General features: G+C 43.1%; 4 protein-coding genes across 4 annotated transcripts; 2 read left to right on the top strand and 2 right to left on the bottom strand.

Moving 5' to 3' along the window:
* Positions 1-19,034: 19,034 nt before the first annotated feature.
* LOC309800515 (dual specificity tyrosine-phosphorylation-regulated kinase 3-like) lies at positions 19,035-28,489 on the top strand. The gene is made up of 3 exons (XM_082614677.1): positions 19,035-19,241; positions 21,111-21,222; positions 26,861-28,489. The coding sequence occupies exons 1-3, from the start codon at positions 19,165-19,167 to the stop codon at positions 28,433-28,435; spliced, it is 1,764 nt and encodes a 587-aa protein (XP_082470803.1). The 5' UTR covers positions 19,035-19,164; the 3' UTR covers positions 28,436-28,489.
* Positions 28,490-29,433: 944 nt separating this feature from the next.
* Positions 29,434-38,413, bottom strand: LOC309800516 (eukaryotic translation initiation factor 2D-like). The gene is made up of 7 exons (XM_082614678.1): positions 38,302-38,413; positions 37,184-37,374; positions 35,608-35,691; positions 35,044-35,134; positions 32,357-32,464; positions 30,282-30,535; positions 29,434-29,781 (listed from the first exon to the last, which is right to left on the bottom strand). Exons 1-7 carry the CDS (start codon positions 38,355-38,357, stop codon positions 29,558-29,560), a joined length of 1,008 nt encoding a protein of 335 aa, XP_082470804.1. The 5' UTR covers positions 38,358-38,413; the 3' UTR covers positions 29,434-29,557.
* An 11,467-nt stretch (positions 38,414-49,880) lies between these two features.
* Positions 49,881-51,784, bottom strand: LOC309799582 (riboflavin kinase). The gene has a single exon (XM_082612895.1). It carries the CDS (start codon positions 51,611-51,613, stop codon positions 51,146-51,148), a length of 468 nt encoding a protein of 155 aa, XP_082469021.1. The 5' UTR covers positions 51,614-51,784; the 3' UTR covers positions 49,881-51,145.
* A 9,021-nt stretch (positions 51,785-60,805) lies between these two features.
* LOC309799033 (dual specificity tyrosine-phosphorylation-regulated kinase 3-like) lies at positions 60,806-70,727 on the top strand. The gene is made up of 3 exons (XM_082612035.1): positions 60,806-60,973; positions 62,842-62,953; positions 68,807-70,727. The coding sequence occupies exons 1-3, from the start codon at positions 60,897-60,899 to the stop codon at positions 70,379-70,381; spliced, it is 1,764 nt and encodes a 587-aa protein (XP_082468161.1). The 5' UTR covers positions 60,806-60,896; the 3' UTR covers positions 70,382-70,727.
* Positions 70,728-70,985: the final 258 nt, after the last annotated feature.

Raw genomic sequence — 70,985 nt, 5'->3', positions numbered from 1 at the left:
ACAGCCTCCAGCACTGGGCAAGTCGTCCCATCCCACATGCTTTCAAGACTTCCAGCTGAGGCCCCAGCCATCAGGGATCAGAGACTAGCCAGTCCACTATGCCCTGTCTCAAGTCCTGATCCACAGAAGTCATGAGATGGTAAATAATTGCTGTTTTAAGTTATTAAGCTTGGGGATGGTTTGTTATGATGCACTGGATAACTAATACAGGAACCCAAGCATTTCTCACTCCCAGTGCATCCTGAGATAGCCAGTTGGTCCATGTCACTGTGATTGAAGCCACAACTGTGTACAGTCCAGCTGTTCTCCCAGGAAATCCTCCTCCACTGGCTCTTTTGCTTACGATGTGGAAATTGAAAACCTAAAAGCCTAAGATGTTGAACTCACAATATAAAAGGGGGACACAGGAGGCAAAGATACGCACATCGGATGCTTGCACTTGCAAAATAAAACCACAAGGCAAATTTGAAGAAGGCAGAGTTCCACTATGCCCAGCTCAGCACTGATATGTTGCCTGGTATTCAGGGATAGGTGGGTGCCAGCCAAGACCAGAGCACCCAGTCTGAGAACAGCTGCATCCACTTCCCAGCCAGCCTGCCACACACGCCCTGGGAGCCCTGAGCTGCCCCCTGCTTCAGCACGGTGAGGACTTTCTTTGTGAGTTTGATGCCCACCTGTCCTTTCTCTTTTCTTGGGACTGCTCAAACTAAATATTCAGCTGGGCTTTTGAAAATCCCCTTTCCTCTTCATTGCCTCCCCCAAACTCACACACCCAAAAGCTAATGAACCTGCGCGATCCCAGGTGAGGCCTGTAGGAACCCTCAGACACTGGCAATTGGGCAAAAACAAGAGTTGTATAGCTGCTCAGAAGTAAAATCTTTTACATCTCAGAAAGTTACAGTTATTTCCTTGCCTGGGATAGATCTGGAAGGGACTGATCTAAGGTTTCTGTTGCAGAAACCTGTCGTTGGAAACTCTCAGAACCTAATAGACTCTGGGAAAACACCACAGATGACCTGCATTCCCAGGGACCTTTGAGCTCGGAGCTGGATGTCTGTGGTGAGGAGGAAGGAAAAGCCAAGGGCATGGGGTGACTGAGGAGGAATGGAAGCCCTGCAGCCAGCTGTGGGCTTCTGATTGTGGCTGTAAGAGGGAAGACCAGGCAGGGCACAGGCAAAGTCTAGATGCAAAGCCCTGGGGCTGAGTCAAGATGCTTCCTTAACTTCAAAGTCAGGATTTCACATAGTACCAGACCCTTAGAGAAATGTTCCTTTGTAACTGATGCCTAATGTACTTCTGGATCCTGTGATCAAACCTAGAGCTAGAACTGCCCAGATCACACAGCAGAGGCTGTAGATGAAAGAGGCTCAGGGGACAAGTGCTGCAGGTATATTGCTGAATGTCACAGTTCCTCTGGTTCTGTGCTGTCCACGGCAAAGCCAAGCCCAGACAGGCTGGGTTTTGTCTATCATTTCATTTCTAGAGGACTTGAAGGCAAGAGAATTTCTAGAATCTGGGATTGGGCAACACTTCTGGAGTATGGGAAGGCTGGATGTTTAGGGGTGGATATCCAGAGAGGGGAAACTCTGGGGAAGAAGGGCAGGAACATGGGCTTCACGTCTGCAAGCGCTGATGTCTGCTTCCTTTGCTTTGGAAAGAAGCAGATGAACATCTTTGCTCGGGTCAGTGATGTCAGCCCAGCCTAGGGTTCAGGTCCAGCCTTCAGAGAGCCTGTAAATTAAGGGTGGGGACAGGATTTGACCCAAAAGTATCCGTTACGACCAGTCAGAATGCCCCATTGCCCTGCTTATCTACCAACTCCACTGTCCCTCAGGCTACACAGGATTAATGACAGGGAAGAACACCGTGTGACAATGGAGGCAGAGACTGGAGGAATGCAGCCACCAGCCAAGGAATGTCAAGGGTTGCCAGCAGCCACCAGAAGCTAGGAGAGAGACATGGAACATAGCCTCCCTCAGAGCCTCCAGAAGGAACCAACCCTGCTGACACTTTGAGTTTAGACTTCTGGCCTCCTGAACTGTGAGAGAATAAATTTCTGTTGTTTTCAGCCACCCAATTTGTGGTAATTTGTTAACCGCAAACAAATACAAGAGAAACTAATACAAGCCCTGTGAAACTAACACAAGAGGAGTAAAAACATATGCTCACAAAAAGATCCGTACACAGGGGCTTCCCTGGTGGCGCAGTGGTTGAGAGTCTGCCTGCCGATGCAGGGGACACGGGTTCGTGCCCCGGTCCGGGAAGATCCCACATGCCGTGGAGCGGCTGGGCCCGTGAGCCATGGCTGCTGAGCCTGCATGTCCGGAGCCTGTGCTCTGCAACTGTAGAGGCCACAACAGTGAGAGGCCCGCGTACTGAAAAAAAAAAAAAAAAAAAAAAGATCCTTACACAGTGTTCATAGGAACTTTATTCATAAAGAGCTCCAAACTAGAAACAGCTCAGATGTTCACTGACAGGTGACTGGATGAACATGCTGTGCTAAATCCACTCAGTGCGCTCCTACTCCTTGATAAAAAAGAATCAACAACTGAGATAGGCACCCATACAGGTGAATCTCAAAAGCAACTTGTTGAGAGAAAGAAGCCAGACACTAAAGAGAACATACTGTATAATTCCATTTATATGAAGCTCAAGAACAAGCAACACTAATCTACAGTGGTTGTCTCTGGGGTGAGGTAATTAACTGGAAAGGGGTGCGAGGGAACTTTCTGGGGTTATAGAAATAGTCCACATCTTGATTGGGGTGTGTGTTTCACAGGGGTGCACATTTGTCAAAACTCATCGAAATATACATTTAAGATATGTGCATTTTACTGGGTGTAAAATTTACCTTAAAAAATTAGTAAATAAAACAACCCAAAAATTAAAAAAGAAAGTGGGAAACAAGATTATACGCACTTGAGTGTTTGTGTTTCAGGGGAAAAGGTGGGAGAGGGGAGTTACTTAGGGTGATTTTTCCAAGACCAGATTTCAAGTCTAATCCAAAGTAGTTCAGATAAAGATTTTATTCCCTACCTGTAGGGCTGCCAGATTTAGCAAACAAAAATAGAAGGTGCCCAGTTAAATTTGAATTTCAAATGAAAAATGAATCACTTTTTGTATCAGTGTGTCCCCAATATTGCATAAGACATACTCATACCCTACCTATGTATTGGGTCATATGGTGGGAATATGCTGATGACCTGTGAGGTCCAGCCCAGGAAAGGCAGGTAAAGCCAGAGAAAAAAGGAGTATTTAGGAAAAGTGAATGAAAAGTGTTCAATTCCTATGGTAGGTATAAATTCAATGACTATGAGCTGAGAACTGATTCTTAGTGTCTGAAAAACAAAAAGGGGCAGGGGAAAGAGGGGCTAGGGCATGGGGATTTTGGTGTGTGGATGAAAACCTAGATCCTCTGTGCACCTAGCAAAGGGCCTTGCCTATAAAAGACACTTGATAAACTCTGATTTTGGTGCACACACTGGAGGACAGGAAGCAGAAACTATGGGTTTGAGGTCACATTCATGTTGATGGTATTTCCTGGAATGCTTAGGCAGTCTACAAATAAAGCTATTTGTTTAAAAAAAAGACTGTATGAGGGAAGAGGATGCCTTGCTTTCTAATCATCAAATCCCAGGGAAAATGAAAGCATTCTCATTGCTCTTACAGAGATCAGTTTCAAAAAGTCAAATTTCCTTTCCATTACTCTTCAGTTCTCAGGACCATGGTATTTCTGGGAACACTTGATATGAGGACATATTGTTCTTATTTCAGTAAGGTTTTTTTTTTTGGCCACACAGTGCGGCTTGCAGGATCTTAGTTCCCAGACCAGGGATCAAACCTGGCCCTAGCAGTGAAAGCGCTGAGCCCTAACCCTGGACCACCAGGGAATTCCCCCAGTGAGCCTTCTTGAATTTCGTGCTCAGTAGGGTGAAGGACCACAAATCAGAATATAGGTGGCATTTTCTAAAGATATCTTTTTCCTTATTGAAAGCTGTGATTTCCTAATTCACTAGTGCTTTCTGTATCCAAGAAGGGCAGCAGATGAAAAAGACTCAGGGGAGGGAGCAACCCCTGGGGCTTTGGACAATGGAGAAACCCACCAGGAGCTCTGGAAGGCTGAAGAAAAGTATTACCACTTTCCAGAGCCCATTGGCAGCATGCTTCCTGCTCTCTGTGGTTCTTTGAGGAGGCTCAGTCCAGAAGGACAGTGTTTCTTCATGAGCAAGACCAGGTTTCGTCTTCAAAAGCAAGCAAACAGGGCTTCCCTGGTGGCACAGTGGTTGAGAAACTGCCTGCTAATGCAGGGGACACGGGTTCGAGCCCTGGTCTGGGAAGATCCCACATGTCGTGGTACAACTGGTCCCGTGAGCCACAACTACTGAGCCTGTGCGTCTGGAGCCTGTGCTCAACAACAAGACAGGCCACGACAGTGAGAGGCCTGCGCACCGCGATGAAGAGTGGCCCCCGCTTGCTGCAACTTGAGAAAGCCCTTGCACACATTCGAAGACCCAACACAGCCAAAAATAAATAAATTAATTAATTAATTTTTTTAAAAAAGCAAGCAAACAAACAAAAGTGAAGACTCCCCAGCATCAGGGTGACCAGCAAGTACTATTTTGAAGGGAGTAGTGGATATTAAGACAGATTTCCATCTTTCAGGGAGCGGTTTCTAAAAGTCTGGTGACATTGACATCTTTGCTGAGAGCCTGCTATATGCCAGGCACTGTACTTGATGTCGGGAATATGAAGATTTTCAATAAAACAAAGTGCCCGTCTCAGGGAGTGAGACAGACCCATGCACACATCATTATAATCAGGGCCAGTGGAAATACCCGGATTTTCCTCAAACCCAGATATGTGCTTATTTGTTTAGAGGAGAGAGGGACTGAGCTGGTCAGGGAAAAGGGCAGAGAAGAACAGCTTTCAGACCTAAAATCCCTGCAGACAACTGAACCCACCCTCCACAGAAGGCAGTTTCGACATCATGTTTTTCTGAAGGTCTCTTGGGTGTCCTACCTTTGTCCCCCAACTGTCCCCACAAGGCACTTATCCAAGAATCTCTTCCAGGCACGTATGGTTGTCTCCACAAGAGAAATCCAGATAAAAACGATATTCTCCATCTTTGTACATTTCTGGTTAATTTTAACCCTCCTAATGGACTAACTCCCTGGGAAAATGTTTGACTACAATATCCCTTAATCCAGCTTTTATTGTAATACAAAGAGGTACATGAAATTAGAGGGTTATGAACATTGAGACATATTGGTAGGGCCCTTAGAGTTGGGATTAAATTATCTCACATGAGAAGTACTTCACGAGTTGTTTTACAGAGCATGGGGGGCATTTTTGATGGAGAGGGCAACCTGCTTCCCTCATTCAGGTGACAGGTGAGATGCATTTCAAAGCCTGGTGTCCAGGCATTTGAGATTGGGAAGGTGAAGATTTCCAGTAGCCAGGTGACTCAATGTGGATTATCAGGATTTAAGTGACACCAGTAAAGCTGATCTCCAATGTCCAGCTAGTAAATATCAGCGAGTTTTGCTGCCCAACATCCATTCATCCCTTTTCTGGAATCTACTATAGCAATTTTTCTCTGGAGAATTGCTGTCTCCCTAACTCCTTGTCTAATGTACTTCAGATGACACTGCTTTTTGCTCCAGGTGGCTCTAGCCCGACCAATCAGAGTACTGCATTTTCCTGGCCAGAGATTTGTTTCAAGGATGGATCCAATCAAAGCCCACAATATATCGTGAGACTTTGTGGAAACCACTGAGAGAGCTTTTCCACGGAGTTGATCCTGGAACCGCTGGTACGCATCTTGTTTGCACAGAAGAAGCCTGAGAATGAAGCCAGTGTGAGACAAGCAATGGGGAGAGAACAGAACATACACCATACCTGAATTAAGCCCTACTGCTTTTAAAAATTGTAAAAAAAAAAAAGAAAAAAGTTTATAATACATCTTCTTTAAGCAGTTTTAGTTGGGTTTTTTGATACTTGCAATAGAAAAAGTCCTGACCTGTACACTAGGTGATAGAGAATTGGTTTCCTTGGCCCACGCGCCATGAGTAGAGCAGACTTAGTAGGCTTCCAAAGTACAGGTGACCCAGTAGAACTTAGTCTCCAAGGTCCACACTAGTGAGTTCCAAACCTTATTGATGACCAACAGACACAACAAAAATATCAGTGGAGCTCCTTACCAAGAAATTCTTGATCACTCTATCTGGTGAAATGGAGGATAGGCAGAAATGGATATTTTTCAAAAGCACCCGTATCATTTATCTATTGCAGCACCCCAAAACTTAATGGCTTAAAATAACAATACCTATTTGCTCACAGTTCTCAAGGGGCTGCTGACTTGGTTCTTCTCTTAGATTTGCTTGGGATCCTCATGTGGCTGCTGTCATGTGGCAACTCGTCTCCTGTCTCAAGTGCTAGCAGTTGATGTTGGCTGAGGATTCTCCACCAATCTAGCTGCAACTTGTCCATATGGTGGCAGCAGATAAGAGAGAGAGAGAGAGAGAAACTGTAAGGTCTCTGAGGCCTAAACTCATGATCACACAAGACCAGTTCCATCCCATTCTATTGGTCAAAGCAAGTCACATGGCTAGCCAAAGTCAGGAACTGGGAAACTAACCTCCACCACCTAATAGGAGTAGCTGCAAAGAATATGTGGCCGTGTCTAATCTACCAAAGTACCCAAGCTTCTTAAGCTTTAATGTACCAAATACCACAAACTTAATGGAGTAAAACAACACAGATTTAATATCTTACAATTCTGGAAGTCAGAAGTCCTAAAATCAATTTGTTGGCAGAGCTGTGTTCTTTCTGGAGGCGCTAGGGGAGAATCTGTTTCCTTACTTTTTTCAGCTTCTAGAAGCCACCTTCATTCCTTGTTTTGCAGCCCCCTCCTCAAGCTTTAAGACCAAAACCAAGCATCAGATCTCCCCACCTCCCCGACTTCTGCTTCCATTGTCACATCTTCTTCTCTGACCCTCCTGCCTCCCTCTTCCATTTTATAAAGACGCTTATGGTTACACTGGGCCCATCCTGATAATTTAAGATAATCTCCCGAATTTAAGATCCTTAATCACACTGCAAAGTCCCTTTCGCCATTTAAGGTGACATACTGACAGGTTCTGGAGATTAGGACACGGACATCTTTGGAGGATGATTATTCTGTTACCACATTTGGGAATCTTAGATCAAGGGAAACTGTCACATAATTCAAAGGATCCAGTGATCTAGTCTGGGTTACCCTGACAGGCTCTGCATGCTCAGGCAGCGTACAGGCAGTCAAAGGACTGGGCTCCATTTTTTTTTTTAATATTTATTTGTTTATTTGGCTGCACCAGGTCTTAGTTGTGACACGTGGGATCTTCGTTGCCGCATGCAGGATCTTCATTGTGGTGTGCAGGATCTTTTAGTTGCAGCATGTGGGATCTAGTTCCCTGACCAGGGATTGAACCCAGGCCCCTGCATTGGGAGCATGGAGTCTTAACCACTGGACCACCACGGAAGCCCCAGGACTGGGCTTTAGATGCAAGCAGACCAAGCTTTGAATTCCAGTTCACCACTGTCAACTGAAAAAAAGTACACAACGTGAGAGTGGTGATTAAGTTTTCTTTGGGGCAAAATGAAGACTATATCCCAAGAGACAGCCTCTGAGATAACTCTGAGGAACTGCTCTGAAGAAGTAAGGGGGGAGGTCAGTATATATGTGATTTTGGTGAAGGAGGATACGTGCAATCAAGCACACACTTTGATAGAGGGTTGCTGCTAGTCACAAGGAACAAATGTCTCTATTAATGATTTTAGTGTTTTTCTAGATACGAGAAGATGCAAGAAATCGGACTCGTAAAATCTTACCCTAAAAATATCTATCTGAAGGCCTGTTCTGCCAGTTTTTCCCAGAGCACGGAATGCCTCATCCCTGATCTCTCCCCCGAACTCCTTTCAGGGTGTGTTGAAGGTCTGCCACTGCAGTGGCCAGTGACTTCATTCTTGTGGTGCCAGATGGCAAGTGACAATTTTTAGTTGGCAGTGCCTGATCATGGTCAAAATTCGACCATGGTTTGGGAGGCACTTCGTGACCATTTTGTCCCAGAGTGCTAAGACATTCCTGTGCCAGGTGAGGATTTTGTCGATAGGCAACTCAATGTGCTGTTACTGGACTAGGCCCTATTAAGAGTAGCCAAAGTCTCTGGACCACAAGACAGTCTCACTAGTCTGTTATGGTACAGGAAATGATTCCCTCTTGTTACCTTTTCCCATATCTAGAGTTACAATATTATGGTCATTGATCTGATATAGAACTATGTATCTGGTCAACTGCTTCAAGTTCACCTAGTCATCATTTTATCAAAGTCTCAGTCACACATTTGATAATGCAAAAAACAACAATTTTAGGGCTTCCCTGATGGCACAGTGGTTAAGAATCTGCCTGCCAATGCAGGGGACACGGGTTCGAGCTCTGGTCTGGGAAGATCCCCCATGCCACGGAGCAACTAAGCCTGTGCACCACGACGACTGAGCCTGCGCTCTAGAGCCCGCTAGCCACAACTACTGAGCCCGCGTGCCAGAGCTACTGAAGCCTGTGCACCTCAGCAAGAGAAGCCACTGCAATGAGAAGCCTGAGCACCGCAACAAAGAGTAGCCCCCACTCGCCGCAACTGGAGAAAGCCTGCGAGCAGTGACGAAGACCCAACACAGCCAAAAATAAATAAATTAAATAAATAAATTTATTAAAAAAAAGATTTTGTAAAACAGGCAAAATACAAATGATATAGCTAGTAGTATTAGTAAGGTTATAAATAAGAATTTAAGCCTAGAACTTCTATTAGGTGCAGCCCAGTATATCCCCAGGTCATCTGACTTAGCCTGTTCTATACCAGTTCTTATCTTTAAAGGAAATTATATATTGGTATTGTTTATAAGGCGCCCGACCCAATTTCCTACTGTTATTAGCTGGTTATCCTTCGTATGATTTAATATACTAAAGGAGCCTTTAAACTTGAGCATAGCCTGGTGTTAGCCACATAGATACATACCAGAACTGTGTGAGGTTTCCTTGTCATAAACAGGAGGTTATGGTTTTTGACTGAGATTCCGCTTGGTGTTCTGATGGAGCTTGAGTGACCCTACAAGAAAATTCATATTTATGGTCAGAGTTGGAGCAGGTATTATTAATTGGCCAGGTGAGGGATATCACCTAGTAATATCAATAGTGGCCTAAAGAGAACTATAATTTCTTTCTTCTAGAATAAATTTCCTAAGGGCTATCCAATTAGAGCCTTGGAGTGGAGAAATCCACCAAAGTAATCCAGAAGAACTGGATATAGGTAAATAGCCATAAAGCCAACAATTGGATTAACTTTAAACGCAGTATAAGATTGTGAAATACATTCGGTTCTTAAGCAAAGTTGTGAGCAATTATCAAAGTAATTGGTAGACAGGCCTGGTCCAGCATCTTGGGTCAGATGTCTATTTCAGATGTCATCTTCTCATCCTAGTCTGGAAGTTTCTCCTCTGTTTGAGTCTTGTTTTAAGGTGATTTTAAGGTCAGCAATCCTCTCTCTAGGCCAGTCCAGTGCAGGGACACTTTTGGAAACATTAATCCAAGAGTCAATTCCTTTCAGTTTCGCTGTGCATGAGCTAGTTAAGAGTACCTGATAAGGGTCTTTCCATCTAGGTTGGAGATAGTCCTTTAAATGATGTATTTTCCAGTATGCATAATCCCTGGCTACAGGTCATGAGGCATCTGATCTTCATCCAAAGATAGATTACTGAGATAAACTTCAGAAACAAATTAGAGTGTCCTTTTAATAATTCAGTTAAAGTTTACAATAATATAACATAATAGCAAGGAGCTGAATCGGAAGTGAGGCTTAAGCAGTAAATACAGACCTCAATTAACAAAACTAGAATTTGATATGCACTAAAACATAAATTTTTCTCTCTAAAATTACCCTTATTTTTACCAAATATAGACAAATTAAGATTAATTTGTTTGCATATTAAGTCTAATTTCAGTAACCTTGGCCTGATTACTTAGGTAAGTGTAATTGATCATATAGGGTCTTTTATATTGGCCGTGGGGAGCTTTTCATTAGGAGTCTCGGACTGAAGTTTTCTTTAAAAAAGCCCTCTCAGGGACTTCCCTGGTGGTGCAGTGGTACGAAATCTGCCTTCCAATGCAGGGGACACGGCTTTGATCCCTGGTTGGGGAACTAAGATCCCACATGCCACAGGGCAACTGAGCCTGTGCACCAAAACTACTGAGCCTGAGCGCCACAACTAGAGAGAGAAAGCCCACGCACCACAACTAGAGAGAAGCCTGCGTGCTGCAACGAAGACCCAGCACAGCCAAAAAAATGAAGAAAATAAATAAATAAAATAAAGTAAATGAATATTAAAAAAAAAAAGGCCTCAAGGTCAAGGAAAGCAATGCCAAAGGCTTGTCACAGATTTTGCCTTACAGATTTGGGTGAATTACTCCCTTTTCAAGATCCCCACAATATCACCAGCCAGGAGGTTGCCTTCCTTATTTACCTGATAAGGCTACTGGGAACCTATGAGTTTCCAATTTCTGAAGGAATCGGGTAGACAGAAAAGATAAATGTTTCAATTCTGTTTACAGAGGTACAACTTACCAAATTGCTGTAAGTCATAACTAGCTTGAGGGAAGGGTCTGCTTATGTCTGGAAAACACAGATGAAAAGCCAGTAATGTTTTAGACAGAAACCATAAAAATTATAACCACATTCATCAGTTCACTCAGTCCTATGCAACTAATCGTTTCTGTTAATAGTTTCATGAAGCCATCCGGTTTTCCACTAGAATTTTTAAATTTCTTACCCAGTTCAGCAAAATGATCTAAAAGTTATCAGAAATCTGTACTTGTCCAAAAGTCCTTGCTATGAATCTTCTTGAAGAGGAAGCATTTTGCAAAGGCATAAGTGTAAGACAATAACTGTCTATGAATGACAAAAGACTTAAGAAGGCACAGTTAAAGACCTGATTAGAATGCTATTGACAAAGAAACTTGGTTACTGCTGTGACACTTTAGGATAATAACCAGAATTATGACGGATAAATTTTACCAGGACATACCAGATTTTTAGGAATTTTAGGTAATTTCTAGACTATGTATATTAATGATATTTACCCATGCAATACAACCTAAGAAGATTTATTACTCATTTGACAATAGTTCCCATGTAATTTAACATACCAAATGAACCTAATTAGTTTAATACCTCTCTTTGGGATGTTTCAGGGAGCCCTTTGAAGCTAGCTAGAGGTCAAAGTTAGCTAGAGGTCAAAGGAACATCTTTAGAATTTGATTTGGGAACTTTGTCAAAAAATATCTAAAAGGTTTTAAAACTCTTGGTCAAATAGGATCATAGGTCACTGTGAAACAATGCTTATCCACTTAACCAAAGTGACAAAAAGATTTCAAAGGCAATTACACACAGTTATAACATATTACCAGTTAAAGGTAAAAGAAACTTTATAATCTGTTATCAAAAGTGGATCAATATTCTAAGAAAACTGAGTCATCTTAACAGAGAGAAAAACCAAATTCAGGTTTTGCACCAGCTTATTTCTAAAATTCATTTACTCAATTAAATTTATTCTATACTTAGCCAATCCTGACCATGCACAGAACTCTTTTCTCAGGATTCCTTTTCCATAAACCTTCTGTAACTTTCTGTATCCATACTAGTTTGTCCCTTATTTTTTTCCATCCATAAACAACCAGCTCTAGAACAAAATTACTTTTTTTCCCTTAACAAAATGCAATTCCATTCCTCATACCTTCTTTTACTGAAGACACACATCCTACTTTGCTACTATATGCTGAAATGTTTCCTTTATTTTTTCTAGTAGCTTTAATTACATATTTAAATTAGAATTCACAACTCTTAAAACCTTACTTTCTAGTGAAGACTAAGAAGTATGCAATTATGAACTGTTGTTTACATTTTCATTCTGTAGATTGGCAAACATAAATACCAGTAATAATTTCTAAAAAACATGTTTTTTTATAGAAAATATCTCAGTGTGGCCCCAGACATGTTTATGAATAGTCCTTAATGCCTTTAGTTTCCCTGTAAAAGGAGGCCAGTGTTCAGTACCTAAGGTTTCATTATCTTATTTTTTTGGGAATGACCTAGTCATTCAATAAACTTCCATCATTTAGCTTAATTTAGTACAACTCTAAACTTTAAAGTTGCCAAGTATCTGGAGAGAATATTTTAAAGTAGATATTCCTAAAACAATTTTCCTAAAGAGTTCACCCAAAACCTCTTTTCTCATTTACATTTAATTTAGTAATAAAACATTTCATTATACCAAGTTATTTTTCTTGCGGACAAATTTGCAACAGATATAATAAGATCTTATTTGACTTTTATTAAACCTAGGTACAATAAAAGTATACTTAATGTTGATGACTCTAAGACATGTCTGTATTAATTAAATCTACAGACAAACCTTAATACCAGGTATTAATTTAATGCTGAATATTTCCCAGTTGACATGAACTTGAAATTCATTCTGGATAGTTTCCTTTTTTATTTCTGAGAATTTTTATAAATGCTTAATTTACTTTAAGCCAATTAAGTAGAGCTCATTTACAAATTAATTTTGATAATACCATCCAAAGGTAAAGACATATGTGCCCACATGGACATATGTACAGACACAATCAGAGACCTCATCGTTTTATTTTAAAACTTAGTCATGAATCAGGTGTTACAATATAAAACTCACTACTTTGTAACAGTTAGAATAAGTCAAATTTCAAAAGGCCTCTTTCCTCCCTGTTTTTCTCCTCAGTCTCTGGAATTAGAGATGGTCTAGATAACTGTTCCTGAGAGCCCTGGTCTCAAGGCACAGGGAGAGAAAAGCATGTTCTCCTAGAAGGACCTGTTCCCTCAAGGGTCAGAATTCTGAAAAGATGTTTTATTAAGCCAGCTTTCTCTAACAACTGCATACAAAATAAAAGAGCCCATAGTGGCTATTTTCAGGGCAAAGTTTCCCTTTAATTGTAATTTAATTTACAAGTAAGTACTTGTAAATATAAGTTTTGTACATACATAAACCTGGCAGGGGTGTTAGTCAGAGGCTGGCTTTCTGATGCTCCTCATGTCTCTGTTTGAGAGGCTCTATATCCCATTTTAAAGTTGAATTTGTCAGGGGTAAAACTTACTAATGAAATTGTGTGATGGGCCAGTGTGCGGCTTGTGAGCTTAACTCCTCCAGGCATCACCCTAGAGTCGTTTCAGCCCTCTTATGTGGCTCAGTTTCACCCTTCAGTGGTCTAAGACCACTGTGAGTGCTCGGATCACTGAATGGCCAATTCTTATACATGATTCCTGGATGAGCAAGTCTTTTTTTTTTTTTTTTTTTTTTAGCTGTACGCGGGCCTCTCACTGTTGTGGCCTCTCCCGTTGCGGAGCGCAGGCTCAGAGGCCATGGCTCACGGGCCCAGCCTCTCCGCGGCATGTGGGATCCTCCCAGACTGGGGCACGAACCCGTGTCCCCTGCATCGGCAGGAGGACTCTCAACCACTGCGCCACCAGGGAAGCCCTGAGCAAGTCTTTTAATTAATGTGTGGACTGCCCTGTGGGACCATTCCACGGTATACATATCTCAGTTGCCTGAGAAAGCTCTAACTGACCAGGAGGAGTCTTGTCCCTCTTCTTTGGATCAAAGCTCTCATGTAACATCTTCACTTTTATCCTGACAAATTCTATGAAGGCAGCCAAACTGAGGAAAGGAGTCAGATCAGCTTCTTACCAAACTACTCAGCCCAGACCGCTCAGTGTCTTTAAACTGAGCAAACCCCATTGTTTTTCAGCCAGCCCACCCCCACACACCCCAGAATGTTTCAACCGTGGGCCAGGTACCTGTTATACACTGCCAAATAAAACTCAGGATCATCAACCAATACAGGAGATCCAAGAACCAGGAGAGACTCACCCAAATTTGTCTGGACTCTCCAAGGAGGTGGATGGGAACAAGAGGTCTCTGCTGGTATCAATGTTCCAGTGTCTCCTAGAGTTCGGGTAAAGGAGAGAAATCTGCTCTGCATCCCTTCATGGTTGCCAAAACTGTCGACTGGAAAAATATGCACAACATGAGAGCTGTGAGTTAAGTTTTATTTGGGGCGAATGAGGACTATAGCCCAGAAGACAGCCTCTCAGATAACTCTGATAAACTGCTCTGAAGAGGTAAGGGTGGAAGTCAGTATATATGTGATTAGGGTGAAGAGGGATACATGCAGTCAAGCACACATTTTGGCAGAAGGTTGTTGCTACTCATGAGGAGCAGATGTCTCCATTTATGATTTTAGTGATTCTCTAGATATGAGAAGATGCAAGAAACTGGGCTCATAAAACCTTCTGAAAATATCCAACTATCTGAAGGCCTGTTCTGCCAATGTTTCCCAGAGCACAGAAGGCCTCATTCCTGATCTCTGACCTAAACTCCTTTCAGGGTGTGTTGAAGGTCAGCAACTGCAGTGGCTTGAGACTTCATTTTTGTAGTGCCCGATGGCAAGTGACAATTTTTAGTTGGAACCACACACCAGCTGGGTGAACTTGGACAAGTTGGTAATCTTTGAGAATGTTTTCTGAATTGTAAAATAGGGATAATACCTATCTCACAGGACTGTTATAAGTTTTAAATGAGAAAATATATGTAAAGCACTTCTGATGGTACCTGGAACATAATAGACTTAATAAACGGCAATTAGGGATTTCCCTAGTGGTCCAGTGGGTAAGACTCTGCGCTCCCAATGCAGGGGGCCGGCTTCTATCCCTGGTCAGGGAACTAGACCCTGCATGCATGCTGCAACTAAAAGTCTGCATGCCGTAACTAAAGATCCCACATGCCTCAACGAAGATCCTGCGTGCCGCAGCTAAGACCCAGTGCGGCCAAAATAAATAAATGAATATATTTTTTAAAAACGGTAATTATATTAGAAAGAGTCCTGGTTAGGTTTTCAAACTTCGGAAACATACTTTCACATGGCCCCTCAGGTCTGTCGCTGGAACTGGCCATGTTGACTTGGGAAGAGTGAGAAGAGGTGACAGATATTTTGGGAAAAGACGAGTCTTTCTGGGGTTAGGGATTAATAAGGACAAACTTCAGGATTTAGGAGACATAGAACCAAGTGTCTACAGTGTTGGAAGAAGCATCGGGACTTTATTTGTTGCTGTTGTTGTTGTTTTCAAGATCCTGAAGCATTAATGGGGCAACTTTCAAAGCTTGGGGAAGAGAGAGAGAGGGAAGAAGTACAGGAAGTGAAACCTTGCAGGACCCTGTGGGGCCCTCCAAGGTATAAATCCTTTCCATGTCCCCTGTTTCTTCTCTGTAGGAAATAGTCTTCATTCAGCCTCCTTGACCTTTCCTGAGTTCCAAAGGGCAGATTCAAACAGTTGCTTATCAGGGAAGGGAGGGATTGCAGAAAGAAAGGAGGAGCAATCAGGAAACAGTAGTGCAGCATGGGGCAGGTTCCTGGTTCCTCTTCAAGGAATATACATAACAATATATGTTTGAGTTCTTCTGCAGGAACTAGGGCCCCCTCCCAGGTGGAGGATGGTAAGTTCAGGCTAAGCACTAGATTCTGGGAACACCACCCTCTTACCTCACCACCAACCAATCAGAAGTCTGTCCAAGGTAGAAGATAATGAAGACTCTGACCCCCCCCCCCCCCCAAAATGATTCTCCTTTTGAAAACATTCATGGTCCAGCAGAATCTCTGGAGTTGGTTTTTGGACACAAGTCTGCCTTCTCCCCAGGTTGCCAGCCTCCTGAATAAAGCAACCTTTCCTTTCCAAGCAACACTTGCCTCTCAGGTATGGGTTTTTGAGTGGTGAACAGCTGAACCTGAGTTTGGTAGCAGAAGTCCATGAGGTTCAGAAGAGAGACAGCTTTCTGAAACTTCAGAAAAATGACATGGTTTTAGTGTTTCAGTGAGTTAAATCTCTGTTTCTGAAAATAGCTATACATGTTTCTGGAGCTCAGGTGAACTTGAGGTCGACATAGCTTGAGGAAAATGGTGAGTTTCATAGGTTCTCTATAAATGATTTTTTTTAAGTGCATTCCAATTTTGTGATTAATATGGTATACTATGCATTATGGCACATCATGCTGCAAAGAATAATTTATAGTTATTGAAAAGAATTTAAACTTAACCCACCAACAGGTGTTTCATCACAAAATTCCAGGTGCATGTGGCCATAGGAATATTTTCTTCATCTTTACATTTGAAACTGTTATAATCACATTCTGGATGTTCTGATGATTTTTGAAGAGGCTGGAATAGTTCCATTTTTCTTGCTTATTTTTTAGGGGTTCCTTATTTTGCAGATATATTAGAACTGGCTTCAACAAGCAAGCAGGTATCTTACAGGATATTTGGCTAATCCACGATAGGTAAATCTGGCTTTAGCTGCACTGAGAGAGACAATGGAAATTTTGAACTACTCTTGAGTGGGGCTAGGGAGCATAAGCAGATAGGGTAGGGGATCCTTGGAGAGAAAGAACCAGGCATGGCTTTCTTGACAGAAGCCATTTTGTTGTCTAAGCCTGGCCACAATGCTTGCCCTTGCACAGGTCTCAGTAATTAATGATCTTAAGGGAAGAAAAGAATGCAGAAACATTACCTGTTATTAGGCAAGAGAAGTTCTAAAGAGTCCCAGTTCTCTTTCAATGGCAAAGATTAGCCTGAAGTGCTCAGCTACCAGATCAACTGGAACCTAAGGGATAATGATGTTGACGTTTTATGAACTTCATGACTTCAATCAACTGAAGCTTGAGCTCTGTCAATCATGAATATGCTTAAAACTTCTCCAGTTTGACAGTTCTGGGAGACACTGTTTTGGGAAAGATCCTCAGGGTTCTCCTTACTTGCTGCAAGTAATAAATCCTTCCTTCTCTCACTCTTTGATGTCATTGCATCTTTTGGCTCAACACCCACCAAGAGGCAAACCCAGTTTCTTGGTAACGGGAAGGGAAGAAAGGGCGTAAATGATGTAGAAGCTGCTCAGGAGCTGGAGCGCACAGGGCAGCAGTTCTGCTGGGGTGTGGGGGCTCCTGCTAGAGCCCTCATTGGGCTTTAATCCAGCCACACTGTTATGAAACAGGGGCTCTTTGAAGAAATTACTTGGGTCACGAAGGTCGGAGACTCATGAAGTGCCAGCATCCTCGTGTAATCCTCCCTCCCGTGACCTTGGGATCAATAGCCTAAAGACAAAGGAGGCCTCTGTGCTTCCTATCTCAGGGGCAGGAAGGGGAGCAGAATGCTTCAAGGTGGCTTACATAGCTATGTCTTAAAGCAGACTTGGAGAGAGCAGTGATTTAGAAGGAGGCAAGAAAACTTGGGGGGGGGCAAGTCCTATCGAAACGTTTAGTGCAGTAAAGTGGTCTGAGGGGTCCACATAAGTACTAAGAACAATGATTATTTAATACAATTTTGCAACCTTAGAGCTGGAAAGGACCTCAGCAACAATCTAGTCCAAACCTTTCGCTGCCATGGAACTCTTCCTTCAAACAAAATCTTCCATAGGAGTCTAAATACAAACCCACATGAAAGCAGGATTGTTCTGGTTGGGGAAGGGTCGGGGAGGGGCTGGGCGAGGTTAGGAAAAAAAAGCTTATTCATAAGATTAGAAAAAAATTTTAAATCATCATGGAAGAAAATCTTTGAATTTATATTTTTATCATAGGCTAAAGAAAACATTGATTGTAAAGTTCCCCAAACGGACACATTAGTAATTTATAAAGTGAAGAGCCTTTGGATTTTAAGGGCATTTTTACTAAAGACATGAGAACAGGGACTCTGACTTTTAGTCTCACGGAAATGAGCCTTGGATGCAAATGTTCAGGTTTCTGGACTATGCTCTGCAGGCTTGGGGCAATGAGTCCCCAAGCCCCACCCCACCAGGTGGCGCCCGTGTTCGGCATTTCCATAACGTTTAGTTCTCTCCTCAAGGGTCAGACAGCCTGCCTCGTGTTTCGTAGGTTTAGTTAATCCGACTGGCTGTTACGCTCAAGAAAACAACACTTGTGTTCTTCTGTTTTAACCTCCTTCCCTTTCACTTTCGTTCCAACTATCCAAATCCGCTTACCCTTGGTGTTGCCGAGGCATCTTAACTTTTCAGAAAAGCAAAGGGAAAACCCCCACCCATTCCAAGGAAGAAGACAGGAAGAGCCTTCTTTCCAGGGGGTCTGGTGCAGCAGGACGAAGGCTGGGAATTTGGAGACATTTAGTTCAGGCTTTGCCAACCACAGATCTCCTCTGGCCTCACTTTCCTCATCCTTAAAATGGCTCTGAGCCCTACCATCCGTGGCATCCCATTGCAGGGGAGTCAGACATACCTCAGCTTAAATTCCGGATCCTAGTTAAATCTATATAAAAGAGGGATGTCATCTAGTATGGTTACCGAGGTTAAATGAAAAGATTCGTGGCGCCGGTGGTGTCACAAAATGGGTTTATTATTATTGGTTTCCTCTGTTAACTCATTACCCTCCGGAGGGACGCCCCTCAGTGGAGAAGTCTGAGAAATTACCCATGTCTTTCGTTCTCATTTTATTCATATTCAAGGGAGGTTTTAGAACTCTAGGCTGCAACTTGCTAAGAGATAGCTAGCTGACCGTGAGGTGCCGGCTGCCACTTCTGAGGCAGAAATCGGGGGCTGCTATTTCACAAACACCCCGTCAGGGCCCTTCTACCTCCCCAGCCGCGGCCCTCAGGCCTCGGCCAGCGACCAGAGAACCTCAGGCGGCGGGTTCCCAGCCTCCCGCCTCCCACCTTCCAGGGCCAGCGAGAGCTTCCGAGACACGCGCCGCTCAGTGGGGAGTGGCCTCGGCCCCGCCCCTGTGCGTGGCCACATTGTTGCGCCGAGGCGTTTCAAGGGGCGTGTCGCGGTTGCTAGGCGACCACACCACTCCCCTTCCCGCCCCTGCTGCTCCTCTGGCAGTTGTCGACCCCAGCCAGTCCCGAGCGGACGCGCTGGGAGCTGCACTGTGTGGAAGAGAGGTACCGAGGAAACGTCGCGGCCCGGGAGGCAGCCGCCCCAGCTCAGGTGGACGCTGCTCGCCTGACCGTCCAAACGCCGCCCCTCCCTCCGGGGGGTCCGGAGCTAACGGATGGGAGGCACAGCTCGCGGGCCCGGGCGGAAAGATGCGGGGCCGCCAGGAGACGGACTGCCGCCCCAGCCGCGGAGGTAACGGCGCCGGGGGATAACGCGCTGGGGCTCCCGAAGGAGCCGCTGCAGCTGGCAGGCGAGGTCGGGGGGCGTGGATGGACTGGGCTGGAGCGAGCCCCCAAGCAGTAAGGACGAGGGAAGGGGTCTGACTCCCTCTCCGGGACTGGCCCACCCTCTTCCTCTCCATCAGCTCCCCTGCCCCCAGCCCAGCGCGGGAGTGGGCTAGAAAGGAGTTAGGCAAAGAAGAATTCCCACCCTGGGGATTATTTCTGAAGTCCTACATCAGGGGTATATGGTAGGAACTCTGAGAAGCTGGGATGTTTTTGGTGGGGCTTTTTAGCAAACTGGGGGACACAGGGAGCAATACCTTTTCCAATAAGCCCTGTTGCTCAGAGCAGATAACCAAGGGCTTTGCCGTGAGGGGTGTAGGTGAGGGGCTCTGCCGAGTAGGACTTTTTGTGGATCGTGTTTTGAGAGATTCTCCACCTTTCATAGGATTTTACACCTTAATGGAGAGTAGGGACCACCTGCCCACTTCATTTGCATGGAGACTACCTTTGGGTAATTTCCTTTGGCTATTTATAGGAAATCTTGTAGGTCTTCAGTCTGTCTTCTTCTTTGTAAATGTGGACGTCTGTCCCATTTTGTTTGTTTTATTCGTGCTGTTGGCAAAGAATCAGTCACATCCAGAATTTTTGGTTCTTGTCAATGAAGCAGTTCCCGTAAAGGTATAATTTTATCAGAATGTAAGCATGTTTTTTAAAAAGAGAACATTCCAAAAATAATTTGTAGTGGGTTTTCTGTTTGGTTTTTGTTTTTCGGGTTTTTTTTTCTCTTTGTACTCCTATAACACATCGATTAAGAAAACTCTGGAATTTTACAAAACAGTTTTTATAAGCCACTAAAATATTCCAGCATAGTTTTAAAGATTAAAAAAAATTCTTCCCTTGCAGCTGGCTCATTATCATTGTATTCATAGTATATCATGTAAAAATGATACAGTGAAATGCTGATGTGTGTTACTGGGAAATCCATGTTCTTGGTGGCAGATGAAATACATTATCCAGCGCCATCCTGTGGATTAAATAAATCCTCTCCGTCTTTTGTGTTCCCTTACAGCGGTGGAGGGAGGCACAGCGTTAAAGAGCAGAGAAAAATTATCATTTGGCATTTAGCTTCCACCATCCACCCGAAAATTAAGTGGGTAAAGATGTGAAATCCAGTACGTTTTGTAATTTAGAGAATCCCTATAGTATTTGCTGTAGAATTCACTGTAGTTTTCTACAAGTTAGATAGATGTTAAGTAGGAAAGTAAATAAATAAATATAGAGAAAGCCCTAAGAAAGCCTTTTATTTCTTGCTTGTGAGACCCAGAAGTGCGTAGACTGGAACTATTCTTCCCTTTACAACATGTGGCCAACGGCTCAGAGAGGAAGGTAGAGTAGCCAGCCAGTGGTAGAGCTGAGATTAGAATCCAAGTCTCCGACTTGAAAATACAGTTCTCTGTCTGTTTGTTTGTTCTGGTTAGCTTTTAGGCTTCAGATTTCAACTAGCCTTCGTTTTCAAGTAGTAAGTTAAATGAGATTCTTTTGATGGTCCCTATTGTTAACAACATTCAGAAAGTAAGACGTATTTTAACAATTTCAAACTATAAACCTAGAAATGCTGTCCTTTCTTTAAAAATAAAAAAAGGAGGAAAAGTTGGGTTTCCTCCCTTCCTCTGCCAAATACCCCTGTGGTGTGTATTCAGTGCCAAAATGCAGTGTGGACATTTGTTTGTATTAATTATTCTTTGTAGCAGATATGAAGCAGTTAAAGGGTGTTTTGGAAATACAAATTTATATACTTCAGTTACTGACAGATTTTATCTGTAATCCTTTCAACTAGATTGGATGATTTTGTCTATGATAGTGTCGTGATAATAGATGAAACCAAAGGCTCACCCTGTTCAAATGCACTCTGCAATCCTTCTGAACCACCTCTACCCAGAAGACTAAATGTAAGTAAATGAAGTAATTCTTTGAGCTCTAATGGGCCTGGAAAGGAGGAAGTGCTACTTTAAATGGTCAAGGTACAGGTACATGTCACTGGTAACCCAGGCTCTTTTCTATTCACTTTTGGTTTCTCTTGACTTTGAAATAACAATTTCTGTGGTCCAAGTTCAGCTTTTCAGAATGATTTTGATTTGGAGCCCACCTATTCCTTTCAATCCACTGGGGTAAATAGGGAAAAAAACGACATGCTACTTTTATCTAGATAGTGTTTGTTTGTTTGTTTGTTTTTTTGCGGTACGCGGGCCTCTCACCGTTGTGGCCGTTGTGGCCGTTGTGGCCTCTCCCGTTGCGGAGCACAGGCTCCGGACGCGCAGGCTCAGCGGCCATGGCTGACGGGCCCAGCCACTCCGCAGCATGTGCGATCTTCCCGGACCGGGACACGAACCCGTGTCCCCTGCATTGGCAGACGAACTCTCAACCACTGCGCCACCAGGGAAGCCCTAGATAGTGGTTATTTTTTTTTTTGATAGAATGATATGTACAGTGTATTATGATGGCTCATTTTAACAAGAACAAGAAACAGAAAATACCTCTGAACTTACAGATCTGCAGATTTTTCCTGCACGGTAGAAATGCAGTCCTAGCTTATTAGTATGCTTAAGAGAACCATTTTATAGATCATAAATGAAACTTGAGCAATGCATTTTGGTTTCGATGCATTTAATCATTTTGGAGCTTGCAGACATTTAGCTTTTGACACCGTTTTATGTTTAAGAGAATAAATTAATTCCCATTCCCTCGGCACTCATAGAGAGGTAGGGAGAGCAGGGTTTTGGACAAGTTCCATGACAGGGAGAATCTATCCTGTGACTTTAAAATTTGCTGCATATATCATCAACGAACAAACTGAATAATTGAGTAGACTAATTTATCAATAATTCTCCTTCATATTTCTGTTTAAGACCTAAAATTATTTCTATGTAAAACACTGCTTGCATTTTTCATAGTCCTTCCCAACGGTTTGTCAGCTTTTGCCACTAAAAATCAACCCCTTCACTACTTTCAAGGCTAATAATATTACAAAATACGGGCTACATATATTTGGAAGGCTGGTCACCCTATTTTTAATCTCCTTTCCAAAGTGCAGTAAGTTTCCATTCTCCACAAGCTTATTGTTTTTAATATGTAAAAATCTCTAAGAGCTCCAGAACCACCTATATACTCGTGTGTTGACTATCAGATTTCATGGTTACTTCCTGACAATTAGCACATCTCTCTGGGAAACTTTTACAGTCCGTCATCATGTGACTTAAAGTCCATTTTAACTTTACTTCAGAGTTGGCCAGTGCTAATCACCATATAGTAGGGCAATTAAATTGTATGTTTCAGGATCAAAATGAATTTTTTTACTGTGTGGTATTCAGAGTAACACAGCTTGCAAAACATAAGATTTTAGATTCTAAAACAATGCTGTCTTTGCAAAATTTGCTGAAAAAAGTGCTTTTGACCTCTTAGTAACACTTATAGTTCATTATGCCATGACTCCATTGCGAGACGCTATTGCTCATTTCACAAAGTGCTTTGGCTTCCTTGTTTATCCAAGATGCCCTTACATTCATGTTGTAAACTATAAATCATCTGCTCACAGGCTTTTATTGGGTTAGCTTTGTGTTGCAGAGATTTAGGGTCGAGAACGAGGAAGGGGGTGGTGTTTTATATCTGGACGAGAAGGATGTTCCTTTTCTGAATTTCTCAACAAGATCTTTAAGACTTGATTAACGCAGTTGAAGATTCTATTTGAAATGTCAAGAGTGCTCCAAATTGATCAGCTCGGTGCTTTGTGACCACCTAGAGGGGTGGGATAGGGAGGATGGGAGACGCAAGAGGGAGGAGATATGGGGACATATGTATATGTATGGCTGATTCGCTTTGTTATAAAGCAGAAACTAACACACCATTGTAAAGCAATTATACTCCAATACAGGGGTGTTAAAAAAAAAAAAAGAGCGCTCCAAATTAACAATGTACATGAAGCATTCTTAAATAAAACATGATTAATCTGGCATTATTTGTCTCTCTGGATATAATTACATAGTTAAAATATTTGAAGTCGATTGCAGACATTGGTCAGTTATTGTGATTATCACCCTAGACTAGAAATATATAGTGTTTTGTAACTACTTTAACATGTGTGAAAATTCTAGATTCTCCTAGAACGGAAGGAAGATTTTATTTATAGCACAGCAGACTTGATACATAATTGATTCAGAGCAGTATTTGAGTTATTACAGGAAAGGAAAGAAAGCTAAGGTGAGAACCCCTCCCTGTGTGGAAAAATTTCTTTCTGGAATTCTTCAGATTCATTGGAGGTTCAAACCTTGACAGTCCTCAGGGGACTAGACCTGAAGTGTCTTGTTCTGTTCTGGAAGGCACACTTGCAGAGAGATATACCGTGCAGCCCATAACGTGTTGAGAACGTGAATAGGATATAGTAAGGCAGCCTGACCCAGGCTGTGTGAGGTGGAGGATGTGATGGGGATGATGAGCCTCGAGAAAAAATGGTGAAGGCAGGACAGCCCCTTTTAGGTATCTGAAGGGCTTTAACATGGAAATTTGGACCCTCCTGTGTAGTTCCGGAGGGCAAAATAAGACTTAATTTGCAGAGAGAGAGATTTAGGCTCACTTTAAGGAAAAACCATGAGTCAGGAAATCCAAATGACATCCTTAATCTTATTGTAATAGTTCTGTGGAAGTTAAATTTCTGTTCTTATTAACAGTCTGTACCTGAGACCCTCTCTTTACCACAAACAGAAATGAATACCTCCAGAGCCAGCACAGCCTTACATGTAGGTAGAGTAGGTGAAATGCCCAGGGGTGGACCCTGGACCACAAATACCTTTCCTACCAGCTTGTCATTGATGACCGCGGGTCCTAGAGAGTCATTCCCTTGGGTTAAGGCATTGCTCTTTTTAAAGGTCAAATATGTCTGGAGAGATAACCCATTAAATTGCATGGCAAGTTGAAAGGAGGTTTTATGTGGGGGAGAAAGTGGGTGAGGTGTTTCCATGCATCCTAAGGGAAGGCTGATTGTGCAGGCCTTCACGGAGCAGAAGGCATAGTTAATGCCAGATGTCTGGTGGAGGGAGTCTGGAACTGCAGAGGAAGGCACCACAGAGAGAAAAGAGAAGCTGAAAGGGGAAAGGGAGGGTGTATTGGAGTTTAAACAATATATTGAGAATTTTGCCTAATTGTTACCAGTGTTTTTAACATGTTTTATAGTTTCTGAGGGTCTTTCACATATATTATTAATTATAATTTGATTCACACAACATCCTGCAAGGAGGTATTATTATCCACATTTTAAAGATAAAGAAATTGAGGCTAAGAAACTGGGCTAAAGGTTAAGCCTACCCTGGGACCTACAGTTTTTGAGCAGTGTAGCCAGGACCCCAACCTAGGCCTTCTGACTTCACATTTCTTCAGAATGTGTCCCCAGGATTTTAGCAGTAAATATTTAGATGCATTTAGGTTAGGTAGTAAAAATTTAAGGAAAACTGGTTTAGATGCATGCAAATATTTGGTTTTGTTATGTAAATCTACCTAAGACCAAATAATTATAATTCCCTAGTTCAGCCAAACCTATCTCCTAATAGATTGTAGTGCCTTGAGGTAACCTGTTTTTTGGCACTTTTATAATTGTGAACAATTAGTGCTCATGTGAATGTTAGATGGATGGATGAGGCCTTTTTTTTCCATCCCTAAAAACAGGAATGGTTATTTGACTTAATTGCTGATAAACAAAATGTTGCATTATATTTACATCTTAGCAAGGTATTTAGGTTCTGTCTGCCAGCCTGTGTTTTATTTTCTTGACTAGTGATAGTTCTCTATTTTGGTATCAGAGACCTCTCCTGGTCCGTATCTTGCCTCTTTATTGAGAAACTCAATGCCAAAGTACGGCTACCGTTGTACTGGCTGCTTTGCTTATATGTAAGATGGTGCAGTGCCTCATTTTTGTAACTGTAGTACTATATAAATGTTTAAATTGATTAAATGACCTAAAAGAAGCAGGCAGGAACTAATGTCGTGCTTTTATAACTAAATAAGGGGCTGTCTAAAGTATGCCAACACTTAATTTTTTTTTCATCCCTTTTTTGTTTTTTATATTTACATCTTTTATATTTTTATTTATATAGGTGATGGGTCAGGTGTTGTTTGCTTAGGTTATATTAAAATTCTCTTTTTTAAATGGTTGGCCACTTTGGATCATTACCTTATAATTTGCGTTATATTTTAAGAGATCATAAAGATAGCTCAGAGCTTCTCTGGAATTATCTACCCCTGATCGTAGAGGCTCTCAATCATACAGATCGGGGGTAAAGTTCTTCAGGGTCTGTTTAGAAAAATAGATGTTCTTTGAAGTATCCCAGCCCTTTTTTTTTAAAACAACAGTTTTTAGCACTTTTTTTCTTCTTTCCTTCTAGCACATTCTTATATTTTTCTTAGTATTTTTTTTAGCGTTTGGCTTTTTCATTGTCTTTCCCTCCATCGAGTTTCACAGAATCTTATTTCATTTCAGAGGTATTTAATAAGTAGAGTTTTCTTCTGTGGGTTATTGTTCCTTGCAGGAAAAGGTGATGCCAAATCAAGTAAAAAGAGTTGTATGCCTTTGTCACGTAGGCGTTTGCTGAGGGAGACTAGTGTATGTGTCTATGAGCAAGGGAAGGAGAGAGAAAGGAGACTCTTTGTCTTTAGGAGAGTTTTACAAGCAGCACCCTGGGGCCTTAGATTCTCACTGCTATTCATCAGATACATAAAGAATTGGCCTTGGTGATCTCAAGAGTTCTCTCTGGATTAGAAATTTTGTGATTCAATGAACGGAGATAGAAAGATGCGATCATTTATTTGGGGACCCAGGAGTAGATGATGAGGCCTTGGTTGATTCCAGGCCAAGGTCAACATTCAGCCCTACTGGAGAATAGTACAGGCACTAGGAGAAGCTGGTACCAGGTTATGTTAATGTTCTGGACCAAGATTCAGAAGACCTGGGGATCACATCCTGCCTCTGTCCCTGTATCATTTACAGAACACTTTAATATGTATTCATTTGCTCCTGGTACATGCCCTTAAGATTTGGGAAGATACCTGAAACAGTTTGTGAACAATATAGGACAGTATATATATAACAAGGGCCAGATTACGTGGTAGACTCGAAAAGCTGCAGCTAAGATGTGAGTGGAGCCATAGTTAGTATGGGCTTGGAGTAGTTCTAAGTGGAAGAGGGAGGACTAGCATTGGGCTTTGAAAGAGCGTAGGATTTGAGTGGATGGGGTGAAAAGATTCTCGGTAGGAAGACATACCAGTTAGAAGGAATCTAGCATGTTTCGGGTATGGTAAGATGACCGTCTTGTTTTGAACAAAGGGAGGCCTATGTAGTGGGGCTGGGGTGGCCACAGCAGTCAGGGAACCTAAGGATTAACATAACACGAGTTTCTAGAGACTCCTGCTTTTCTTATCTCACTTTTGGGCCTTTTAACTACACAACTGGCATGTTTTGTTGTTTTGTTCAGTCAGGGGGACGATTCTTTCGTTCTTCCACCGTTTTTAGTGACTTTAACATAGATTCACTTCTCTTTGCCGTAGATCACCACTGAGCATTTAACAAGAGATCCTACTCAGTGCTTCCTGAATGGAGGTGAGATGAAGGTAGAACAACTATTTCAAGAATCTGGCAACAGAAGATCTGATACTTTTCAGTCAGATGGCATCAACGACTCTGAAAAATGCTCTCCTACAGTTTCTCAGGGTAAAAGTTCAGATCGTGTGAATACAGTAAAATCCAGCAGTTCATCCAAAGCATCCAAAGTGTTGCCTCTGACTCCAGAACAAGCACTGAAGCAGTATAAACACCACCTCACTGCTTATGAGAAGCTGGAAATCATCAATTATCCAGAAATTTACTTTGTGGGTCCAAATGCCAAAAAAAGACATGGAGTTATCGGTGGTCCCAATAATGGGGGTTATGATGATGCAGATGGGGCCTACATTCACGTGCCTCGAGACCATCTAGCTTATCGATATGAGGTGCTGAAAATTATTGGCAAGGGCAGTTTTGGGCAGGTAGCCCGGGTCTATGATCACAAACTTCGACAGTACGTGGCCCTGAAGATGGTACGCAATGAAAAGCACCTCCATCGCCAAGCAGCCGAGGAGATCCGGATTTTGGAGCATCTTAAAAAGCGGGATAAAACCGGTAGCATGAACGTTATCCATATGCTGGAAAGTTTCACGTTCCGGAACCATGTTTGCATGGCCTTTGAGTTACTGAGCGTAGACCTTTATGAGCTCATGAAAAAAAACAAGTTCCAGGGTTTTAGTATCCAGTTGGTTCGCAAGTTTGCTCAATCCATCTTGCAATCCTTGGATGCTCTCCACAGAAACAAGATCATTCACTGTGACCTGAAGCCAGAAAACATTCTCCTGAAACGCTATGGGCACAGTGCGACTAAGGTCATTGACTTTGGGTCCAGCTGTTTTGAGTACCGGAAGCTTGACACCTATATCCAGTCTCGGTTCTACAGAGCTCCAGAGATCATCTTAGGAAGCCGCTACAGCACGTCCATTGACATGTGGAGTTTTGGCTGCATCCTTGCAGAACTTTTAACAGGACATCCTCTCTTCCCTGGAGAGGATGAAGGAGACCAGCTGGCCTGTATGATGGAGCTTCTAGGGATGCCACCACCAAAACTCCTGGAGCAATCCAAACATGCCAAGTACTTTATTAACTCCAGGGGCCTACCTCGCTACTGTTTTGTGACCAGTCGGGCAGATGGGAGGGTTGTGTTTGTGGGCGGTCGTTCACGGAGGGGTAAGAAGCGGGGTCCCCCAGGCAGCAAAGACTGGCGGACAGCACTGAAGGGGTGTGATGATTACTTCTTCATAGACTTTTTGAAAAGGTGTCTTACCTGGGACCCCTCTGCCCGCCTGACCCCAGCTCAAGCACTAAGACACCCTTGGATTAGCAAGTCTGTGCCCAGACCTCTCACCATTGAAAAGGTGTCAGGCAAAAGGGTAGTAAACCCTGCAAATGCTTTCCAGGGCCTGGGTTGCAAGCTGCCTCCAATTGTACGAATAGCCAATAAGCTTAAAGCTAAGTTAATGTCAGAAACCAGTGGTGGTATACCTCTGTGCACTGTATTGCCAAAACTGATTAGCTAATGGACAGCTGGTGTGCTCAGAGATGATATGTAGGTATTTTTAATCATCTTGCAAACCTGAAAATGGAAAAAAAGAAACAACACCAAGCCCATTAATGGATATGTTTTTGGTAGACTAGATATCTTTTTTTAACAAGGCAAAGCATTTTTATATGACTGTAAAGGAACTCTTGAAGGACTAATTACCTAACCAGCTTGTATTGGCCATCCTGGGATACATAGTAAAAGACTTTTTATAAGTCAGTGCATCTTTTGTTATTATTGTCAGGTGTTCACCAACCTGTGTATTATTCTGTGGGTTTAAATCCTTTTCTCTCAAGGTAGACGATATACCAGAAAGTATATCCTGAACGTTCACTTCTAGTCTCCCTCGGCATCTGTTCCAGAGGCTTAATTTGGGACATGGCCGTAGTTATAGATGAGACTGAAAACTAGATCTGCCGTGCACTCCAGACCCCACATGGGTATAGAATGCCTTAAAGAAGCTCACATGTAGAGGAAGAGAATTACATTAAAACCCCTTGTTTAAAAAAGAGAGCAAAATTCTCAAAAAGAAAGAAGTTCAGACTTGAGGTGAAAATCAATAAGCAAATCTCCTGACATGATAATATTTACTGGGTGCTTATTAAATGTCAGGTTATTCGATCTTGACAGCAATCTTACAAGTGTTAGAAATCAGGGCTCAGAGAAGCCTGGTAATGGGCTCAAATACACCTTTGCTCCAACACCCTGGGGAGCTGGCTTTTGAGCCCAGATGGCTCAGTCTTCAAAGTCCAGGTTCAACCCACATGTAACACTCCCTCTGCTGGTGGCTGTGTGTGCGGGTCGGGTGGGGGGGTTCACACCGATTCTTCCTGCTGACACAACCTAATCTGGCCCACCTACTCTTCAGAAAGGTGAGGGGACTGAAGCCTCCAGAACAAACAGGCTGCCCCAGGGCCCTTCCGGGGCCGGACATGCTGCCCAATCCGTAAAAGAGCCCAGAATCACCACAGCAGAGGCAGTGATCAAAGCGCCTTGCGAATTTTAACCTTCATTTCCTCGACATCCTTTCACTGGCTAAAACTTAAGTCTTTAAAACTCAGTATTTGCCAGATCAACCCTCCACTTCGCTCTTTCCACATCATGTCCCTAAAACAATTCCCCCATCAGCCTTGTCCCATCCTACCACCAAAGAGCAGGAGACAGACCCACCGCCCGGCCCCCAGCCCACACCATGCCTTCCATACCAGCAGGAGAACATGTGGCTGCCCAGGAGAGTGCTGGTGAGTAAAGGGAGGTCAGCCTTTTTGACGCAGTACTTCAAAGCACGCAAGAAGCATCTCTGCAACAGTTCGTCCATTTGCTCTGCAAGGAGAAGACAAGAACCACATCCTTCCTGAGGGCCGCAGAAGGCCCGCGCAGCACAAGATAACTCCCTGCACGGTGACATCTGTACCTCACCCCTCAGCTCTGAAGGAGCCCATTCCCTGGCACCAAAGTTCCCAGACTCTCTAGAACACTGAGCCTTTACAGAGGTCTGACGCCACAGAAGGGGTCAGGCCACAAAGTCCCACCCAGCCAGGCGCGGATGCTTCTCTGATAGAGAAGTCAGAGACAGAAGAAAACTAAGAGGGCCGTGTAGCTGGGAACAGTCCAAATAGCAGAGTCGACAGGTATCCAGGGAAACGCAACATATGCGCAAGACTCCCAGGTAAGATGGCAAAGGGCTGTGGCACCACCCTCACCCAAACTAAGGCCTTTCCCCGCCCCTCCCGGAGCCCTGGCGCCGCTCTGGTGGGAAGCAGAGCCGAGCGCTTCAGTCCCTACACTGAGAGGCGAGCGCCCTGCTCCTGCCAGAGCTGTACCTGGAAGGGTCTTGCTGTCCGTGGGCTCTGGGCTCAGGCCCCCGACACTGGGGTCTTCTGTAGCTTCCGACGGGGACTTCTCCCCACACCTCTGCTGAACCTCCCCCTCCTCCTCCTCTCCCGCCAGGGTCAGGCGCCTCATGTCTCCCTGCAAGGTGGTGTCTGCCTGGACAGACCCCTTCTCTTCACTGAGATCTGGGGGATCCAGGGCCAGTGGAGCAATGGATGGTGGAGAGGACTTGTCTCCAGATCGCCTGCAAAAACCTCATGTCAGAAACACTGAGCAGCAGCCACAACACTCTTCAGCCCCGGTCAGGGGGTCAGCAGGGGTCCAGAGAGAGTAAGACCCACAGGCAGGGGTGTCCAGGAGAGGCCAGAGAACCTGGGTGTGCCTCTCAACTCTGTTTCCAATTCTGGGCCCAGAGAAGTCCCATGCCTCAGTTTCCTCATCTTTGAAATGGGGAGAGTAATTCTTGCCTCCTCCTTAACCCAAACAGAAATTCAGGGACAGAGAAAAATTAAAGACAACATAGTTAAAGTGGAGCTCCCCTTCCAAAGTATTCCCTTCATAGAAATTAAAAATAAAACCATTTTGAATTAAATAACCAAATGAAGATTGCAAACGCATCTGTAGTACCAGGTTGGTGAAATACAAACCCAAGGTTGAGCGTATGGAACAAATTACAAACACCTGGACTGCTCAAGACTGCTCAAGACTGCTTCTGTGTTAAATCAGAATGCAATCTAAAATAGATAAATGACAAGGACCAACTGTATAGCACAGGGAACTATATTCAATACCTTGTAATAACCTTTAATGGAAAAGAATCCGAGAAAAAACATATATGTATATATCTATATCTAGAATCACTAGATATACTAATGGTCACTAGAATCACTTGGCTGTTCACCTGAAACTAACACAACATTGTACATCAACTATACCTCAACTGAAAAAAAAGAATGCAATCTAACCTGCAGAGTAGAGATTACAATGGCTTTATGCCACGAAGCCTTATGAAGACAGGAAAAAAAGGGATGCCACATAGCAGAGCGGTAAAAACAAAAAGCTTTATGTTAATTAAGATTATGCAAGTCAAACAAAGTTTTACTAACAGCCGCAGCAAGGCTTATTAAGTATGGCTACTAGTGAGGCCAGAGCGTATGTTTAGGCTATTCTGATCAGGTAAATACCGTAAGTGTTTTCAAAGGGCGGGAGGAGGGGAGACTGAGGCAGCCACTGATAAAACAATTTAGACAACAAGACCTTAACTGCCCAGACTAACAGTCAGAAAACAAGGTGCTGGGAGTACGTGAGTAAGCAGCCCTCAGATGCCTGCTGAAACCCACACTGATGAGGCTGTACCTCCAGCAAAGCAGGGCTTGGCCAATACTTGTAAAATAAGTAACTCCAAGACTGACTCAAAACGTAAGGGTAAATCTATACCAACAGGCCACACAACACTTGGCCAGAAGACCAGGTATACTGCTTTCGAGAAAAGCACTACTTACTATTTTGGTTAAATGACAAGAAAATAACCAGAAAATAAACTCACATACAGCTCCAGAGAGCAACCGTCACAGTGAGAAAGTGCAAGTTCTGTAATGAGGAGGAGATCCTAAATGTGGAACTTGAACAACAGGAAAGTCATCAGGTTGTCACCCTGGTGCCTGAGGACCTACTCTACTTTGATTTGGATTCAGATGTGAGAATTCCCGAGCACTCATCATGGGGTCAGAAAATGCCTAAATGTACACGGCAGAAAAGGCTAGATCGACCAGTGCCATAAAAATAAAGAATATCACTGTACTGAGAGGCAGAGAAGACAATCCCTAAGGCCTTCTTCCAGCCCTAGGATTCTATAATTCACCTAGAAAATAAAGTTCTCGGTAATTTCTTTTCTAAACATGCCAAAAAAAAATCTTTTCTCCACATTTTGCAAGGAAATTAATGTCTAGGGTCAGCAACTTGACTAAGGACACAGCAGGGATCAAAACTCTCGCTTCTCAATCCAGGCCCTGTGCTCCCTCCGCCCACCCAGCTCCCTATAAAACAGAAAAAGCATGGAACCCACCACAAGTGGTCCTGGTAGGTGTGGAGCACAGAGAAGCCCCTTCCCTTCACACCTGAGGTCAGCATCTCAGCTGTGGACATGGCAGCAACTCCGATGGCAACGGGGGCTCTGAGAAGGAGGAGGTCAGAGACGAGGGTCAGGGAAAGTCTTCCAGGAGGGCACATGTCAGGACCAGGTTTCTACACATGTGTTCAAAGCACCACGGTTGCAAATCTGAAGCATCCACTTGTATCACAGAGCTAAAACTCGGTGCAGTCTCAATCTTATTCAAATTACCTACACATATGACTTTCAAAAATTCCTTGACCAAATATTCCCTTCTGTGTAAGTAACTCCTCTACTGATGTTATCATTCTTATATTCTTATTATGAACCAAACCCAGGCAGGACTCAGAAGGATATTTAAAGTTCCCTTTCTTCAATTTCAAAAAATAAATTATCTCCCCTATCCTAAAAAAGGCATAGCCATCCTATATGGAAATTCAGAAGGGAGGCCATTCATATGCCTTAAATTAGGCTGAGGGATGCCAGAGGGAAGAGAGAAGAGAGATACAGTGGTACCAACGAAAGGTTCCTTCTGAGTGGGTTCTTTGTAACAGGCCTTGCTCTGTATAACATCTATCTAAGAACTGGATGTGTCCAAAATATCAGAAACAACCACATTTACAATAACTACAAAAAACTTCCAAAGCCCAAATGGGAAATCTCTGTCAGCCCACTGTTACTCAGCAATGCTCACACATTGCCTGTAAGGATCGGTGTCCAGCTGGCTAACAGGAGGGGAATATACAAGCCTGGCAACGTTGCCTGGACCCAAGGGAGACGATTCAAGGGCAGATTTCCCAACACCTGAACTTCAAAAAAAACGTTTGCTAATCCGGTGGCTCCACTTCCTGTGCCCATGGGTCAGTTCCTGCCACAGAATCTTTGAATTTGGCTTCTTTCCCAGTTCCTAAAAGACGGGTCTTTGTCTTCCACCCTTGGAATCGTCAATGGCTCAAGAACTTCGGTCTCGAACCTGTCTTGTAGTTTTCGTAAACTCCCTTGTACCCTCACCCCCTTCCATAAACCACCTAGGATTCATTCCCACATACATTCTAAATGCCAAACTCAGAGGCCAAATACACATTTATGTAGTTTTCTCCGACGTTGGATAGAATACTGGGGGGAAAAAACAATAATTTCACCATTCTTTTCAACTTCAAGTTTTGCTACAGGTAAACAAGGAAGGAAACATTTCTAGGTGCTTGGTTCCCAAAGGTTCAAGGAAAATGGGAGAATATGAGCAACAAAAATAAGATCTTTAAACACTGACCCCTCCCACGCCTACCATGTTTCCCTCTCAAAGAAGCAATGAGTAAAATAATAAGATGTCGTTTTTCATTCAGGATGATACAAATGAAAATGACCCATCATATGCAGTGTCGGTGAGCATGTAAGGAAACAGGCTCCATATACCCTGTAGGTAGGAGGGAAAACTGACACAGCATTTTTATAGGGCAACAGAACATATGCACGATCTTCAGCCAAACAGTTCTGCTCCCTAGTATCTACTTTAGAAAAATATTGGCACTAGTGTCCCTAGAGGCCTCAGGAAGATCTTGTTTGTGATAGAGACGAAGTAGAGGCAACCACAATGTCCACTAGAAGAGGACTTTTCCCATCACCCCACAGTGGGTAAAAAGATTCAGCTTATCTGTGCTGGCTGACATGGAACATGTCCCCACTACCTGAAGTGAAAAAGTAATAGGGATAAAGTTTGTTCATTTGTATTTTTAAACATACACACCCCAAACCATACATTTTATATGCACGTGTATATATGCATTGAAGAAGGCTGACAAGGACATGCATCAGAATGATAATGGTTACTTCTAGGAGAAAAGGATTATGGGGTGAGAGGGTTTTGATTTTTCAGAACTGTTCATACCATTACTTCCTAATTTATTTTAAAAAAGAGACACTGTGGTGATGGCTGAACAACCCTGTAAATATACTAAAAAAAATCACTGAATCGTACGTACATTTGAAACAGGTGAATTTTATAGTATGAAAACTATATCTCAATAAATCTATTAAAAATAATTAAAAGATGAGGATGATGATGTGGATGTTCGACAAAAATAATGTTGAAGTCATGCAAGGCAGGAAAGACCAAGAAAATGTCACAGACAGGAGACTAAGAAGACATGACAACTAAATGCAATGTGGTACCCTGGACTGGATTCTTGAACACAAAAAAAGAGAAAAAAGACATCGTGGGAAAACTGGGGAAATATGCATAAAGTCTGTAATAGTGTCAAAAGGACTGAACCAATGTTAATTCCTTAGTATTGATAACTGTACTGTGGTTATACAAGATGTTATCATTACAGGAAGCTGGGTAAGGAGTATTTCAGGACTCTGTACTATACTTGCAACTCTTCTGTAAATCTAAGAAAAAAGTTTTTAAAGGAGAAAAAAAACAAATAAATTTTAAAAAAGAAGCAGCAGCAGCAGGAGCAAATACCCTTGGCCCAGATGTATGGACACCCCACAGGCTCACTGCCATTCCCCACTCTGATTGCTCAGGAAGAATATGTTTTTTCTTTTAATCCTTTATCCATATGCTGTGAAGTTGTCATTCCCACCCCTCCCAAGTTTTCCCTAAGTTTTTTCCCCACAGGCACAGCTGACTGGCACAGTACCTGTTCCCCACCAATGCAGTGGCACAGAGGTCACCCTTCTGTACCCGAGGCAGACCAGCAGGGGGCACCACTAGCCCTGGCAGCATCAAATCTGCAGGAAACAAAAGCATCGCAACTAACACCACAGTTTACTGCGTCATTTACTCATTTGCTCAACAAACATACATTTGTTAAGCATCAACTACATTATTCATAGTGAAAATAAAAAGTGGCAAACTGAGGGTCAGACCTTTTCCTTCTGGGAGACTAGTGGTCAAACTGAAGCACCAAGCTGAGGGTCCACTTCCATGATCTATCTTATTCTGGTTTCCTAAATTCAGTTTATTAATCTAAAGTATAGCATATGGCAGTTCACAGAGCACTTTCATGTCACTTATCTTATTTAAGCCTTACAGCAGGGTCAGAGAGCTTATGGAAGCAGCCAAGTAAGAGATGCAACAGACATGAGGGAAGAATTCTATTTTTCAATCATATGAATGCACAAAATGGGTACATTTATTAAAGTAGTTGGCCTTTACTAAGTAGGTTTCAGCCACTATCCAGAATATAGGAAAATACTCTTACCTGCTCCCCCCACCAGTTTTTCAAGCACCAGGGGCCATGTTGTAAATGTTGCTAGAAGATCAGGATAAGACCACAGGGTGTACACTGTCCAAGAAGAGAGCCAGAAAACACTTACTGCCCAAAAGCCAACCCCCTGGGGAATGGCAAAGCCAAACACTGAGGCCACATTAATCAACATGTAGAAAAGAAACTCAAGTCAAAGCTAGAGAGAAGGTTGTAAGGGGATGCCCAAAGAAGCTGCATTCTTTTTTTTTTATTAGGTTACCCCAAGTTTGTGAAGCGGTTTATATGTTATATGCTATTTACTTGAGAATCCTTGCTTCCTTTAGCCTTAGAGACCTGCATTCTTTACATATTTATACTGAGCTCTTTGCAGTAGTTTCTCTCAATCTACGATCTTGAGAAGTTATCACTTTTACTGGTCGGAAGACACATGAAGTGAGCTACAGCTCTAAGAGTCTGTTTAGCTGCCAAAGTTGGATATTTATGTGTAAGGCTAAAACTAGTGATGAAGTGAACATCTGCTTTTGCCTGTCCAGTATCCCTTTTCCCCTCTCTGGGAACTGAGTGCCCCTTTTCCTGTGGGAAACACATTCCATATAGTTTACATCAGGCTGACTCCCTTCTCAAAGAGGCTGCAGTCTTGAAGAAGGCGGAGACTTAAGAAACTGGGTGTCACTTGAGACTTGGAGGCACCTATTGTTCCACCTGGACGGCAGCAGCCAAACATGGCCATAGTGGATAAAAGTAGGGACAGAGCCCCAGCGAGGATTCCTTTTATGTCCTCAGAAGCAAGTAATCCGAAACCAGGGCGCCAACCTGTAAGAAATTCTGAAACTTTCCCATGTTTATTATTTTTATTCTCTCTGTTTCCACAGGGATTAGCAGTAAAACCCTTAGATCAAAAAGGGCTTGTATGTGTACAGCAGCAAAGCAGGGTGGGGGTGGGGGTGGCCTGGGGTAGGAGACTGCACTGCGCTGCTGCAGCCAAGCTGGGAGGAAGAAAAGCCCCCAAATGACAAAGTAGGTGTCAGCAGCCATGGAAAAGAGAAAAGGACACTGCCTCTCTGAGATCTGTGACAAAGAAAGCAAGCAAAGTATCCTGAGAGCCAGACAAGAGCCTAAGAAAGAATCCCTGTGAGACATCGCAACCAAAGTCCACCACTAAGACAGCTGGGTATGGAGTTTAACTAACCCAGCTTCTTTCCCATCACAGTATCTCTTCAGTATCTTAAGAAAATTCCACTAGTGAAAGTTTTAAGAAGCATTTTTTACATGCCCTGAAACTCCACCCTTTTCACGACCTCGGCTCCAATCCCTACTTAACCCACTAGAAACCAGTGTTTCCTCACCTCAGAATTTCCCTTGGCAACCACCCTCTTTTTGTGTTAACCCTTTTTTCCCCTCACTTCTATAGCAGTTTCTGATCTTGAAAGACCCAATTCTAGGGACACTAAGTCCAAAAAGATTCTTAGGGAGATTTTGCATTTATTTGTTTTAAGGAAGACAGATTAATGGAAGAAACAGATGTTAGGCAAGGACCATAGTAATGGCCATCTCCATCCCATTGCCATACCTGTCGGATATAGATTTTTCTCCAGTTCAAATAGGATGGGGTTACCACCACTCACGTACACAGTCACTGCATCCCCTCTGTGAGCATACAACTTCACAATGTTGAGTTCTTCCTTTCCAGGTACTAACTCAGAGACCTGATCCGTTCCAAGAGTGGGGAAAACAGCTGTCACATCGGCCCGAAGCTTTCTCCTGCAGAGAGCACACATACCTGGTATGTATGCTGCCTGGATGGATTTTAATAAATATTGAGGACTCAAGACTTACTATAAAATCACGAGGCCCAAGAAAAAGACTGGTTGATGATGCCTTATTCTCACTCTTCCAAAACATCCCATTCTCTTTCTCATCCAATGTCTCATCTATTTTCACATGTTCCTGGGGCATGTCTTTCCATTTTACAAAGAGAGGAAAAAACTGAGATCCGGTAAGCGACCCAAGTTAGCCTGCCACTGGAAACTAAGCCCTGCCTTCCTGACTCCACACATAGCTCCTGGACCCACTCCTTTCTCATCTATGCTTGCCAAATCTGTCAACTTATGATTAAACAGCTCTGCTAGGGCACCAAGAATGACAACTATAGAACACTGCCTCCAAAATTCCCAAGGTGACACCTTCATTTGCAAAACTGAACAGATACAGTTCTTACCACATGTGCCTTATCCCCTCTCACCTCACCCTCCACCTGTCTCTCCTGCCAGTGGTAATCACTAGACACTTCTTCTCGTATACTTGTAGTTCTCTGTGCCCCATCTAATCTCTCCCAAGGGACTCAAAGCTCTTGGTAGGGCAGGGACCCCGTTTTCCTTCATTTTGGCATCCTCCACGACACCTTAAACAGACTGCAGTCAATACGCACTGATTGAATTATACGCTTTCTCGTAAACTCACTAAAATATCCAAAAGACAGCCTGGGAGATAAATCAGGCCTCCTCTCTATCTTCACTCTCAAAACACGTCTAACTCACCCTTGCTCGCCCCCCGGGGTCCCTTCTACGGCTGTACCCCTCGGCCTCCACCCCAAGACGGCTGACCCAGCCCAGAAAAGGCTGGGAGCCAGCCGAGCTTGAGAGATGTCTGGGTGCCCTGGTGGGCAGAGCAGGCTCTTCTCTCCCTCACCTGTCCGACCCCTTGATGGCCGTGTTGGACTTGACCCGAAAGGCCTTGGCAAACATGTCTGCTGGAGTGGCCTGGGGAAGAGAAGGCGACCACAGCAGCCAGGGACTGTCAGCAAAGCGTGAGCACGGCAGCTTCCCAACCCGCAGTCCTGGGGGCAGCCATGCTTGGGCCCGGCTGGGAAAAGGGCCCGGCTGGAAACCGGGGCCGCGCAGCTTCGCGGCCACCCCTAATGGCAACGCTGGGAACTGAAGCATGGGGGGCGTGGCCGGAGAAGGCGGGGCGGATCCTTGCGCGGAGCGGTGCACCCTTTGGCCTCACCCCTTCTGCCGGGCTCTGCGCCTAGGCGAGTGGCTTGAGCGGGCGCGTCTGTAGTATCTCTGGGGCCAACAGCGATTCCGTTCATTTTTGCTCCATCAGCGTTCTAGTGTGTTGAGTAGCAGCTCTGCCAGCTCTCATTCCATGCAGTTTAGTTCAGCTGCACAAAATTAATTGAACTCGTGTTTTCTTAAACTTGCAGGCCTCTTGAATGGTTTTCTTCAGGGCTTTTGTTTCTTAAGATCTTTACATTTTATTGCACACTTGGGGCCTCAGCTAGAATTCTTTCCGAGATTTTCTCCTTCCTGTTTTTTAATTTACATGAGGTGATAATAACAATAACAGGGAATCCACTTTAGTCCGAGGTTTGACCTCCTGTTAAGAGGAAAAAAGTATATACAAATGATCTTCAAATCTGTTATTTAAAACTTTTTTTTTTTTTTTTTTTTTTTTTGCGGTATGCGGGCCTCTCACTGCTGTGGCCTCTCTTGTCGCGGAGCACAGGCTCCGCGGTCATGACTCAGGCTTAGCGGCCCAGCTGCTCCGCGGCATGTGGGATCTTCCCGGACCGGGGCGCGAACCTGTGTCCTCTGCATCGGCAAGCAGACGCTCAACCACTGCGCCACCAGGGAAGCCCTGAAACATTTTTGGTTACAAAACCCCACATTTTTGGACCTTTTTAGGTGCCTTTTGCATTCAGGCATTATTTGAGGGGATTTTGTTTCCAAAGCAATTTTAAAAACTCAGAGTGCTTATAAAAAAAATAATTTTGAGGCATAGTAAAATCAAATTATGGTTTGGCTTCTCCCTAGCAGTTTGATCTTGGGCCAATGGCTTATCCTTTCTGAAACTCTTACATTCTCTGTAAGATGTGGAGGTAATACCTACTTCACTGGGCTTCTGTGAGAAACCACTGAGATAACGCATGTGATATATTGCAGGGTGCTTTGAAATTTTCCCATAAATGGTAGATATTAGTCCAAAACAAACAAACAAAAAACAGTCTCAGGCAGGGGTGAGGGATTGGGTTTCCCTGAAAGGGACTGCTGTGTACCCTGGAAACAAGGATTTAATCACCTGGGGTCCTGGCCCCTACTAAACTTAATTTTGCTAATGAAAATTTCAGAGCAGAGTGTCCATCCACCAAGAAAAAAAAAAATCCTGATTGCTTTAATGTGGTGATACAGTCACACAGAGGAGAAGTCCATCTGGGCTATAACAAAGATGAGGCCTTGCACAGTCTCTGTCCACCACCATCTCTGCCCTTAATCTGGGGTCAGCCACAGCTCCATCTCCTCCTGCACTTCTGACCCACCATGCCTTTATTCTGAACCACCCCAGCCATAAAGCCAACGTCAGAGGAGCCCAGAGGAGGAGAGTGCCACAGATCCTTCTCCGCTTGGGCCCCCACCCAGCCACACTCGGGGGGGTGTGATGCCAGACTCTGTGCTGTTGACCAGGCCTATTGCAGTACAGCCATGGAAGCAGTCTCTGACCAAGGAGCCGAGGAAGGTTATTCAAGGGCATACTAGAAATTTCAAGCTGTGAAAACTATTGCACACACCATATGTCCTGGCTAAGAAGGCACAGATTAGCAGCCTAAAAATTAATTCATGGTTGGCAAGTAGGAGCCAAGACCCAAGGGGATTCTGTACACAGCATCCTGCCTCCCTATTGGCAGAGCAAGATCTCCCTTTCCCCAGGAGGGTGCCATCCCAACTTCTCTGCCTGCATCAGGGACCTGTGTGCTCCCTGCCGGTGGCCCTGTTGCTAGGCAAGCTGGCTGAACCCTGAGTCCAGCAAGCCTAGATTCTTTAACTTTCCCTTTGTGGCTCCAGTACAGCCCCACAGGGCTACCAACCTGCTGCCCACTCTTGGGTAAGCTGCAAACACAGGCTCTCTTTGATTTATGATTTGTATAAAAGGAAAGGTAGAAGTTAGAGTCCAGAGGGTAGAGCCAAGAACTGTCATTCGGGCCTCCCTGGTGGCGCAGTGGTTGAGAGTCCGCCTGCCGATGCAGGGGATACGGGTTCGTGCCCCGGTCTGGGAGGATCCCATATGCCGCGGAGCGGCTGGGCCCGTGAGCCATGGCCGCTGAGACTGTGCGTCCGGAGCCTGTGCTCCGCAACGGGAGAGGCCACAACAGTGAGAGGCCCGCGTACAGAAAAAAAAAAAAAAAAAAAAAAAAGAACTGTCATTCACAAGACTTTAGCCATAATCAAGAAACTGGCAACACATGCCAAGATGCATTTCGTATTAGCTATAATCAGTGACTCCTGTGTGCCTCCCATTTTTCTCACCTTTGAGGGGTGTCTGCAATGGTTATAAGTGGTTATAATATGCCTGTCCCAACATTGTATGTCAAATTTGTTTGGGGCAGAAAGCTTGTGTCTTTTGTTCACAGATCTTCAGATCAAAAACTGTACTCAAGCAGCTATACTCAAGGAAATACACCTGAGGCTCATTATCCACAGCTAGACCTGATTTAGATGATGCGATCCTTCATTTTGAGCAGATAAAGGAGTGAAATTTGAGGGGACCTGGGGAAGAAGTTAATATGTTTTGCAATTAAGAGGCACATGCGTCATTGAAGGTCAGAGGGTAGATGCTGGTAGCCAGACTCCAAGAGGGCTCTCAGTGGTCTTCATGTGCTTATGTGGTCCCCTCCCACATGAGACCAGGGCTGACTTCTGTGACCATTAGCATATGGCCAAAGTGATATTGTGTGACTCCTTATGGCTAAGTCATTGCCATTTCTACCTTGGTCTCCTAGATTTCTTGCTTTGGGGGAAACCCCCCACCATCTTGAAAGGACACTCAGGAAGCCCTGTCAAAAGGTCCGTGTGGAGAGGAACCCATCTCCTAGCACCAACTTGCCAGCCATGTGATTGAGCCACCTTGGAAGCACAGCCTCCAGCCCTGGGCAAGTCGTCCCATCCCACATGCTTTCAAGCCTCCCAGCTGAGGCCCCAGCCACCAGGGATCAGAGACTAGCCATTCCACTACGCCCTGTCTCAAGTCCTGATCCACAGAAGTCATGAGATGCTAAATAGTTACTGTTTTAAGTTATTAAGCTTGGGGATGGTTTGTTATGATGCACTGGATAACTAATACAGGAACCCAAGCATTTCTCACTCCCAGTGCATCCTGAGATAGCCAGTTGGTCCATGTCACTGTGATTGAAGCCACAACTGTGTACAGTCCAGCTGTTCTCCCAGGAAATCCTCCTCCACTGGCTCTTTTGCTTACGATGTGGAAATTGAAAACCTAAAAGCCTAAGATGTTGAACTCACAATATAAAAGGGGGACACAGGAGGCAAAGATACGCACATCGGATGCTTGCACTTGCAAAATAAACCACAAGGCAAATTTGAAGAAGGCAGAGTTCCACTATGCCCAGCTCAGCACTGATATGTTGCCTGGTATTCAGGGATAGGTGGGTGCCAGCCAAGACCAGAGCACCCAGTCTGAGAACAGCTGCATCCACTTCCCAGCCAGCCTGCCACACACGCCCTGGGAGCCCTGAGCTGCCCCCTGCTTCAGCACGGTGAGGACTTTCTTTGTGAGTTTGATGCCCACTTGTCCTTTCTCTTTTCTTGGGACTGCTCAAACTAGATATTCAGCTGGGCTTTTGAAAATCCCCTTTCCTCTTCATTGCCTCCCCCAAACTCACACACCCAAAAGCTAATGAACCTGCGCGATCCCAGGTGAGGCCTGTAGGAACCCTCAGACACTGGCAATTGGGCAAAACAAGAGTTGTATAGCTGCTCAGAAGTAAAATCTTTTACATCTCAGAAAGTTACAGTTATTTCCTTGCCTGGGGTAGATCTGGAAGGGACTGATCTAAGGTTTCTGTTGCAGAAACCTGTCGTTGGAAACTCTCAGAACCTAATAGACTCTGGGAAAACACCACAGATGACCTGCATTCCAAGGGACCTTTGAGCTCGGAGCTGGATGTCTGTGGTGAGGAGGAAGGAAAAGCCAAGGGCATGGGGTGACTGAGGAGGAATGGAAGCCCTGCAGCCAGCTGTGGGCTTCTGATTGTGGCTGTAAGAGGGAAGACCAGGCAGGGCACAGGCAAAGTCTAGATGCAAAGCCCTGGGGCTGAGTCAAGATGCTTCCTTAACTTCAAAGTCAGGATTTCACATAGTACCAGACCCTCAGAGAAATGTTCCTTTGTAACTGATGCCTAATGTACTTCTGGATCCTGTGATCAAACCTAGAGCTAGAACTGCCCAGATCACACAGCAGAGGCTGTAGATGAAAGAGGCTCAGGGGACAAGTGCTGCAGGTATATTGCTGAATGTCACAGTTCCTCTGGTTCTGTGCTGTCCACGGCAAAGCCAAGCCCAGACAGGCTGGGTTTTGTCTATCATTTCATTTCTAGAGGACTTGAAGGCAAGAGAATTTCTAGAATCTGGGATTGGGCAACACTTCTGGAGTATGGGAAGGCTGGATGTTTAGGGGTGGATATCCAGAGAGGGGAAACTCTGGGGAAGAAGGGCAGGAACATGGGCTTCACGTCTGCAAGCGCTGATGTCTGCTTCCTTTGCTTTGGAAAGAAGCAGATGAACATCTTTGCTGGGGTCAGTGATGTCAGCCCAGCCTAGGGTTCAGGTCCAGCCTTCAGAGAGCCTGTAAATTAAGGGTGGGGACAGGATTTGACCCAAAAGTATCCGTTACGACCCGTCACCATGCCCCATTGCCCTGCTTATCTACCAACTCCACTGTCCCTCAGGCTACACAGGATTAATGACAGGGAAGAACACCGTGTGACAATGGAGGCAGAGACTGGAGGAATGCAGCCACCAGCCAAGGAATGTCAAGGGTTGCCAGCAGCCACCAGAAGCTAGGAGAGAGACATGGAACATAGCCTCCCTCAGAGCCTCCAGAAGGAACCAACCCTGCTGACACTTTGAGTTTAGACTTCTGGCCTCCTGAACTGTGAGAGAATAAATTTCTGTTGTTTTCAGCCACCCAATTTGTGGTAATTTGTTAACCGCAAACAAATACAAGAGAAACTAATACAAGCCCTGTGTAACTAATACAAGAGGAGTAAAAACATATGCTCACAAAAAGATCCGAACACAGGGGCTTCCCTGGTGGCGCAGTGGTTGAGAGTCTGCCTGCCGATGCAGGGGACACGCGTTCGAGCCCTGGTCTGGGAAGATCCCACATGTCGTGGTACAACTGGTCCCGTGAGTCACAACTACTGAGCCTGTGTGTCTGGAGCCTGTGCTCCACAAGAAGACAGGCCGCGACAGTGAGAGGCCTGTGCACAGTGATGAAGAGTGGCCCCCGCTTGCTTCAACTTGAGAAAGCCCTTGCACACATTCGAAGACCCAACACAGCCAAAAATAAATAAATAAATAAATTAATTAAAAAAAATAAAGCAAGCAAACAAACAAAAGTGAAGACTCCCCAGCATCAGGGTGACCAGCAAGTACTATTTTGAAGGGAGTAGTGGATATTAAGACAGATTTCCATCTTTCAGGGAGCGGTTTCTAAAAGTCTGGTGACATTGACATCTTTGCTGAGAGCCTGCTATATGCCAGGCACTGTACTTGATGTCGGGAATATGAAGATTTTCAATAAAACAAAGTGCCCGTCTCAGGGAGTGAGACAGACCCATGCACACATCATTATAATCAGGGCCAGTGGAAATACCCGGATTTTCCTCAAACCCAGATATGTGCTTTTTTGTTTAGAGGAGAGAGGGACTGAGCTGGTCAGGGAAAAGGGCAGAGAAGAACAGCTTTCAGACCTAAAATCCCTGCAGACAACTGAACCCACCCTCCACAGAAGGCAGTTTCGACATCATGTTTTTCTGAAGGTCTCTTGGGTGTCCTACTTTTGTCCCCCAACTGTCCCCACAAGGCACTTATCCAAGAATTTCTTCCAGGCACGTATGGTTGTCTCCACAAGAGAAATCCAGATAAAAACGATATTCTCCATCTTTGTACATTTCTGGTTAATTTTAACCCTCCTAATGGACTAACTCCCTGGGAAAATGTTTGACTACAATATCCCTTAATCCAGCTTTTACTGTAATACAAAGAGGTACATGAAATTAGAGGGTTATGAACATTGAGACATATTGGTAGGGCCCTTAGAGTTGGGATTAAATTATCTCACATGAGAAGTACTTCACGAGTTGTTTTACAGAGCATAGGGGGCATTTTTGATGGAGAGGGCAACCTGCTTCCCTCATTCAGGTGACAGGTGAGATGCATTTCAAAGCCTGGTGTCCAGGCATTTGAGATTGGGAAGGTGAAGATTTCCAGTAGCCAGGTGACTCAATGTGGATTATCAGGATTTAAGTGACACCAGTAAAGCTGATCTCCAATGTCCAGCTAGTAAATATCAGCGAGTTTTGCTGCCCAACATCCATTCATCCCTTTTCTGGAATCTACTATAGCAATTTTTCTCTGGAGAATTGCTGTCTCCCTAACTCCTTGTCTAATGTACTTCAGATGACACTGCTTTTTGCTCCAGGTGGCTCTAGCCTGACCAATCAGAGTACTGCATTTTCCTGGCCAGAGATTTGTTTCAAGGATGGATCCAATCAAAGCCCGCAATATATCGTGAGACTTTGTGGAAACCACTGAGAGAGCTTTTCCACGGAGTTGATCCTGGAACCGCTGGTACGCATCTTGTTTGCACAGAAGAAGCCTGAGAATGAAGCCAGTGTGAGACAAGCAATGGGGAGAGAACAGAACATACACCATACCTGAATTAAGCCCTACTGCTTTTAAAAATTGTAAAAAAAAAAAAGAAAAAAGTTGATAATACATCTTCTTTAAGCAGTTTTAGTTGGGTTTTTTGATACTTGCAATAGAAAAAGTCCTGATCTGTACACTAGGTGATAGAGAATTGGTTTCCTTGGCCCACGCGCCATGAGTAGAGCAGACTTAGTAGGCTTCCAAAGTACAGGTGACCCAGTAGAACTTAGTCTCCAAGGTCCACACTAGTGAGTTCCAAACCTTATTGATGACCAACAGACACAACAAAAATATCAGTGGAGCTCCTTACCAAGAAATTCTTGATCACTCTATCTGGTGAAATGGAGGATAGGCAGAAATGGATATTTTTCAAAAGCACCCGTATCATTTATCTATTGCAGCACCCCAAAACTTAATGGCTTAAAATAACAATACCTATTTGCTCACAGTTCTCAAGGGGCTGCTGACTTGGTTCTTCTCTTAGATTTGCTTGGGATCCTCATGTGGCTGCTGTCATGTGGCAACTCATCTCCTGTCTCAAGTGCTAGCAGTTGATGTTGGCTGAGGATTCTCCACCAATCTAGCTGCAACTTGTCCATATGGTGGCAGCAGATAAGAGAGAAAGAGAGAGAGAGAGAGAGAGAAACTGTAAGGTCTCTGAGGCCTAAACTCATGGTCACACAAGACCAATTCCATCCCATTCTATTGGTCAAAGCAAGTCACATGGCTAGCCAAAGTCAGGAACTGGGAAACTAATCTCCACCACCTAATAGGAGAAGCTGCAAAGAATATGTGGCCGTGTCTAATCTACCAAAGTACCCAAGCTTCTTAAGCTTTAATGTAACAAATACCACAAACTTAATGGAGTAAAACAACACAGATTTAATATCTTACAATTCTGGAAGTCAGAAGTCCTAAAATCAATTTGTTGGCAGAGCTGTGTTCTTTCTGGAGGCGCTAGGGGAGAATCTGTTTCCTTACTTTTTTCAGCTTCTAGAAGCCACCTTCATTCCTTGTTTTGCAGCCCCCTCCTCAAGCTTTAAGACCAAAACCAAGCATCAGATCTCCCCACCTCCCCGACTTCTGCTTCCATTGTCACATCTTCTTCTCTGACCCTCCTGCCTCCCTCTTCCATTTTATAAAGACGCTTATGGTTACACTGGGCCCATCCTGATAATTTAAGATAATCTCCCGAATTTAAGATCCTTAATCACACTGCAAAGTCCCTTTCGCCATTTAAGGTGACATACTGACAGGTTCTGGAGATTAGGACACGGACATCTTTGGAGGATGATTATTCTGTTACCACATTTGGGAATCTTAGATCAAGGGAAACTGTCACATAATTCAAAGGATCCAGTGATCTAGTCTGGGTTACCCTGACAGGCTCTGCATGCTCAGGCAGCATACAGGCAGTCAAAGGACTGGGCTCCATTTTTTTTTTTAATATTAATTTGTTTATTTGGCTGCACCAGGTCTTAGTTGTGACACGTGGGATCTTCGTTGCCGCATGCAGGATCTTCATTGTGGTGTGCAGGATCTTTTAGTTGCAGCATGTGGGATCTAGTTCCCTGAACAGGGATTGAACCCAGGCCCCTGCATTGGGAGCATGGAGTCTTAACCACTGGACCATCAGGGAAGCCCCAGGACTGGGCTTTAGATTCAAGCAGACCAAGGTTTGAATTCCAGTTCACCACTGTCAACTGAAAAAAAGTACACAACGTGAGAGTTGTGATTAAGTTTTATTGGGGGCAAAATGAAGACTATATCCCAAGAGACAGCCTCTGAGATAACTCTGAGGAACTGTTCTGAAGAAGTAAGAGGGGAGGTCAGTATATATGTGATTTTGGTGAAGGAGGATACATGCAATCAAGCACACATTTTGGTAGAGGGTTGCTGCTAGTCACAAGGAACAAATGTCTCCACTAATGATTTTAGTATTTTCCTACATACGAGAAGATGCAAGAAATGCGGCTCGTAAAATCTTACCCTAAAAATATCTTTCTGAAGGCCTCTTCTGCCAGTTTTTCCCAGAGCACAGAATGCCTCATCCCTGATCTCTTCCCCGAACTCCTTTCAGGGTGTGTTGAAGGTCAGCCACTGCAGTGGCCAGTGACTTCATTCTTGTGGTGCCAGATGGCAAGTGACAATTTTTAGTTGGCAGTGCCCGATCATGGTCATAAATTCGACCATGGTTTGGGAGGCACTTCGTGACCATTTTGTCCCAGAGTGCTCAGACATTCCTGCGCCAGGGGAGGATTTTGTCGATAGGCAACTCAATGTGCTGTTACTGGACTAGGCCCTATTAAGAGTAGCCAAAGTCTCTGGACCACAAGACAGTCTCACTAGTCTGTTATGGTACAGGAAATGATTCCCTCTTGTTGCCTTTTCCCATATCTAGAGTTACACTATTATGGTCATTGATCTGATATAGAACTATGTATCTGGTCAACTGTTTCAAGTTCACCTAGTCATCATTTTATCAAAGTCTCAGTCACACATTTGATAATGCAAAAAACAACAATTTTAGGGCTTCCCTGGTGGCACAGTGGTTAAGAATCTGCCTGCCAATGCAGGGGACATGGGTTCGAGCCCTGGTCTGGGAAGATCCCCCATGCCACGGAGCAACTAAGCCTGTGCACCACAACTACTGAGCCTGCACTCAAGAGCCCGCTAGCCACAACTACTGAGCCCATGTGCCACAGCTTCTAAAGCCTGTGCACCTCAACAAGAGAAACAATGAGTAGCCTGTGCACCGCAACGAAGAGAAGCTCCCGCTGGCCGCAACTAGAGAAAGCCTGCGAGCAGTGACGAAAACCCAACACAGCCAAAAATAAATAAATTAAATAAATAAATTTATTACAAAAAAGATTTTGTAAAACAGGCAAAATACAAATGATATAGCTAGTAGTATTAGTAAGGTTATAAATAAGAATTTAAGCCTAGAACTTCTATTAGGTGCAGCCCAGTATATCCCCAGGTCATCTGACTTAGCCTGTTCTATACCAGTTCTTACCTTTAGAGGAAATTATATATTGGTATTGTTTATAAGGTGCCCGACCCAATTTCCTACTGTTATTAGCTGGTTATCCTTAGTATGATTTAATATACTAAAGGAGCCTTTAAACTTGAGCATAGCCTGGTGTTAGCCACATAGATACATACCAGAACTGTGTGAGGTTTCCTTGTCATAAACAGGAGGTTATGGTTTTTGACTGAGATTCCGCTTGGTGTTCTGATGGAGCTTGAGTGACCCTACAAGAAAATTCATATTTATGGTCAGAGTTGGAGCAGGTATTATTAATTGGCCAGGTGAGGGATATCACCTAGTAATATCAATAGTGGCCTAAAGAGAATTATAATTTCTTTCTTCTAGAATAAATTTCCTAAGGGCTATCCAATTAGAGCCTTGGAGTGGAGAAATCCACCAAAGTAATCCAGAAGAACTGGATATAGGTAAATAGCCATAAAGCCAACAATTGGATTAACTTTAAACGCAGTATAAGATTGTGAAATACATTCGGTTCTTAAGCAAAGTTGTGAGCAATTATCAAAGTAATTGGTAGACAGGCCTGGTCCAGCATCTTGGGTCAGATGTCTATTTCAGATGTCATCTTCTCATCCTAGTCTGGAAGTTTCTCCTCTGTTTGAGTCTTGTTTTAAGGTGATTTTAAGGTCAGCACTCCTCTCTCTAGGCCAGTCCAGTGCAGGGACACTTTTGGAAACATTAATCCAAGAGTCAATTCCTTTCAGTTTCACTGTGCATGAGCTAGTTAAGAGTACCTGATAAGGGTCTTTCCATCTAGGTTGGAGATAGTCCTTTAAATGATGTATTTTCCAGTATGCATAATCCCTGGCTACAGGTCATGAGGCATCTGATCTTCATCCAAAGATAGATTACTGAGATAAACTTCAGAAACAAATTAGAGTGTCCTTTTAATAATTCAGTTAAAGTTTACAATAATATAACATAATAGCAAGGAGCTGAATCGGAAGTGAGGCTTAAGCAGTAAATACAGACCTCAATTAACAAAACTAGAATTTTTTTTTTTTTTTTTTTTTTTCCTTTGGTCAAGATTTATTTCAAGGCCTGAAAACACTGACTAATTGAAAATGGCCCTACTGCAATTTCTTATAATACATAAATACTTTATATATAAAACTTAAAAAAATGTAGACACTATTAACTAACTCCTAAACCACACACTATACGCTTTTCAAAAGCAATAGTTATTTAACAAAATGTAAGGTGACAATATCAAAGAATTTTCACACTTAATGAGGACACAATCAGTCGCAAGCTACTCAAACACAAATCTTTTTTACACTTTCCATGTTTGTTTTTAACTTTGTTTCATAGAACCACTGACAATTGAGGCTTCTTTCAAGTATAGGATTTCTAACATTAAATTACATTTTCTAAGTATTTCTTTAAAGAAGAAATGAAAAATACACATACTACACTGTTTGCCATAAATTCATACACCAAAGTCAAAACAATCCAACTGAATTTATTCCTGCTTCCCCCTTCTCCAACATTAGTTTTAGATGTTCTTCTAAATGTTATATAAACAGTTTTGTTAAAATCAGTTCTCATTTATGCAGATTAGGGGAAAATGGTTTTATAATGAGTTATCTTTAAAATTATCTTCCAGATAGCACTCTTTAGCCTTAAATTACATTGTTTACACACAACTACAACAGTCTGCATTTGCTCAGGAACATACAGTCACATTAAAAACAAATAACTCTGTATTTCATAGTTTAGGTGGCTCTTAAATAGTTTCCCTAGGGGGGAGAACAAGTATTTTGTGTTGTTTAAGAAACTGGTATATATAAATGAAATGCTAGGTGTTCATTTAAACTTTGAGGAAACCTACAGGTGAACATTTGGGTGTTTTTTCTAAAATGCTAGAGATATGCACTTAATCACTGTTCATATAGTGAAGCGATGGGATGGCAGATACAGACACAGATGAAACTCTACATTTTGTAAATGTAAAGTTGGATATTCTAAATGCAAGAACTGACACTGACAATTGTTTACAGGAAACAAAGGTTAAGAAAAATGTTGAAGAGTATCTACTCTTAAAAAGAGAGAAGTGTTATACAACACAAAAATGAGAGCTAGAGATTCGAAAAACACTCATTTTACTGTTTTAAAAGAAAAACAAAAAAATAACAGGGAGAGAGTCTAGACCAATTAGAACTGAGGCAGCTGTAACAAAAATGGAACCCAGGACAGTGATTTGAGCCCTTAAAGGAAATGACTAACTAAAATGAAATTTCATAAGTCTTCATGTCTGTAATAATATATAAATGCACAAAATATCAAAATTATGAAGTCTGGATTTTTCCCCTTAGGTTTGTAATAAACTGTCAAACCTCTGCTTAATATAGTTATTTTTATGAGCCTTCTGATTAGCAGAGCATGCTATACAGGTACATGCATGCTAGAATTTTACCATGAGAATTAATAGCTCTCATCTCAAACCAGTGACTTGCCTGTTACCCATATTTATATATATTTCATTTCCATTATAAAACACTTAAGACCTTTCTATGGTACATTTTAATCAACATATTACATAAAAAAGAATCTTGATTTTTAAAATGAACCTTTTTAGTACTGTAACATGATGGGTTTAATTGAACAGTTGGAACATAATATGGTAACTACACTGTACTGTTTAATTCACAGCTGTAGGAAAATGTTTGATTTTTAAAGTACAACCAAGATGAGACTGTAGAGTTGTGAGCAGTAAAATATTAGAAAACAGTGAATGAATAAATAAGATGCTTTTCCTTCAGTGGCCATTCATTATTTTGCTTTTAGGAACCTGGAAGAAATTGTCTTCTTTGAGTTTCAAATGTTCTGGTAAATCTAGTCGTTTCTTAGCTTCCTCAATATCACCTTGAATGGCTGAAATAAGTGACTCTAAAGAATCAAAGTTCTTTTCTGGTCTGAGGTAGCCGACAATGGCCACGTTGAGAATTTCCCCATAGAAGTCCTCTTTGAAAGTATGCATGATATGAGTTTCCATGGACTTTTTTGTATTCTTGTAGTATGGGTTCCATCCTATGCTCACCACCATCTTATGGACGTCTCCACTTCCAACACTGGCCCAACCATAATATATGCCAGTGGATACATCAGCTGGAAGATTATCTACTACTTGTTCAGGAAAGTTAGCTGTAGGGATGCCCAGCTGCTTGGAGCCGCGACCGAAGCCCCGCACCACCTGGCCGCGGCAGAAGTACGGCAGGTGCCTCATGACGCCGTCCGCTCGGGGTGCGGGCTGCGGTCCAGTATGCGCGTCCGGCGGAGCCGCCGTCGAGGCGGTGCCCGGACGCCCCGGACCAGCCGGGGGACGCGGGCGGGAGCTCCGCAGGCCGGCCGGCCGGGCGAGTGCACGGGCGTATAACTGGCCGAGCGGCGCGGACGACACACCACGGCGAGACGCTCACGCCACTGACCGAACAGACGGCGCCGGGCAACTCAGACGCTGGGTCTCCAAAACTAGAATTTGATATCCACTAAAACATAAATTTTTCTCTCTAAAATTACCCTTATTTTTACGAAATATAGACAAATTAAGATTAATTTGTTTGCATATTAAGTCTAATTTCAATAACCTTGGCCTGATTACTTAGGTAAGTGTAATTGATCATATAGGGTCTTTTATATTGGCCGTGGGGAACTTTTCATTAGGAGTCTCGGACTGAAGTTTTCTTTAAAAAAGCCCTCTCAGGGACTTCCCTGGTGGTCCAGTGGTACGAAATCTGCCTTCCAATGCAGGGGACACGGCTTTGATCCCTGGTTGGGGAACTAAGATCCCACATGCCACAGGGCAACTGAGCCTGTGCACCAAAACTACTGAGCCTGAGCGCCACAACTAGAGAGATAAAGCCCATGCACCACAACTAGAGAGAAGCCTGCATGCTGCAACGAAGACCCAGCACAGCCAAAAAAATGAAGAAAATAAATAAATAAAATAAAGTAAATGAATATTAAAAAAAAAAAAGGCCTCAAGGTCAAGGAAAGCATTGCCAAAGGCTTGTCACAGATTTTGCCTTACAGATTTGGGTGAATTACTCCCTTTTCAAGATCCCCACAATATCACCAGCCAGGAGGTTGCCTTCCTTATTTACCTGATAAGGCTACTGGGAACCTATGAGTTTCCAATTTCTGAAGGAATCAGGTAGACAGAAAAGTTAAATGTTTCAATTCTGTTTACAGAGGTACAAATTACCAAATTGCTGTAAGTCATAACTAGCTTGAGGGAAGGGTCTGCTTATGTCTGGAAAACACAGATGAAAAGCCAGTAATGTTTTAGACAGAAACCATAAAAATTATAACCACATTCATCAGTTCACTCAGTCCTATGTAACTAATCGTTTCTGTTAATAGTTTCATGAAGCCATCCGGTTTTCCACTAGAATTTTTAAATTTCTTACGCAGTTCAGCAAAATGATCTAAAAGTTACCAGAAATCTGTACTTGTCCAAAAGTCCTTGCTATGAATCTTCTTGAAGAGGAAGCATTTTTGCACAGGCATAAGTGTAAGACAATAACTGTCTATGAATGACAAAAGACTTAAGAAGGCACAGTTAAAGACCTGATTAGAATGCTATTGACAAAGAAACTTGGTTACTGCTGTGACACTTTAGGATAATAACCAGAATTATGACGGATAAATTTTACCAGGACATACCAGATTTTTAGGAATTTTAGGTAATTTCTAGACTATGTATATTAATGATATTTACCCATGCAATACAACCTAAGAAGATTTATTACTCATTTGACAATAGTTCCCATGTAATTCAACATACCAAATGAACCTAATTAGTTTAATACCTCTCTTTGGGATGTTTCAGGGAGCCCTTTGAAGCTAGCTAGAGGTCAAAGTTAGCTAGAGGTCAAAGGAACATCTTTAGAATTTGATTTGGGAACTTTGTCAAAAAATATCTAAAAGGTTTTAAAACTCTTGGTCAAATAGGATCATAGGTCACTGTGAAACAATGCTTATCCACTTAACCAAAGTGACAAAAAGATTTCAAAGGCAATTACACACAGTTATAACATATTACCAGTTAAAGGTAAAAGAAACTTTACAATCTGTTATCAAAAGTGGATCAATATTCTAAGAAAACGGTGTCATCTCAACAGAGAGAAAAACCAAATTCAGGTTTTGCACCAGCTTATTTCTAAAATTCATTTACTCATTTAAATTTATTCTATACTTAGCCAATCCTGACCATGCACAGAACTCTTTTCTCAGGACTCCTTTTCCATAAACCTTCTGTAACTTTCTGTATCCATACTAGTTTTTCCCATCCATAAACAACCAGCTGTAGAACAAAATTACCTTTTTTCCCTTAATAAAATGCAATTCCATTCCTCATACCTTCTTTTACTGAAGACACACATCCTACTTTGCTACTATATGCTGAAATGTTTCCTTTATTATTTCTAGTAGCTTTAATTACATATTTAAATTAGAATTCACAACTCTTAAAACCTTACTTTCTAGTGAAGACTAAGAAGTATGCAATTATGAACTGTTGTTTACATTTTCATTCCGGAGATTGGCAAACATAAATACCAGTAATAATTTCTAAAAAACATGTTTTTTTATAGAAAATATCTCAGTGTGGCCCCAGACATGTTTATTAATAGTCCTTAATGCCTTTAGTTTCCCTGTAAAAGGAGGCCAGTGTTCAGTACCTAAGGTTTCATTATCTTATTTTATTTGGGAATGACCTAGTCATTCAATAAACTTCCATCACTTAGCTTAATTTAGTACAACTCTAAACTTTAAAGTTGCCAAGTATCTGGAGAGAATATTTTAAAGTAGATATTCCTAAAACAATTTTCCTAAAGAGTTCACCCAAAACCTCTTTTCTCATTTACATTTAATTTAGTAATAAAACATTTCATTATACCAAGTTATTTTTCTTGTGGACAAATTTGCAACAGATATAATAAGATCTTATTTGACTTTTATTAAACCTAGGTACAATAAAAGTATACTTAATGTTGATGACTCTAAGACATGTCTGTATTAATTAAATCTACAGACAAACCTTAATACCAGGTATTAATTTAATGCTGAATATTTCCCAGTTGACATGAACTTGAAATTCATTCTGGATAGTTTCCTTTTTTATTTCTGAGAATTTTTATAAATGCTTAATTTACTTTAAGCCAATTAAGTAGAGCTCATTTACAAATTAATTTTGATAATACCATCCAAAGGTAAAGACATATGTGCCCACATGGACATATGTACAGACACAATCAGAGATCTCATCGTTTTATTTTAAAACTTAGTCATGAATCAGGTGTTACAATATAAAACTCACTACTTTGTAACAGTTAGAATAAGTCAAATTTCAAAAGGCCTCTTTCCTCCCTGTTTTTCTCCTCAGTCTCTAGAATTAGAGATGGTCTAGATAACTGTTCCTGAGAGCCCTGGTCTCAAGGCACAGGGAGAGAAAAGCATGTTCTCCTAGAAGGACCTGTTCCCTCAAGGGTCAGAATTCTGAAAAGATGTTTTATTAAGCCAGCTTTCTCTAACAACTGCATACAAAATAAAAGAGCCCATAGTGGCTATTTTCAGGGCAAAGTTTCCCTTTAATTCCAAATAAGTAAGTACTTGTAAATATAAGTTTTGTACATACATAAACCTGGCAGGGGTGTTAGTCAGAGGCTGGCTTTCTGATGCTCCTCATGTCTCTGTTTGAGAGGCTCTATATCCCATTTTAAAGTTGAATTTGTCAGGGGTAAAACTTACTAATGAAATTGTGTGATGGGCCAGTGTGCGGCTTGTGAGCTTAACTCCTCCAGGCATCACCCTAGAGTCGCTTCAGCCCTCTTATGTGGCTCAGTTTCACCCTTCAGTGGTCTAAGACCACTGTGAGTGCTCGGATCACTGAATGGCCAATTCTTATACATGATTCCTGGATGAGCAAGTCTTTTAATTAATGTGTGGATTGCCCTGTGGGACCATTGCACGGTATGAGGACTCTGCCTCCACCACTCCCATACATATCTCAGTTGCCTGAGAAAGCTCTAACTGACCAGGAGGAGTCTTGTCCCTCTTCTTTGGAGCAAAGCTCTCATGTAACATCTTCACTTTTATCCTGACAAATTCTATGAAGGCAGCCAAACTGAGGAAAAGAGTCAGATCAGCTTCTTACCAAACTACCCAGCCCAGACCGCTCAGTGTCTTTAAACTGAGCAAACCCCATTGTTTTTCAGCCAGCCCACCCCCGCACACCCCGGAAAGTTTCAACCGGGGGCCAGGTACCTGTTATACACTGCCAAATAAAACTCAGGATCATCAACCAATACAGGAGATCCAAGAACCAGGAGAGACTCACCCAAATTCGTCTGGACTCTCCAAGGAGGTGGATGGACACAAGAGGTCTCTGATACTATCAATGTTCCAGTTTCTCCCAGAGTTCAGGTAAAGGACAGAAGTCTGCTCTGCGTCCCTTCATGGTCGCCAAAACTGTCGACTGGAAAAATATGCACAACATGAGAGTTGTGAGTTAAGTTTTATTTGGGGCGAATGAGGACTATAGCCCAGAAGACAGCCTCTCAGATAACTCTGATAAACTGCTCTGAAGAGGTAAGGGTGGAAGTCAGTATATATGTGATTTTGGTGAAGAGGGATACATGCAGTCAAGCACACATTTTGGCAGAAGGTTGTTGCTACTCATGAGGAGCAGATGTCTCCATTTATGATTTTAGTGATTCTCTAGATATGAGAAGATGCAAGAAACTGGGCTCATAAAACCTTCTGAAAATATCCAACTATCTGAAGGCCTGTTCTGCCGATGTTTCCCAGAGCACAGAAGGCCTCATTCCTGATCTCTACCCTAAACTCCTTTCAGGGTGTGTTGAAGGTCAGCAACTGCAGTGGCTTGAGACTTCATTTTTGTAGTGCCCGATGGCAAGTGACAATTTTTAGTTGGAACCACACACCAGCTGGGTGAACTTGGACAAGTTGGTAATCTTTGAGAATGTTTTCTGAATTGTAAAATAGGGATAATACCTATCTCACAGGACTGTTATAAGTTTTAAATGAGAAAATATATGTAAAGCACTTCTGATGGTACCTGGAACATAGTAGACTTAATAAATGGTAATTAGGGATTTCCCTAGTGGTCCAGTGGGTAAGACTCTGCGCTCCCAATGCAGGGGGCCGGCTTCTATCCCTGGTCAGGGAACTAGACCCTGCATGCATGCTGCAACTAAAAGTCTGCATGCCGTAACTAAAGATCCCACATGCCTCAACGAAGATCCTGCGTGCCGCAGCTAAGACCCAGTGCGGCCAAAATAAATAAATGAATATATTTTTTAAAAACGGTAATTATATTAGAAAGAGTCCTGGTTAGGTTTTCAAACTTCAGAAACATACTTTCACATGGCCCCTCAGGTCTGTCGCTGGAACTGGTCATGTTGACTTGGGAAGAGTGAGAAGAGGTGACAGATATTTTGGGAAAAGACGAGTCTTTCTGGGGTTAGGGATTAATAAGGACAAACTTCAGGATTTAGGAGACATAGAACCAAGTGTCTACAGTGTTGGAAGAAGCATCGGGACTTTATTTGTTGCTGTTGTTGTTGTTTTCAAGATCCTGAAGCATTAATGGGGCAACTTTCAAAGCTTGGGGAAGAGAGAGAGAGGGAAGAAGTACAGGAAGTGAAACCTTGCAGGACCCTGTGGGGCCCTCCAAGGCATAAATCCTTTCCATGTCCCCTGTTTCTTCTCTGTAGGAAATAGTCTTCATTCAGCCTCCTTGACCTTTCCTGAGTTCCAAAGGGCAGATTCAAACAGTTGCTTATCAGGGAAGGAAGGGATTGCAGAAAGAAAGGAGGAGCAATCAGGAAACAGTAGTGCAGCATGGGGCAGGTTCCTGGTTCCTCTTCAAGGAATATACATAACAATATATGTTTGAGTTCTTCTGCAGTAACTAGGGCCCCCTCCCAGGTGGAGGATGGTAACTTCAGGCTAAGCACTAGATTCTGGGAACACCACCCTCTTACCTCACCACCAACCAATCAGAAGTCTGTACAAGGTAGAAGATAATGAAGACTCTGACCCCCTCCCCAAATGATTCTCCTTTTGAAAACTTTCATGGTCCAGCAGAATCTCTGGAGTTGGTTTTTGGACACAAGTCTGCCTTCTCCCCAGGTTGCCAGCCTCCTGAATAAAGCAACCTTTCCTTTCCAAGCAACACTTGCCTCTCAGGTATGGGTTTTTGAGTGGTGAACAGCTGAACCTGAGTTTGGTAGCAGAAGTCCATGAGGTTCAGAAGAGAGACAGCGTTCTGAAACTTCAGAAAAATGATGTGGTTTTAGTGTTTCAGTGAGTTAAATCTCTGTTTCTGAAAATAGCTATACATGTTTCTGGAGCTCAGGTGAACTTGAGGTCGACATAGCTTGAGGAAAATGGTGAGTTTCATAGGTTCTCTATAAATGATTTTTTTAAAGTGCATTCCAATTTTGTGATTAATATGGTATACTATGCATTATGGCACATCATGCTGCAAAGAATAATTTATAGTTATTGAAAAGAATTTAAACTTAACCCACCAACAGGTGTTTCATCACAAAATTCCAGGTGCATGTGGCCATAGGAATATTTTCTTCATCTTTACATTTGAAACTGTTATAATCACATTCTGAATGTTCTGATGATTTTTGAAGAGGCTGGAATAGTTTCATTTTTCTTGTTTATTTTTTAGGGGTTCCTTATTTTGCAGATATATTAGAACTGGCTTCAACAAGCAAGCAGGTATCTTACAGGATATTTGGCTAATCCACGATAGGTAAATCTGGCTTTAGCTGCACTGAGAGAGACAATGGAAATTTTGAACTACTCTTGAGTGGGGCTAGGGAGCATAAGCAGATAGGGTAGGGGATCCTTGGAGAAAAAGAACCAGGCATGGCTTTCTTGACAGAAGCCATTTTGTTACCTAAGCCTGGCCACAATGCTTGCCCTTGCACAGGTCTCAGTAATTAATGATCTTAAGGGAAGAAAAGAATGCAGAAACATTACCTGTTATTAGGCAAGAGAGGTTCTAAAGAGTCCCAGTTCTCTTTCAATGGCAAAGATTAGCCTGAAGTGCTCAGCTACCAGATCAACTGGAACCTAAGGGATAATGATGTTGATGTTTTATGAACTTCATGACTTCAATCAACTGAAGCTTGAGCTCTGTCAGTCATGAATATGCTTAAAACTTCTCCAGTTTGACAGTTCTGGGAGACACTGTTTTGGGAAAGATCCTCAGGGTTCTCCTTACTTGCTGCAAGTAATAAATCCTTCCTTCTCTCACTCTTTGATGTCATTGCATCTTTTGGCTCAACACCCACCAAGAGGCAAACCCAGTTTCTTGGTAACGGGAAGGGAAGAAAGGGCGTAAATGATGTAGAAGCTGCTCAGGAGCTGGAGCGCACAGGGCAGCAGTTCTGCTGGGGTGTGGGGGCTCCTGCTAGAGCCCTCATTGGGCTTTAATCCAGCCACACTGTTATGAAACAGGGGCTCTTTGAAGAAATTACTTGGGTCACTAAGGTCGGAGACTCATGAAGTGCCAGCATCCTCGTGTAATCCTCCCTCCCGTGACCTTGGGATCAATAGCCTAAAGACAAAGGAGGCCTCTGTGCTTCCTATCTCAGGGGCAGGAAGGGGAGCAAAATGCCTCAAGGTGGCTTACATAGCTATGTCTTAAAGCAGACTTGGAGAGAGCAGTGATTCAGAAGGAGGTAAGAAAACTTGGCGGGGGGGCAAGTCCTATCGAAACGTTTAGTGCAGTAAAGTGGTCTGAGGGGTCCACATAAGTACTAAGAACAATGATTATTTAATACAATTTTGCAACCTTAGAGCTGGAAAGGACCTCAGCAACAATCTAGTCCAAACCTTTCGCTGCCATGGAACTCTTCCTTCAAACAAAATCTTCCATAGGAGTCTAAATACAAACCCACATGAAAGCAGGATTGTTCTGGTTGGGGAAGGGTCGGGGAGGGGCTGGGCGAGGTTAGGAAAAAAAAGCTTATTCATAAGATTAGAAAAAAATTTTAAATCATCATGGAAGAAAATCTTTGAATTTATATTTTTATCATAGGCTAAAGAAAACATTGATTGTAAAGTTCCCCAAACGGACACATTAGTAATTTATAAAGTGAAGAGCCTTTGGATTTTAAGGGCATTTTTACTAAAGACATGAGAACAGGGACTCTGACTTTTAGTCTCACGGAAATGAGCCTTGGATGCAAATGTTCAGGTTTCTGGACTATGCTCTGCAGGCTTGGGGCAATGAGTCCCCAAGCCCCACCCCACCAGGTGGCGCCCGTGTTCGGCATTTCCATAACGTTTAGTTCTCTCCTCAAGGGTCAGACAGCCTGCCTCGTGTTTTGTAGGTTTAGATAATCCGACTGGCTGTTACGCTCAAGAAAACAACACTTGTGTTCTTCTGTTTTAACCTCCTTCCCTTTCACTTTCGTTCCAACTATCCAAATCCGCTTACCCTTGGTGTTGCCGAGGCATCTTAACTTTTCAGAAAAGCAAAGGGAAAACCCCCACCCATTCCAAGGAAGAAGACAGGAAGAGCCTTCTTTCCAGGGGGTCTGGTGCAGCAGGACGAAGGCTGGGAATTTGGAGACGTTTAGTTCAGGCTTTGCCAAACACAGATCTCCTCTGGCCTCACTTTCCTCATCCTTAAAATGGCTCTGAGCCCTACCATCCGTGGCATCCCATTGCAGGGGAGTCAGACATACCTCAGCTTAAATTCCGGATCCTAGTTAAATCTATATAAAAGAGGGATGTCATCTAGTATGGTTACCGAGGTTAAATGAAAAGATTCGTGGCGCCGGTGGTGTCACAAAATGGGTTTATTATTATTGGTTTCCTCTGTTAACTCATTACCCTCCGGAGGGACGCCCCTCAGTGGAGAAGTCTGAGAAATTACCCATGTCTTTCGTTCTCATTTTATTCATATTCAAGGGAGGTTTTAGAACTCTAGGCTGCAACTTGCTAAGAGATAGCTAGCTGACCGTGAGGTGCCGGCTGCCACTTCTGAGGCAGAAATCGGGGGCTGCTATTTCACAAACACCCCGTCAGGGCCCTTCTACCTCCCCAGCCGCGGCCCTCAGGCCTCGGCCAGCGACCAGAGAACCTCAGGCGGCGGGTTCCCAGCCTCCCGCCTCCCACCTTCCAGGGCCAGCGAGAGCTTCCGAGACACGCGCCGCTCAGTGGGGAGTGGCCTCGGCCCCGCCCCTGTGCGTGGCCACATTGTTGCGCCGAGGCGTTTCAAGGGGCGTGTCGCGGTTGCTAGGCGACCACACCACTCCCCTTCCCGCCCCTGCTGCTCCTCTGGCAGTTGTCGACCCCAGCCAGTCCCGAGCGGACGCGCTGGGAGCTGCACTGTGTGGAAGAGAGTTAACGAGGAAACGTCGCGGCCCGGGAGGCAGCCGCCCCAGCTCAGGTGGACGCTGCTCGCCTGACCGTCCAAACGCCGCCCCTCCCTCCGGGGGGTCCGGAGCTAACGGATGGGAGGCACAGCTCGCGGGCCCGGGCGGAAAGATGCGGGGCCGCCAAGAGTCGGACTCCCGCCCCAGCCGCGGAGGTAACGGCGCCGGGGGATAACGCGCTGGGGCTCCCGAAGGAGCCGCTGCAGCTGGCAGGCGAGGTCGGGGGGCGTGGATGGACTGGGCTGGAGGTTGAGCGAGCCCCCAAGCAGTAAGGACGAGGGAAGGGGTCTGACTCCCTCTCCGGGACTGGCCCACCCTCTTCCTCTCCATCAGCTCCCCTGCCCCCAGCCCAGCGCGGGAGTGGGCTAGAAAGGAGTTAGGCAAAGAAGAATTCCCACCCTGGGGATTATTTCTGAAGTCCTACATCAGGTGTATATGGTAGGAACTCGGAGAAGCTGGGATGTTTTTGGTGGGGCTTTTTAGCAAACTGGGGGACACAGGGAGCAATACCTTTTCCAATAAGCCCTGTTGCTCAGAGCAGATAACCAAGGGCTTTGCCGTGAGGGGTGTAGGTGAGGGGCTCTGCCGAGTAGGACTTTTTGTGGATCGTGTTTTGAGAGATTCTCCACCTTTCATAGGATTTTACACCTTAATGGAGAGTAGGGACCACCTGCCCACTTCATTTGCATGGAGACTACCTTTGGGTAATTTCCTTTGGCTATTTATAGGAAATCTCGTAGGTCTTCAGTCTGTCTTTTTCTTTGTAAATGTGGACGTCTGTCCCATTTTGTTTGTTTTATTCATGCTGTTGGCAAAGAATCAGTCACATCCAGAATTTTTGGTTCTTGTCAATGAAGCAGTTCCCGTTAAAGGTATAATTTTATCAGAATGTAAGCATGTTTTTTAAAAAGAGAACATTCCAAAAATAATTTGTAGTGGGTTTTCTGTTTGGTTTTTGTTTTTCGTTTTTTTTTCTCTTTGTACTCCTATAACACATCGATTAAGAAAACTCTAGAATTTTACAAAACAGTTTTTATAAGCCACTAAAATATTCCAGCATAGTTTTAAAGATTAAAAAAAATTCTTCCCTTGCAGCTGGCTCATTATCATTGTATTCATAGTATATCATGTAACAATGATACAATGAAATGCTGATGTGTGTTACTGGGAAATCCATGTTCTTGGTGGCAGATGAAATACATTATTCAGAGCCATCTTGTGGATTAAATAAATCCTCTCCGTCTTTTGTGTTCCCTTACAGCGGTGGAGGGAGGCACAGCGTTAAAGAGCAGAGAAATTATCATTTGGCATTTAGCTTCCACCATCCACCCGAAAATTAAGTGGGTAAAGATGTGAAATCCAGTACGTTTTGTAATTTAGAGAATCCCTATAGTATTTGCTGTAGAATTCACTGTAGTTTTCTACAAGTTAGATAGATGTTAAGTAGGAAAATAAATAAATAAATATAGAGAAAGCCCTAAGAAGGCCTTTTATTTCTTGCTTGTGAGACCCAGAAGTGCGTAGACTGGAACTATTCTTCCCTTTACAACATGTGGCCAACGGCTCAGAGAGGAAGGTAGAGTAGCCAGTGGTAGAGCTGAGATTAGAATCCAAGTCTCCGACTTGAAAATACAGTTCTCTGTCTGTTTGTTTGTTCTGGTTAGCTTTTAGGCTTCAGATTTCAACTAGCCTTCATTTTCAAGTAGTAAGTTAAATGAGATTCTTTTGATGGTCCCTATTGTTAACAACATTCAGAAAGTAAGACGTATTTTAACAATTTCAAACTATAAACCTAGAAATGCTGTCCTTTCTTTAAAAATAAAAAAAGGAGGAAAAGTTGGGTTTCCTCCCTTCCTCTGCCAAATACCCCTGTGGTGTGTATTCAGTGCCAAAATGCAGTGTGGACATTTGTTTGTATTAATTATTCTTTGTAGCAGATATGAAGCAGTTAAAGGGTGTTTTGGAAATACAAATTTATATACTTCAGTTACTGACAGATTTTATCTGTAATCCTTTCAACTAGATTGGATGATTTTGTCTATGATAGTGTCGTGATAATAGATGAAACCAAAGGCTCACCCTGTTCAAATGCACTCTGCAATCCTTCTGAACCACCTCTACCCAGAAGACTAAATGTAAGTAAATGAAGTAATTCTTTGAGCTCTAATGGGCCTGGAAAGGAGGAAGTGCTACTTTAAATGGTCAAGGTACAGTTACATGTCACTGGTAACCCAGGCTCTTTTTTACTCACTTTTGGTTTCTCTTGACTTTGAAATAACAATTTCTGTGGTCCAAGTTCAGCTTTTCAGAATGATTTTGATTTGGAGCCCACCTATTCCTTTCAATCACTGGGGTAAATAGGGAAAAAAACGACATGCTACTTTTATCTAGATAGTGTTTGTTTGTTTGTTTGTTTTTTTGCGGTACGCGGGCCTCTCACCGTTGTGGCCGTTGTGGCCTCTCCTGTTGCGGAGCACAGGCTCCGGACGCGCAGGCTCAGCGGCCATGGCTGACGGGCCCAGCCACTCCGCGGCATGTGTGATCTTCCCGGACCGGGACACGAACCCGTGTCCCCTGCATCGGCAGGCGGACTGTCAACCACTGCGCCACCAGGGAAGCCCTAGATAGTGGTTATTTTTTTTGATAGAATGATATGTACAGTATATTATGATGGCTCATTTTAACAAGAACAAGAAACAGAAAATACCTCTGAACTTACAGATCTGCAGATTTTTCCTGCACGGTAGAAATGCAGTCCTAGCTTATTAGTATGCTTAAGAGAACCATTTTTTTTTTTTTTTTTTTTCTTTTTGCTGTATGCGGGCCTCTCACTGTTGTGGCCTCTCCCGTTGCGGAGCACAGGCTCCGGATGCGCAGGCCCAGTGGCCATGGCTCACGGGCCCAGCCGCTCCGCGGCATATGGGATCCTCCCAGACCGGGGCACGAACCCGTATCCCCTGCATCGGCAGGCGGACTCTCAACCACTGCGCCACCAGGGAGGCCCAAAGAGAACCATTTTATAGATCATAAATGAAACTTGAGCAATGCATTTTGGTTTCGATGCATTTAATCATTTTGGAGCTTGCAGACATTTAGCTTTTGACACCGTTTTATGTTTAAGAGAATAAATTAATTCCCATTCCCTCGGCACTCATAGAGAGGTAGGGAGAGCAGGGTTTTGGACAAGTTCCATGACAGGGAGAATCTATCCTGTGACTTTAAAATTTGCTGCATATATCATCAACGAACAAACTGAATAATTGAGTAGACTAATTTATCAATAATTCTCCTTCATATTTCTGTTTAAGACCTAAAATTATTTCTATGTAAAACACTGCTTGCATTTTTCATAGTCCTTCCCAACGCTTTGTCAGCTTTTGCCATTAAAAATCAACCCCTTCACTACTTTCAAGGCTAATAATATTACAAGATACGGGCTACATATATTTGGAAGGCTGGTCACCCTATTTTTAATCTCCTTTCCAAAGTGCAGTAAGTTTCCATTCTCCACAAGCTTATTGTTTTTAATATGTAAAAACCTCTAAGAGCTCCAGAACCACCTATATACTCGTGTGTTGACTATCAGATTTCGTGGTTACTTGCTGACAATTAGCACATCTCTCTGGGAAACTTTTACAGTCCGTCATCATGTGACTTAAACTCCATTTTAACTTTACTTCAGAGTTGGCCAGTGCTAATCACCATATAGTAGGGCAATTAAATTGTATGTTTCAGGATCAAAATGAATTTTTTTACTGTGTGGTATTCAGAGTAACACAGCTTGCAAAACACAAGATTTTAGATTCTAAAACAATGCTGTCTTTGCAAATTTTGCTGAAAAAAGTGCTTTTGACCTCTTAGTAACACTTATAGTTCATTATGCCATGACTCCATTGCGAGACGCTATTGCTCATTTCACAAAGAGCTTTGGCTTCCTTGTTTATCCAAGATGCCCTTACATTCTTGTTGTAAACTATAAATCATCTGCTCATAGGCTTTTATTGGGTTAGCTTTGTGTTGCAGAGATTTAGGGTCGAGAACGAGGGAGGGGGTGGTGTTTTATATCTGGACGAGAAGGATATTCCTTTTCTGAATTTCTCAACAAGATCTTTAAGACTTGACTAACGCAGTTGAAGATTCTATTTGAAATGTCAAGAGTGCTCCAAATTGATCAGCTCGGTGCTTTGTGACCACCTAGAGGGGTGGGATAGGGAGGATGGGAGACGCAAGAGGGAGGAGATATGGGGACATATGTATATGTATGGCTGATTCGCTTTGTTATAAAGCAGAAACTAACCCACCATTGTAAAGCAATTATACTCCAATACAGGGGTGTTAAAAAAAAAAAGAGCGCTCCAAATTAACAATGTACATGAAGCATTCTTAAATAAAACATGATTAATCTGGCATTATTTGACTCTCTGGATATAATTACATAGTTAAAATATTTGAAGTCGATTGCAGACATTGGTCAGTTATTGTGATTATCACCCTAGACTAGAAATATATAGTGTTTTGTAACTACTTTAATATGTGTGAAAATTCTAGTTTCTCCTAGAACAATGGAAGGAAGATTTTATTTATAGCACAGCAGACTTGATACATAATTGATTCAGAGCAGTATTTGAGTTATTACAGGAAAGGAAAGAAAGCTAAGGCGAGAACCCCTCCCTGTGTGGAAAAATTTCTTTCTGGAATTCTTCAGATTCATTGGAGGTTCAAACCTTGACAGTCCACAGGGGACTAGACCTGAAGTGTCTTGTTCTGTTCTGCAAGCCACACTTGCAGAGAGATATACCGTGCAGCCCATAACGTGTTGAGAACGTGAATAGGATATAGTAAGGCAGCCTGACCCAGGCTGTGTGAGGTGGAGGATGTGATGGGGATGATGAGCCTCGAGAAAAAATGGTGAAGGCAGGACAGCCCCTTTTAGGTATCTGAAGGGCTTTAACATGGAAATTTGGACCCTCCTGTGTAGTTCCAGAGGGCAAAATAAGACTTAATTTGCAGAGAGAGAGATTTAGGCTCACTTTAAGGAAAAACCATGAGTCAGGAAATCCAAATGACATCCTTAATCTTATTGTAATAGTTCTGTGGAAGTTAAATCTCTGTTCTTATTAACATTCTGTACCTGAGAGCCTCTCTTTACCACAAACAGAAATGAATACCTCCAGAGCCAGCACAGCCTTAACATGTAGGTAGAGTAGGTGAAATGCCCAGGGGTGGATCCTGGACCACAAATACCTTTCCTACCAGCTTGTCATTGATGACCGCGGGTCCTAGAGAGTCATTCCCTTGGGTTAAGGCATTGCTCTTTTTAAAGGTCAAATATGTCTGGAGAGATAACCCATTAAATTGCATGGCAAGTTGAAAGGAGGTTTTATGTTGGGGAGAAAGTGGATGAGGTGTTTCCATGCATCCTAAGGGAAGGCTGATTGTGCAGGCCTTCACGGAGCAGAAGGCATAGTTAATGCCAGATGTCTGGTGGAGGGAGTCTGGAACTGCAGAGGAAGGCACCACAGAGAGAAAAGATAAGCTGAAAGGGGAAAGGGAGGGTGTATTGGAGTTTAAACAATATATTGAGAATTTTGCCTAACTGTTACCAGTGTTTTTAACATGTTTTATAGTTTCTGAGGGTCTTTCACATATATTATTAATTATAATTTGATTCACACAACATCCTGCAAGGAGGTATTATTATCCACATTTTAAAGATAAAGAAATTGAGGCTAAGAAACTGGGCTAAAGGTTAAGCCTACCCTGGGACCTACAGTTTTTGAGCAGTGTAGCCAGGACCCCAACCTAGGCCTTCTGACTTCACATTTCTTCAGAATGTGTCCCCAGGATTTTAGCAGTAAATATTTAGATGCATTTAGGTTAGGTAGTAAAAATTTAAGGAAAACTGGTTTAGATGCATGCAAATATTTGGTTTTGTTATGTAAATCTACCTAAAACCAAATAATTATAATTCCCTAGTTCAGCCAAACCTATCTCCTAATAGATTGTAGTGCCTTGAGGTAACCTGTTTTTTGGCACTTTTATAATTGTGAACAATTAGTGCTCATGTGAATGTTAGATGGATGGATGAGACCTTTTTTTTCCATCCCTAAAAACAGGAATGGTTATTTGACTTAATTGCTGATAAACAAAATGTTGCATTATATTTACATCTTAGCAAGGTATTTAGGTTCTGTCTGCCCGCCTGTGTTTTATTTTCTTGACTAGTGATAGTTCTCTATTTTGGTATCAGAGACCTCTCCTGGTCCGTATCTTGCCTCTTTATTGAGAAACTCAATGCCAAAGTATGGCTACCGTTGTACTGGCTGCTTTGCTTGTATGTAAGATGGTGCAGTGCCTCATTTTTGTAACTGTAGTACTATATAAATGTTTAAATTGATTAAATGACCTAAAAGAAGCAGGCAGGAACTAATGTCGTGCTTTTATAACTAAATTAGGGGCTGTCTAAAGTTTGCCAACACTTAATTTTTTTCATCCCTTTTTTGTTTTTTATATTTACATCTTTTATATTTTTATTTATATAGGTGATGGGTCAGGTGTTGTTTGCTTAGGTTATATTAAAATTCTCTTTTTTAAATGGTTGGCCACTTTGGATCATTACCTTATAATTTGTGTTATATTTTAAGAGATCATAAATATAGCTCAGAGCTTCTCTGGAATTATCTACCCCTGATCATAGAGGCTCTCAATCATACAGATCAGGGGTAAAGTTCATCAGGGTCTGTTTAGAAAAATAGTTGTTCTTTGAAGTATCCCAGCCTTTTTTTTTAAAACAACAGTTTTTAGCACTTTTTTTCTTCTTTCCTTCTAGCACATTCTTATATTTTTCTTAGTATTTTTTTTAGCGTTTGGCTTTTTCATTGTCTTTCCCTCCATCGAGTTTCACAGAATGTTATTTCATTTCAGAGGTATTTAATAAGTAGAGTTTTCTTCTGTAGGTTATTGTTCCTTGCAGGAAAAGGTGATGCCAAATCAAGTAAAAAGAGTTGTATGCCTTTGTCACGTAGGCGTTTGCTGAGGGAGACTAGTGTATGTGTCTATGAGCAAGGGAGGGAGAGAGAAAGGAGACTCTTTGTCTTTAGGAGAGTTTTACAAGAAGCACCCTGGGGCCTTAGATCCTCACTGCTATTCATCAGATACTTAAAGAATTGGCCTCGGTGATCTCAAGAGTTCTCTCTGGATTAGAAATTTTGTGATTCAATGAACTGAGATAGAAAGATGCGATCATTTATTTGGGGACCCAGGAGTAGATGATGAGGCCTTGGTTGATTCCAGGCCAAGGTCAACATTCAGCCCTACTGGAGAATAGTACAGGCACTAGGAGAAGCTGGTACCAGGTTATGTTAATGTTCTGGACCCAGATTCAGAAGACCTGGGGATCACGTCCTGCCTCTGTCCCTTTATCATTTACAGAACACTTTAATGTGTATTCATTTGCTCCTGGTACATGCCCTTAAGATTTGGGAAGATACTTGAAACAGTTTGTGAACAATATAGGACAGTATATATATAACAAGGGCCAGATTATGTGGTAGACTCGAAAAGCTGCAGTTAAGATGTGAGTGGAGCCATAGTTAGTATGGGCTTGGAGTAGTTCTAAGTGGAAGAGGGAGGACTAGCATTGGGCTTTGAAAGAGCGTAGGATTTGAGTGGATGGGGTGAAAAGATTCTCGGTAGGAAGACATACCAGTTAGAAGGAATCTAGCATGTTTCGGGTATGGTAAGATGACCGTCTTGTTTTGAACAAAGGGAGGCCTATGTAGTGGGGCTGGGGTGGCCACAGCTGTCAGGGAACCTAAGGATTAACATAACACGAGTTTCTAGAGACTCCTGCTTTTCTTATCTCACTTTTGGGCCTTTTAACTACACAACTGGCATGTTTTGTTGTTTTGTTCAGTCAGGGGGACGATTCTTTCGTTCTTCCACCGTTTTTAGTGACTTTAACATAGATTCACTTCTCTTTGCCGTAGATCATCACTGAGCATTTAACAAGAGATCCTACTCAGTGCTTCCTGAATGGAGGTGAGATGAAGGTAGAACAACTATTTCAAGAATCTGGCAACAGAAGATCTGATACTTTTCAGTCAGATGGCATCAACGACTCTGAAAAATGCTCTCCTACAGTTTCTCAGGGTAAAAGTTCAGATCGTGTGAATACAGTAAAATCAAGCAGTTCATCCAAAGCATCCAAAGTGTTGCCTCTGACTCCAGAACAAGCACTGAAGCAGTATAAACACCACCTCACTGCTTATGAGAAGCTGGAAATCATCAATTATCCAGAAATTTACTTTGTGGGTCCAAATGCCAAAAAAAGACATGGAGTTATCGGTGGTCCCAATAATGGGGGTTATGATGATGCAGATGGGGCCTACATTCACGTGCCTCGAGACCATCTAGCTTATCGATATGAGGTGCTGAAAATTATTGGCAAGGGCAGTTTTGGGCAGGTAGCCCGGGTCTATGATCACAAACTTCGACAGTACGTGGCCCTGAAGATGGTACGCAATGAAAAGCACTTCCATCGCCAAGCAGCCGAGGAGATCCGGATTTTGGAGCATCTTAAAAAGCGGGATAAAACCGGTAGCATGAACGTTATTCATATGCTGGAAAGTTTCACGTTCCGGAACCATGTTTGCATGGCCTTTGAGTTACTGAGCGTAGACCTCTATGAGCTCATGAAAAAAAACAAGTTCCAGGGTTTTAGTATCCAGTTGGTTCGCAAGTTTGCTCAATCCATCTTGCAATCCTTGGATGCTCTCCACAGAAACAAGATCATTCACTGTGACCTGAAGCCAGAAAACATTCTCCTGAAACACTATGGGCACAGTGCGACTAAGGTCATTGACTTTGGGTCCAGCTGTTTTGAGTACCGGAAGCTTTACACCTATATCCAGTCTCGGTTCTACAGAGCTCCAGAGATCATCTTAGGAAGCCGCTACAGCACGTCCATTGACATGTGGAGTTTTGGCTGCATCCTTGCAGAACTTTTAACAGGACATCCTCTCTTCCCTGGAGAGGATGAAGGAGACCAGCTGGCCTGTATGATGGAGCTTCTAGGGATGCCACCACCAAAACTCCTGGAGCAATCCAAACGTGCCAAGTACTTTATTAACTCCAGGGGCCTACCTCGCTACTGTTTTGTGACCAGTCGGGCAGATGGGAGGGTTGTGCTTGTGGGAGGTCATTCACGGAGGGGTAAGAAGCGGGGTCCCCCAGGCAGCAAAGACTGGCGGACAGCACTGAAGGGGTGTGATGATTACTTCTTCATAGACTTTTTGAAAAGGTGTCTTACCTGGGACCCCTCTGCCCGCCTGACCCCAGCTCAAGCACTAAGACACCCTTGGATTAGCAAGTCTGTGCCCAGACCTCTCACCATTGAAAAGGTGTCAGGCAAAAGGGCAGTAAATCCTGCAAATGCTTTCCAGGGCCTGGGTTCTAAGCTGCGTCCAGTTGTAGGAATAGCCAATAAGCTTAAAGCTAACTTAATGTCAGAAACCAGTGGTGGTATACGTCTGTGCACTGTATTGCCAAAACTGATTAGCTAATGGACAGCTGGTGTGCTCAGAGATGATATGTAGGTATTTTTAATTATCTTGCAAACCTGAAAATGGAAAAAAAGAAACAACACCAAGCCCATTAATGGATATGTTTTTGGTAGACTAGATATCTTTTTTTTTAACAAGGCAAAGCATTTTTATATGACTGTAAAAGAACTCTTGAAGGGCTAATTACCTAACCAGCTTGTATTGGCCATCCTGGGATACATAGTAAAAGACTTTTTATAAGTCAGTGCATCTTTTGTTATTATTGTCAGGTGTTCACCAACCTGTGTATTATTCTGTGGGTTTAAATCCTTTTCTCTCAAGGTAGACGATATACCAGAAAATATATCCTGAACGTTCACTTCTAGTCTCCCTCGGCATCTGTTCCAGAGGCTTAATTTGGGACATGGCCGTAGTTATAGATGAGAGTGAAAACTAGATCTCTCGTGCCAGCAGCCTGTCCTGTGGGCTTATGCTAGGTGAAAGGGCTCACAGCAGAGTATGGGGTCGGGGAAGCTCCGGCAAGCTGTGGGTCCCCTAGAAAAGTCTCATCAGTGCTTCCAAGTGGCTCGTTTCTCTGCCCTTCAATTCTGTGATGCATGGTGTT

The sequence above is a fragment of the Mesoplodon mirus genome, assembly GCF_964341445.2.
Source record: "Mesoplodon mirus genome assembly, chromosome: 3".
Lineage (NCBI taxonomy): Eukaryota > Metazoa > Chordata > Mammalia > Artiodactyla > Ziphiidae > Mesoplodon > Mesoplodon mirus.
This window is presented reverse-complemented; position numbering and strand designations above follow the sequence as displayed.

Coding starts and splice junctions, on each gene's coding strand:
- LOC309800515 (XM_082614677.1), top strand. CDS start 19,165: ATGGGAGGCACAGCTCGCGGGCCCGGGCGGAAAGATGCGGGGCCGCCA. Junction 19,242..21,110: donor CTGCCGCCCCAGCCGCGGAG/GTAACGGCGCCG, acceptor CCTTTCAACTAG/ATTGGATGATTTTGTCTATG. Junction 21,223..26,860: donor CTCTACCCAGAAGACTAAAT/GTAAGTAAATGA, acceptor TCTTTGCCGTAG/ATCACCACTGAGCATTTAAC.
- LOC309800516 (XM_082614678.1), bottom strand. CDS start 38,357: ATGTTTGCCAAGGCCTTTCGGGTCAAGTCCAACACGGCCATCAAGGGG. Junction 35,692..37,183: donor GAAAAATCTATATCCGACAG/GTATGGCAATGG, acceptor CTTCTTGGACAG/TGTACACCCTGTGGTCTTAT. Junction 35,135..35,607: donor AAAACTGGTGGGGGGAGCAG/GTAAGAGTATTT, acceptor TGTTTCCTGCAG/ATTTGATGCTGCCAGGGCTA.
- LOC309799582 (XM_082612895.1), bottom strand. CDS start 51,613: ATGAGGCACCTGCCGTACTTCTGCCGCGGCCAGGTGGTGCGGGGCTTC.
- LOC309799033 (XM_082612035.1), top strand. CDS start 60,897: ATGGGAGGCACAGCTCGCGGGCCCGGGCGGAAAGATGCGGGGCCGCCA. Junction 60,974..62,841: donor CTCCCGCCCCAGCCGCGGAG/GTAACGGCGCCG, acceptor CCTTTCAACTAG/ATTGGATGATTTTGTCTATG. Junction 62,954..68,806: donor CTCTACCCAGAAGACTAAAT/GTAAGTAAATGA, acceptor TCTTTGCCGTAG/ATCATCACTGAGCATTTAAC.